General features: G+C 45.0%; 3 protein-coding genes across 3 annotated transcripts in view; 2 read left to right on the forward strand and 1 right to left on the reverse strand.

The window, feature by feature from the left end:
- Positions 1-11,932, forward strand: part of KCNG1 (potassium voltage-gated channel modifier subfamily G member 1) — a 15,416-nt gene extending 3,484 nt beyond the window's left edge. The window contains exons 2-3 of the mRNA XM_081149422.1: positions 5,533-6,329; positions 10,343-11,932. Of these exons, the coding sequence (XP_081005548.1) occupies positions 5,559-6,329; positions 10,343-11,113 (1,542 nt within the window). The 5' untranslated portion in view covers positions 5,533-5,558 and the 3' untranslated portion in view covers positions 11,114-11,932. The remainder of the gene's footprint in view (positions 1-5,532; positions 6,330-10,342) is intronic.
- Positions 11,933-38,381: 26,449 nt separating this feature from the next.
- Positions 38,382-40,579, reverse strand: MOCS3 (molybdenum cofactor synthesis 3). Its single transcript, XM_081148808.1, has one exon. The coding sequence runs from the start codon at positions 40,569-40,571 to the stop codon at positions 39,195-39,197; it is 1,377 nt and encodes a 458-aa protein (XP_081004934.1). The 5' UTR covers positions 40,572-40,579; the 3' UTR covers positions 38,382-39,194.
- A 268-nt stretch (positions 40,580-40,847) lies between these two features.
- On the forward strand, positions 40,848-60,711 carry DPM1 (dolichyl-phosphate mannosyltransferase subunit 1, catalytic). Its single transcript, XM_081150365.1, has 9 exons — positions 40,848-41,026; positions 43,811-43,910; positions 48,786-48,819; positions 50,204-50,280; positions 50,365-50,390; positions 52,437-52,532; positions 55,262-55,330; positions 58,635-58,749; positions 59,665-60,711. Exons 1-9 carry the CDS (start codon positions 40,869-40,871, stop codon positions 59,767-59,769), a joined length of 780 nt encoding a protein of 259 aa, XP_081006491.1. The 5' UTR covers positions 40,848-40,868; the 3' UTR covers positions 59,770-60,711.
- Positions 60,712-60,948: the final 237 nt, after the last annotated feature.

A 60,948-nucleotide genomic window follows, 5' to 3' on the forward strand; every position in this document is an offset into this window, starting at 1 on the left:
CTCTGACTCTGACCCTCCTCCCTCCCTCTGTGAATACCCTTGTGATTACACAAGGCCCACCAGACAATCTGAGACCATCCGGATCTTCTCCCCATCTGAAGATCCTGCATTTAATCACACCGGCAAAAATCTCTTTTGTCACAGATAAGGTCACATATTCTCAGGTTCCAGGATGAGGGTGGGGACATTTTGGGGGACCATTATTTTGCCTACCATGGGGGTGTGTCTCATCATTTTATGTTACAGATGGGGAAACTGAGGCTTGGCCATGTGAGTAGCTTGACTTCAGTGCCAGGTGAGAGGGAGAGCCAGCACTGAAGTCCAGCCTCTGGAAGGTGCTTTCTGTCTCACGTTCCTCCTGGAAGAAAGGAAATGCCAGGGGAGGGATGGGGTTGAGCTTGCGGCACAAAAGCCATACTAGCAAGCACATAAGCTGCAAGCGCTTACACGGCCGGTACAATGACTACCCCTGTTTACAGCTGAGGATGCTCAGGCACAGAGAGGTGAGGCCATTTGCTTAGGGGTACACAGCTAGTAAATGGTGAGACAGAGGCCCCACCTCACCCCTGGCTGGTGCCACAGGAGAGCTGCTGCCCGGAGGCCGAAACAGCAACTCAGAATTTGACAAAAGCAGGCATTTTGTTGATTTCTTACTCTGCTCTGGTGCAAATGCACAATAGGAATAAAGATGTTTCCCCTGCCACAAGCAATTGCCTGCTTCTCCTCACCCTTAAAGACCATCCAAGAGCTTGTCTGAAGAAAACAGAGACGAGAGACCCAAGTGGTGGAGACACGCACCCCAGAAAAAAGGAACTCTGGCTCCCACTCCAAAATACCTCTGGGGAGGCAGGAAAAATGCAGAGTCGGAGAGGTTGGGTTTGGAGGCCCACAGACCTAGTTTGATTTTGGCTTCATCACTTATCCTCAGAGCTCTGAGTTTCCACTTCTCGAAGCCTCAGTTTCCTCATCTGCAAAATGGTGATGGTGACGGTAAAGCCTACCTCTTAGGGGAGAGTGTGGCTCACACAATTAAGGCTCTTACACAGTTCCGGGCACTTGGTGTGCAATTAGGGGAGGCTGTGATTGCTGCTGTTACAGCGCTATGACTGCTTAGGCCTCTCTGCAGCCCCCCTCCCACTTACGAGAGGGACAGAGAGCTCCTGTCCCTGAGGATGGCATAGGATGGAAGAGCAGAGTCCCTTCCTGCTCCCCCCTCCTACCCCCACCAGGCTGTGCACTCCCACCCGGAGTCAGACCCTGGCCACAGAGCGGCCTCGTGGTGGGGCTGCCACTCAGAACTCCTTATGGTCTGAATTACCGTTTGTCTTTGGAAATGTGTACTCAGCCCTCAGTCATTGCTTGTGAACCGCGCCTTTTTCCCAAGAGGACAGAAGAGAGAGCCTGGGAGTGTCAGCGGACCTGCTGGCTCATACTGGGGAGCCGAGCAAGGCATTCCCAATGCAGAAGGTTTTCCTTTCATGCAGACGGTTCCCACTTCTCCAATGAAAGCTCCCCAAGTGTGGGACCCACAGAGCCTTCCAGAACCCCAGGGACACTGAGAGGCCGGGCAAGGGGCCCCCCTCCAAAGCCCAGAGCAGCTCTTGTATCCCCTGCCCCTGGGGTCCTCTGGGCATTCATGGTACCTTCTCTTTCTCTCTTGAGCATATGTGAGACTTCCTAAGGGAACCTGTCCAAGCGCCCACTCCTGGGTACCCCCCGCAGGCCTTCTGGTTGAGAAGGTCTGGGGAGAGGCCGGGGAACCTATCCACTGAGCGCCAGGCCGATTCGGAAGCCGGCGGCTTGGTTGTCCTTGTGTTCTTCCTTTTTCCTCCCTTTTTTAACCCGGATTAAAGCCCAGCGTTGTGTTCACGGTCTTTACTTCACTCTCATCCTTGGCCTGTGCTGGGCCTTGTTGTTCATTGGCCTCTTCATTGCAGCCCCCAGTCCCCATGCTTGTCCCCCTTTCCTCCCCTCCAGGCACCTTCCCGTGGTTGATACAGATCCCTGTGTACATGAGTCTTCGTAAAATATATAATGTTGTATGTGTTCATTTACATAAATAGCATAGCGCTATAAGCTTCTGTTTCTTTTTCCACTCGGCACCATGTTTTTAAGACCTAAATGTGTTGCTAAATCTACATCTAGTTTGTTGCTTCTAATTCCTGTACCATCTCCAGGAGGCCACCATCTGCATCTCCCACATCTCCCTTGTCCGCCCCTCCAACCCCACCCCGACAGACACAGTGACTGGCGTTGTCCAGGTCTCCTGACTTCAGAGCCAGTGGGCTCTTCTGCTTCCCTGACTTGGGGTGATCAGCATGTTGTCCCTCCAGCTGGCATCCATAGACCCTCAGAGGTAAAATCACTCTCATCAATCATGCTCTCCAAGTGGCAGACCCAACACGGCAGAGAAATTTTTAAGGACCAGATTTTTGCAAGAGTGTCAGGCTGAGTGAGACGTGGTGTTACTTTTCCAGAAGCAGGACTTCGGGGCCTGTTTGATTTATGACCTTCGCTGGAGACGCTGGAGTCTAGAGCACGTGGAGCCACCCCACCCCCCCCCATACACATCTGACTGGGTGCAAGGAGAAGTGTGCCCATTCCTTCTTTAGCAAATTCAGGTGTCTGGCCCTCCGGGTACAAGCGGCCTAAACGAAGTTCGCTTTTTCCCTCTTTTCCATCCTAAACCATCTCCTGAGACAGGATAACTTTCCATGCAGGATGCTGAGGCTTTAACTTACAACCAACATGAGTCATGAGAGAGAGAAAGGAGGAATCGCTCACTGGGGAAGCTTTGTGCTGGAGGGAGAGCCGGGGGGCTTGGAAGAAGAAATTCCCCAAGAGCAGAGGGGATTACAGCCATGGGGGTTCACAGCCGCACTCGGAGCTTGCAGGATCAGAGGAACGTTCCTCGGCCTCCACCATCATTTTCAAAAAACAACGTCATTTTTCCTCTTGTCTTTGGTGTCAAAGATGCAGCAGCAGAGCTGACGATGATTATCACTGAAGTGCCTAAAGGGACTCCTGTCACTCCTGCTTGGGGGGAGGGCGTCCTGACTTTGCTGGAGGAGATGGGTTCCAATTTTAAGTAAAGTTAGAAGCATCCTCAACATTCTGAAGTCAAATCATTTTTATTTCAAACACAAGTATACCCTAGTTTTCCAAAACCTAGTCTCAGCCTGACGTATGAGAAACTAGCTTTCCCCAAAGATAAATGAGCAATGATTTGCTTTTGTAGGAAGATTCCTATTAGGAAAGTGCCCCTTTCCAATGTGGAAACCCCCCCCCCCTTGGCGCCTATTAAACACTGTTTCTCATCCAAACAGGTGTAGGGGTGTGTGTGTGTGTGTGTGTGTGTGTGTGGTTTCCTTGAACATGTCCAGAGTACAGATCGACACTCAGGTACTGGAAATGGGTTTCCATGTGGAACTGATGAATTTTGCTGGTACCATGTGCTTCTAGGGGAGACTGGGTCTAGGGGAGGGACAGCACTTTTAAAAAGCAAAGTATTGGACTCTTACTACTTTTCTGTGGATTGGCTTAATTTTGGAGAGCTCTGTTGCTATCTGAGGGTCTCCAACTCAAATGCCTACAGGAGCCAGGAAGGAAACGTACATGAGTGAAGTAGAGTGGGTGTCAGGAAGACAACAGGGAGAGGTGGGGACTGCGGTGGATGACAGCATGCGTACCCTGCCTAAAGGAGACAGTCATTTCTCAGCTGGAACTTAGGCCAAATGTTGCCAGACAGTCTGGTTTTCAAGAGAAACCAAGAAGATAAATTTTTACATGAAATTTCTCATTTTTCAAAATTTTCTCCGGGCCAGGCAAAATATTTGTGAACCAAATTCGGCCCTTGAGCTATGGATGAGTAAGCAATCTCATTCTAGCTTTGAGGGTTGGGAAGGAAGGAGTCTACGTAAGCTGGTGTTTTGACCTCAGTTTCTCAGAAGTGCCCTCAACATGTTGCCTCACCAGCAGGAAATGTACTCATTTAGCAAGCGCTTCTTTAAGCTCCGATGCTGCTGGGCACAGGGATTAAGAGATGAGTCAAGTACAATTCTCCCCCCAGGGAGCAGGGAGTCTAATAAAGGAGTCAGGTTTGCATACAGGTAATTCTAAAACTGGGGGATAAGTACAGTGAAGTTAAATGCACCGTGAAGTGGGGCCAGAGGGAGCTTGATTTAGCTGGAAAAGCCCAGGAAGGCTTCCTGGAGGAGCAAGCATGCCTGTCCTTGTTCACTCCTGTATCCTCAAGAGGACTTTTGCTGATTCATGAATGAACATGGCACTCTGCCATAATTGTGCATTTCTTTGGACATTACCTCTTATTGATGACAAATGATATAGGTTTTCCACTTATGGGAGTGATATCCCTTTAAGATAAATACAAATAGTAATAATAATTATTGCATACCTCCTATGTGCCAGGTACTGTATTAAGCATTCTTATGTACATAATTCATTGAACTGTCTTGGTAATTCTATGAAGTAGGTCATATGGTTATACCCATTTCACAGATGAGGACATTAAAGCTCATGAAGGGTGAGTAACTTGCCCGGGCGATAAGGCTCCAGAGTCTATGCTTATAACCACAACACCAGGGCCTTTCCTTGGCACTGTGGACCTTGGGGACAACATAATTCCCTCGTGGGGTCTGGCCTGTGCATTGTAGGAATTTTAGAAGCATCTTTGGCCCTGATGTATTATGCCAGTAGCATCTACCAGACAGACGTGACAATCAAAAATGCCTCCAGATGTTGCCACGTATCTCCTTGGGGACAAAATTGGCCTTTGTTGAGAACCACTGTTCTACACTAAACTACCTTTCCAAGCTAAATAAATACAAAAAGTTGGCGCTAAGGTACAATGCAATGTTAAGTAAATAATAGTACAGAGGTGGCCTGACAGTCCAGTGGGACGTCAGCTCTGCGGGGTGTGGGGCCCTGTCTGATTTCATGTGTGGCTGTGAATCACCAGTGCTAAGGCAGTGCCCGGCACACAGCAGCGCGTGGTATATCTATATAGATGCGCTGGATGTGGAGGAACTGGAACATTTAGGGAATGCCGAAGGGTGGTGTTGCAATTTTCACTCTTAAGTGAATGTTTTAGTCAGCTTGGGCTGCTGTAACAAAACACCTGAGCTGGGTGGCTCACAGACAGACACCTATTGCTCACAGCTCTGGGGGGGGGGGGTCTGGGATCAGGGTGCCAGCCTGGTGGGGTTCTGATGAGGACTCTCTTCCTGGCTTGTAGATGGTGCCCCTTACTGTGCCCTCACAGGGTGGAGGGCGAGGGCTCTGGTGTCTTTCCTCCTTATAAGGGCACTAATCCCACCATGAGGACCCCACCCTCATGACGTCTAAACCTAATCACGGCCCCACCTCTGCATATGGTCCCATTGCCGGTTAGGGCTTCTCCCTATGAATTTGAGGGGCACAGTCCTGTCCATAACAGCAGGTATCTGCAGGGTCAGCATTGTCAGCTGAGACTCGGGGGGCCACTGAGGGTCTTTCCTCCCTTCTTCCCCCCAGGCCCGAGAGGGATGTGAAGACCCAAAATGACCCTCTTACCGGGAGACAACTCTGATTACGACTACAGCGCCCTGAGCTGCACCTCGGATGCCTCCTCCCACCCGGCCTTCCCGCAGAGCCAGTCCCTCAAGGGCGTCTTCTACCGCCGGGCCCAGCAGCTGCGGCCGCAGGACGAGCCCCGCCAGGGAGGCCCGCCCGAGGACCGCCGCCGGCGCATCATCATCAACGTGGGCGGCATCAAGTACTCGCTGCCCTGGACCACGCTGGAGGAGTTCCCGATGACGCGCCTGGGCCAGCTCAAGGCCTGCACCAACTTCGACGACATCCTCAACGTGTGCGACGACTACGATGTCACCTGCAACGAGTTCTTCTTCGACCGCAACCCGGGGGCCTTCGGCACCATCCTGACCTTCCTGCGGGCGGGCAAGCTGCGGCTGCTGCGCGAGATGTGCGCCCTGTCCTTCCAGGAGGAGCTGCTCTACTGGGGCATCGCCGAGGACCACCTGGACGGCTGCTGCAAGCGCCGCTACCTGCAGAAGATGGAGGAGTTCGCCGAGATGGCCGAGCGCGAGGAGGAGGAGGGCCCGCTGGACAGCGACAGCCAGGACAGCGAGGGCCAGGCGGAGGGCGAGGGCCACCTGGGACCCTGCATGCGGAGGCTGCGGGACATGGTGGAGAGGCCGCACTCGGGGCTGCCGGGCAAGGTGTTTGCCTGCCTGTCGGTGCTCTTCGTCACCATCACCGCCGTCAATCTCTCCATCAGCACCTTGCCCAGCTTGAGGGAGGAGGAAGAGCAGGTAAGAGCCCACGGCCACGTGCGGGGAGGCTCCTTTCGGGAGGGACGGTCCCTCAGGCCCGGGCACAAAGCTGTCTGCCAGGCCGCCTCCTCTCAGAAGCCCGCATGCTTCACAGCGCGCAGTCACCTCCTCCAGGAGGCCTTCCCTGACCGTGCTGGCTGAGTAGCATCCCCCGCCCCTCCTGACGTCGTGCTTACATGCTGCTGTCCACCTTCACATTGAGAGATGAGCTCCGTGCCTGTCCTGGCCTAGACCCTGCGCCCCAGTGTCCAGAACAGTATCCAGCACCGCAAGGCACTCGGCCACTCTCTGCTGAATGAATGAATGAGTGAGTGAATGAATGAATGAGTGAATACATGGATGATGTGATTTATGATGTGCCTGGCCCTGAGCTAAGCGCATGACATATATCATCAACATTTATTTCACCGATTTAAGTCCTTTCTCAACCTTCCTAATTCCCTTGTAGAAAAATAACCCAGTAACATTTTCTGGGTTCGGAATAGAATTTTTGTGATAGGTAAGTGTGCGTGCACGTGTCTTCAAATAGTGAGCATTTCTCTGTGTTAAATAAGACAATGCATGCAAAGTGTTTATTCCAGATCCTGGCTGGGGTGTGTCCTCAATTCTCAGGGCTACAGCTTAGCAGGCAGTTCATAGCAACCAGGGGCAGGGCTGTAGCCCTGCCAGAATCCAGTCTTGTCAGTGATTCTTCCAGCAACCCTGCTGGGGGAGTGGAGGGGAATCTCTCACCCACTGGACGATGAAGACACTGAGGCAGTGCAGCTAACAGACCCAGGTCTGACTAGTCCAACTTCTATGTACTTAAATGTAGAACTATGGGTTCCACATGGAGCCGGAGTCCTAATGTAGCCCCACAAAAGTGGGTTGTTGGCCCACACTGTGCTTCCCAAAATTTTGACTTGGTCCCCAGCATTTAAAAGTAAGGTATTTTTTGTTTAAAAATTCAGACTCCAGCTCCTGTTAAAAATCTATGTGGTTGGGCCTCCTGGCCGGCCATCCCACACAGCAGCCATCCCACACAGCAGCTCTCGGTGGGAGCTGAGTCCAGGGGGCATCTGCTCCCCAGTTCAGCCTCCTTCTGTGTGAGACCCTCAGGCCTTTGAGTTGGGACCCCTTTCCCACCCATAGGGTTTCTGGGAGCAAGCTTCAAGACAGACCAAAAGGTTTAGACAGGTACAAATTGTATAAGCATTGGAGAAGTGGGTATGGTGGTATGAACTAAACATAAATATCGTGCCAGCCAGCATTTATTGAGCACTGGCTGTGTACCCTGCATGGACCCTCTGATGGAACATTAGAGCTTTCACCACATGAGGGTCTTTCCACATAAATACATTATGGAAGAAGTAGTAATACTTTTGTATTTATAACCTAGAAAGGGTTTCTGGCACTTTTTTATATATTGAATTTTAAAATCAAGTGTTAAATCAACAGCACTTGACCAGTAAAATTAACTATTGATAAGCATAAGGAGAAGTAATGAAAAGGGTGGGATTAGAGCCAGACAGCCTGAATTTAAATCATATTTCCTCCACTCTGGCTGTGTATCTGTAGGCAAGTTACTTAACCTCTCTGTGTCTCAGTTTTTTCACCAGCCAAAACAAAACAAAAAACGGCAGAGAAAATGCTCATCATTTGAGAGCTGCCTGGAAGTACCTGTACTTAGTTAGATTAGTGTAGATTTCATTTTAGCTCCAACATATGTGACCCTGATTTCATCAGGAAAATAAAGAATAAAGCCATTGTTTTATTCAACTTCTGATACTTGCTTTTTTTAAAATAGCACTCAGCCTTTTTCATAATTCAGTAACAATACTATTCTTTGACTTCCTTTTGGGAACCAGTGGGGTTCACTGGCTCAGTTCCTCCTTGAGCACACAGTTGAGTGTCTACTGAATTCAGGCAACACAGGGGAGGCAGGGTGACCAGGACGAGGCTTCCAGCTTCAAGGAGCTTCAAGTCCAGTGGGGGAGGACAGTGACACCCCCGTGACCATAAGTGTGAGACACATACTGAGAAAGCTCTTGTGAGCTTCCCATCCCAGAGGCCTGAGAGTCCCGCCAAGTATTAGTTCATCTCTGATGTAATTCTATAGAAAGCACTATTTGAGCAGGACTTGAGGGGCCCAGCTGTGGCCAGGGACCACAAGGTGCCCCAGGCTAGAACCACCAGTACCTTCCTCTCTGCCAAAAGGCCCCTTTGAACTTGAGGTCCACAGCTATCCAGTTATATTCTGGAGAGATTAGCTGGCAGCCCGCCTGCCAAGTCCAGCATGCAGATGTGTTTGAGAGGCCGACTGAGTGTTTTCTTTGTACTAAATTATCACAACATTTAAAATCTACTAGATTTAGTGTAAAACTTCAGATTTCTACCTTTTCCTGAAAGCTTCCATGAGGCTGTCTCGAGCCTGAATTACTGAGTCAGGGGCAGCGATCAAGGAAGGGGTGGTATGTGATGGCAAGCTCTCGGCAGCCTCCACCCCAATGGCTCACCTCCCCCATTTCCTTTGCCCACCTGGCCTCGAGTTGGCACCCGTCTGAATGCCAGTCCAGTGCTCTTCCATCCATCCCAGTAACAAATATGAGTTGATCACCTGCAGAAGCAGGGCCTTTACAGGTGAACAAACTGCCCCATTCTGTGGGGATACAGTCTGTTGGGACAGGGAGTAGGGGGCAGGGGACAGAGATAGACAATAAACATGATAAATTAGTAACTTATAAAGCATATTAAAGGATAGTAAGCACTATGAAAAAATGGAGCAGGATAAGGGGAATCAGGGTGCAGGACAAAGGGAAGGGGTGATTTTTAAACGGGGTCACAAAGGCCTCCCTGGGAAGGTGATACTGAAGCAAAGCCATGTGAGTGTCGGGGAGAGAAAGTCAAGGTCAGGCTGGGGGTGAGCCTGGGCTGTTGGGGGGACAGTGAGGAGGCCCGAGGAGCTGAAGCAGGCAAGCAGGGTGGGTGAGGGAGAGGAAGTGGGAGAGGTGACATCCGGCCACTTGTGTCCTGGGACACATGTGCCATCCCTCTGAGTCATGGAGGGTGCCAAGCAAGGAGGGCCAGGATCTGACTCATGTGCTCAGGTCCCACTTGCTATTTGTGCAAAACGGGTCATAGGAATGAGGGAGCCCTGGGACGGGTTGCCGACGTCTGTCCAGGTGAGGGGATGGTGGCTAGACCAGGGTTGGGGCAGTGGAAATAGTGAGAAGTGGTTTGATTCTGGAATCATTTTAAATAAAGAGCCAATGGGATTTGCTGAGGATTACATGGGAGGTGTCGGGGTGAGGCCAAGTCTTGTCCTGAGCCAAACAGGGAAGGTGAGATTGCTGCTTGCTAATAAGGGGAAACACATGCGGTGAAATCAGGAGCCCAAAGAAACTAGACCTTTTAAAATTTTTATTGAATTTACTGGGGTGACATTGGTTAATAAAATTATACAGGTTCCAAGTGTACAGCTCTGTAAAAAAACTAGATCTTAATTGTCCCCACCAGAAAAAGAAATGATATTTATGTTGTGTGATAGAGGTCAGCTCTACGGTAGTAGCCATGCTGCAATATGTGGATGTGTCAGATCAGCACGTGGACACCTGAAACTTACACAATGTTATATGTTAACTATACCTCAATAAAAATAAATTTTAAAAGGAATCACGAGCCAGTTTGGGACATGAGAGGTTAGCGAATCCCATCAAACACCCCAGGGGTGACATCAAGGAGGCAGCCCAGCCCATCTGGAATCTAAAGTTCAGGGGTGAGGCCTGGGCTGGAGAGAGAGATGGTCAGCATCAAGGTGACACCTCAAGCCCTAGCGATTGCCCCGGGAGTTAGCGTAACTAGAGAGCAGCCCCAGGGCCATACAACACAGAGAGGCAGGGTGGCAGTGCCCAGACCACCTTCCATCCAGGTGGCACAGCACCCCGCGCAGGGCAGACTTGGTACTCCTTGCTGGCGGGACCGCTGACCTCTCCGGGGACTCTCCCCTCTCCCAGGGCCAGTGCTCCCAGATGTGCCACAACGTCTTCATCGTGGAGTCGGTGTGTGTGGGCTGGTTCTCCCTCGAGTTCCTCCTGCGGTTCATCCAGGCGCCCAGCAAGTTCACCTTCCTGCGGAGCCCGCTGACCCTCATCGACCTGGTGGCCATCCTGCCCTATTACATCACGCTGCTGGTGGACGGTGCCGCCTCGGGCCGCCGCAAGCCGGGCGCAGGCAACAGCTACCTGGACAAGGTGGGGCTGGTGCTGCGGGTCCTGCGGGCGCTGCGCATCCTGTATGTCATGCGCCTGGCCCGCCACTCCCTGGGCCTGCAGACGCTGGGACTCACGGCCCGCCGCTGCACCCGCGAATTCGGGCTCCTGCTGCTCTTCCTCTGCGTGGCCATCGCACTCTTTGCCCCCCTCCTCTATGTCATCGAGAACGAGATGGCCAATAGCCAGGAGTTCACCAGCATCCCCGCCTGCTACTGGTGGGCTGTCATCACCATGACAACTGTGGGCTACGGCGACATGGTCCCCAGGAGCACGCCGGGCCAGGTGGTGGCGCTCAGCAGCATCCTGAGCGGCATCCTCCTCATGGCCTTCCCCGTGACCTCCATCTTCCACACCTTCTCCCGCTCCTACCTGGAGCTCAAGCAGGAGCAGGAGCGGGTCATGTTCCGGAGGGCCCAGTTCCTCATCAAAACCAAGTCGCAGCTGAGCGGCATGTCCCAGGACAGCGACATCTTGTTTGGAAGTGCCTCCTCAGACACCAGAGACAAGAACTGAGCCCCGAGGACACTCCCGCCCCCGCCGCCACCACCAGGCCCCCAGCCCTGCCTGCCCTCTGCGGCTTGAGCTATTGCCCTCACTGCAGAAGCCTTCGAAGGCACGTGCTGATTCGGAACATGGCCTTGGCCGAGGAACGACCCAGTCCACGCCCCAGGGGGGATGTTCACAACATCACAGACGGGTCCCTGCCCTCCTCGGCCAGCGGAGCTGGTCCTGAGCCCAGCACACAGCCGCGACGGTCCCCCCGCCCGCCCCAGCCCTCGAGCCTGTTTCCCTCGATAAGAGGTGGCTTGTTCCTCCCGCCATGTAAATCCCGTGCCCAGCAAAGCCTTGCTTTATGGGTCTGCTCGAGAAAAAAATGCAAACGGCTGCAGCCGCGTGTCTGTCTTTACTGTGGATCCTATGCAGTTAGAGAAACCCGGGAGGAGAGGACGCCTTCCGTGGGCTCTTAAGAAAGGCACGTGTACTTCCCAGCAGGGCCAGCCAGCGTGGGGCCAGAGGAAGAGGGCCTGGTGGGCCCGTGGGGTTGGCGGGAAACGGAGGGGCCAGAGAGCTTTGGGAAAGTTGCCAGTAAACACCTCATTCCCTCGCCCTCGTTTCTCTTCAACTCCCTCTTTCCTTCTCTCCTGTCCTCTTTTCTCCTATTTTGCACGGTCAGACCTGTATTCTCAAACTTTTCCCCAAGGAACCCCTCACGGCTGAGCGCACACCAAGGGGCCTGTCAGCATTGCTGACTACGAAGGTGAAATTGCTTCATTTTATCTTTTAAAAAGAGTGTGTATTTTTAATTCTATTCCACATTTATTTGAATATTTGAAAAAAAAAAACACTTCAAAGTATTTACCTGTATCTAAATCTAAACCTAGAGTGGGGGTGATGCTTCAAGAAGGTGGGTTGTGGTTCCCTGGGCAGTCTGAAGAGCATAGCCTGAAGCCCCCAAAGGACTCCCCATGTCCCCCAAAGACCGACAGAGCACCCACCACCGGGAACACCACCTGACCTCATATACTGTGGATGGCCCACAGGAGTGGGAACCCCAGGCCAGCCCACCAGATTAACTCAGCACTCAGGGGTCAGAGCCCCTCAGCGCTAGACACGGTGAGGGGGCTCCACCCCCAGGTCACAGTCACAGCCCGCCTTCCCCCTCACAGGTACGGCAGTGTCACTTTCTTCTTCATCCCGGGCCACAGCCCCCCCGCTTGGCCAGCAGCATAAAGCATGCTCTAAAACAAACCTCATCACTGACTGCCTTCTGAAATCTGCCAGGGACTGTCCATCACATTGAGAAGAAAACCCAAGTGCCCTGCATGATGTGGGCCCCGCCCTCCGCTCCAGCTCCCACCTCTGTTTCACTCACTTCGCCCATCCCTGAACCTAGCCTGCCCATTCCCATCTCAGAGCCTTCACACCTGTGATCCCTCTGCAGGGAATGCCCTTCCTATAGAACACTGCATGGCTGGCTCCTTCCCATCACCTCCCTGACCGCCTCTCTAAAGAGTCCCCTCCCTCACCTCTGCCATCGCCACTGTCTCTCCTAACCTGCTTGAACTTTTTCATCCATGTGTCAGCCTCTGAAATCCCCTTGTTCATTTCTCTGCCACTCAGTTATGGTCCATCTCCAGCAGGAGGAGGCCAGTGCTACGCTAGCTGGGACTCGACCACATGGCTCTCCACTGACCTCCAGCACCCAGCACAGGGACTGGCACCTAGTAGGTGCTCAGTAAACACTTGTTGAATGAATGAATGAAAAATGAAGGGAAAGAGGGCCATAAAATAGGCCTCTGCTTTTAACATTTGATGTGGGCTTCTGAGCACCTCTCTCTCCCCCCAGGGGTTGAAGAGCAGGGCATTCAGCACAATATCACAATCTACATGCAGTGATGCAGAGTGGAAATATCATTCGAGTCACGAGGGCCTCGTTAAAGGCTCCCCTGATACCTGCTTCCATGAGTCACGCCTGAAAAGTAAGTTTTCTGACTAATTAGCTCTACCTTCCCAGCCCAGGAGTGTCAAAGCAGTCGGCACTGCCATCAGAGTAATAGCACCTCAGATTTATGGAATGACCTTTTCCTCCCCTCCAAAGTGGCTACGAGACAGGAGACAATTGAAAATGCTAAATAGAAACGTAACACAGAAAGAGGTATAAAATGGAGCCCTTTAAAATTCAACAGGATGGAATGCAAATGCTGTTTGGAGTGGAGGAGAAGCTCCAAAGGGGCAGCTCTGGAAAGGACCCCCCACCAATACTGAGGACAGAGGCTTAGGCTGGTTGTGCAGGGAGGAGCTGAGGTCACAGAGGGTCAAGACTTCTGGCATCTTGCAAAGATTCTGACCACAGCTGACGGCTGAGGCAGAGGCCCCGACTTAGGCACCTCTCAAGGTCCCTCTTGAGGGACAAAGGGGCTCTAGATGCTGATTTGCACACCCAGAGTGGGGCTGAAGGGCCCTTGGCCCTAATTAAGAATCAGGAGGCCTCAAGGCACCTAACTGGCCACCTCTAGGACTGTGACCAAATTGATGACGTGGCTTTTCCACGTTTTTTCAACAATGTGAACTCAGATGCAGAAAGCCCTGCTATGAGTCAGATTGAATAAGGGCTGTTCTGCTTGAATGTGGGCCACAGTCTCTTCCCCTGCTCTAAAGGAGCCTCTCTTTTGACCCTGGTGCAGGCGACTAACTCCACACAGCCAGGACAGTGTGTGAAGATCACTGCTCTAAGGGAAACAGCAAATTTCCAGTTTGTTTTACATTTTAAGTAACAGGGTTGTCCTTCATCTCTGACTTAGCTCATTGATTCTGCAAGACTCACAGTAGAGGGTTGGGAAGGCTGATCTAACAATACAGATTCTCAGGCCCCACCTCAGAGCAGGGTTGGGACTTTTCACCTTGGACTCCGAATTTCAGGCAGAGCCAAAAACAAACAACAACAAAACTCAGTGATCAAGATAAATTATGTTTTGCCCTAGCTGGTTTGGATCAGTGGTTAGAGCATCAGCCCCCGGACTGAAGGGTCTCGGGTTCAATTCCGGTTAAGGGCCCGTACCTGGGTTGCAGGCTCGATCCCCAGCCCTGGTCAGTGCTCGAGCTGGAGGCAAGTAATCAGTGTCTCTCACATTGATGTTTCTCTCTCTCTCTCTCTCTCTCTCTCTCTCTCTCTCTCCTCCATGTACTCTCTCTGAAAAGCAATGGAAAAAATATCCTTGGGTGAGGATTTTTTTTTAAAGATAAATTATGTTTTAATGCAGTATTTTTAAAAATCAAGATTAATGCCAGAAATCCACGATGAACAAAATATCAAAATTTTAAATAGAAGATCAGCCTTTGTCTTGCCAATTCCTAGTTCTAGTCCTGTCCCAGTGCCCTGGCTTATCCAGCGACACAGCACCAATCAGCCCAGGGCATCTCCCAAGAAGTGCAAGTGGGATTTAGCACCTGCACCCACAGCTGCTGAGCATGGGCACCCCATCCACTGAAGGGGATCGAGATGGGCACCCATACCACCTCCTACCCCAGCGAGCATTTCAGAACCAGGCCCCTGTTTCCATGGGACCCACACAGTGATGGGGAGGGAGACATGTGAATGGAAGAAAGTAATTTCTGATGGTGAGCCCAGGGTGGCCTGGCAGACTGAGGGGCCTTGAGGAGGTGGAGAGCAGTCACTTATGAGGGTCAGGGAAGGACTCTCTGAGAAGGTGACATTGAAAAGGGACCTGGGGGAGAGGGAAAGGCAGTGATCCAAGCAGAGAGAACAGCCAGTGCAAAGGCCCAGAGTTAGGGAAGACCCGGACATTCCTCCAGCTGTCAGGGGAACATGTGGGCACAGAAACACGTCCCTGCTGGGAGCACCCTTCCTCCCAGAGAGAAAACTCAGGTGTGCAAAGTAGACATTCTTTGAATAAACATTTCCTGAGACCTTACCCTGAAACTGGCTCTATCAAAGCAACTGGGGACAAAACAGACACAACAGAACTGGACTCAGCCCCTGCCCCAGAGGTGCCGATAGTTTGGTGGAGAAGACACAGAATAAAATGTCTGCACATGTGAAACGATGGGGTGCACTTGCCTCCCCCACTGGTCCAGCCTCATTCTTTCCTACCTGGATTGTTGCCGGAGCCTCCTCCCTGGTTTCCCCGTGCTCTCGTCTCCCTCTCCATCCACTCTTGTACAACAGCAGAGGGACCCTGTTAGAAGCAGTCAGCCCATGCTCATCCTCTGCTTATAGCAAAAGAACTGGTGATACCCCATCCCACTCACAGTCAAAACCAGAGTCCCTTTTGGCCCCACCTCCCTGACCTGGTCTCCTTGCCTCTCCCTCGTCTCTCCTTTCAGCTATACCAACCTCCTCTGTTCATGGAACAGACCAAGGACAGTACCACCTCAGGGCCTTTGCACTTGCTGTGTGCTCTGCCCAGAAGACTCTTCCCTAAGATATACCCCAGCAGTCGCTCCATCTCCTCATTTGATCTCTGCTCAAATGTCACATAAACAGAGAGGCCTTCTCTGACCTCTTCCCTGCAACCCTGTATAAAAGATCACACTCTCAGCATAGCCCTGGTGTGTTAAGCAGGTCTCTTATTTTCTGTATTCTGATGCTTTGATATCTGGAGCCTTGCAGACCCTAAAGAGACTGCTCTTCCCCTGCCCCCCCACCCCCCACCTCAGGGTTAGCCAATTCCTAGAGATAGTAACAGCATGCTTTTCAAATACAAACCAACCAATCCAGGCCACCTTCTTTATCAGGCTCTCACACTCCAGGCCACTAGCCACCTGCCTAATCACCCTAATCACACCTGCGGGGACAGCCCCCATGCCCTAGGGCCACTGAAATCAATCTAGCCAATCCTAAGCCTGCTACCTGCCTTGCCCATTCCTTCCCTCAAAAACTACAGTAAAGGCTCGCGCCCACTGGTCCCCCAGCCTCTCTGCCTCAGACAGGCCCTGCTGCTTTCCCCCTGGGGTCCTCATGGTGTGGCCCCCTCCTCTCGGGATCTGTGAGTATAACAAAATGTCTTTTCAGTGGAAGTCATCTCATCTATTGGCCTTGCCACACCTGAATAATAATAAAATCTATATTTCAAAACACCCAGACCCCTTACCCTGCTTTGTCTTTCTCTGAAACCTGTATTGTCACCCAACACTATGTATTTATTTGCTCATGGTCTTTCTCTTTCCACTAGATGGTCAACTCTGGGACCTTCGCAGCAGCATTCCCAGCCTAGAACAGCACCTGGCACATAGTAGGTGCTTAGTAAATATTTGCTGAATAAATGAATCCATGAATCCTTTACTTCTGTACAGAGTCCTATAAAATACACAAACATAGCAGCTGTATTTTTTTCATCTAGCTCATGGCAGAAACCTCATTACCATCTATTCCTGTTTACTGACACCACAATTTTGATGGGCAAACACACACACCCCTAGTCACCCAATGATTTCTTCTTGGAGACAACCACTACCATGTGAGTTTAGCCCTCCGTTAACATCCTTTATTTTGAATTAAACGTATGAAAAGATACTATAGGGCTTTGTTTTGAGACCATAAATCAGAGCCTGAAAGATTTTTTTCACTTTCTTTTCTGAAAAGAACATGCTGCCTACCCCAATGACCTGCAAAAGTCCAAGCGAATAAGTTTGTTGAAATATATTTAAAGCCACCAAATGGCCTTGCTTTAAAACAAAACAGGAGGAAAAATGGCCTGATAGGACTATATCCTAGGTATGCATTACTCAGTAACTGTTTGTATTTCATCATGATTATTATAAATACATGGAACTGAAAAAACAAGTCCTTAGAATCATTCTCTAAGTGACAAATCTACCTAATAGGTGGCCAAAGTCACTGCTAAATGGACAGAAGCTATTTCTCCACCAAGTCGATTAAGTGGGAAATGCCCCCTCACTGTAGAGGCTCAGGGCTCTTTTGTAATAGGCACAAAAATTACTCAGTAGCGACAGTCAACCAAGTACCTGGGGGTGTTAGTGGGGAAGGGAGGGAGCCTGCGGCGGGAAAGAAGCAACCCCTCTGTTCCTTTGCCCTTGGCCTTTGGGTCCTGTCCATCCAGAGCTGCTGGGCTGGGTCTGAATGAGAAGTCCAGCAGGGTCCTGTGAACTTGGGCATCTGTCAAGACACCTTTAACAGTACGAGTGTCCTAGAGCTGAAAGTGGCACTCACGCCAACCAGGCACACTGGTCTTCGGAGGACTCAATCCGCATCACTTTCTTAATTTGAACCACCCCGAAAAGGCACACCCTGTTCTGTGAATGTGACAGCCTGGAGTAGCAGAAAGTGTTGCGAGTCCTGAACAAACAGAATGATCTTGGGCTTCAGAGCCAAAGAATCTCAAGTTCAATTCCCTGCCACCCACCACACTGGGGTGGCATGAAGATTAAGTGACATAAAGAATGGAAAGAGCAAAGAACTGGCCCATAGCAAGTGCTCATTAAATAGTGGCTGTTGCCGTTATTGGTAATCATTCCCCCCAAACTCAACTACCAGCAACTAAAAGGGTTTGATAAATGAACAGCATACACGGATGCCAGGGGCGTGCTTGGGCCTGGGTTAGTCCAGCACCTCCAGGGACTTTCACACATTTCTCATTTGCCTGCACGGTGACGGCTGCTGATTGCAAGGGCGTTTTCGCACTTCATGACAACAGCCTTGGCAGAACCACAATTTGGAGATCTTTTCATTAGCAGGTGGGTAATGACCGTGGGGGAACTGCATCTCCAGGCAGTTACTTGGGATCTGGATTTTGCCTCTGCTGTGACACACAGCTCCGGCCACCTGAGAAGGTGGATGACTGGCTTCCACTCCTAGGAAGCCAGCCTAGGGAAAGGGGTAACGGAAAGGCCTTCCTCTAAGGGCTGTGCGAGGCTGGGGAGACGGTTAGATGAGATAAGGCAGCCGGTGCCCGGCAAAGAAGAGCTGTTCAGTAATTGTTTCCCCCTAAAGCCACTTGGTAAAGATCAAAATGGGTATTGTATCAGGCAGGATGATTATGTTTCCGAACAGCAGAAAAACCAACTTAAACTGCCTTGGGGGGTGGAGGGAGGAAATGTGGTGGTGGGGCAAAGAGTTTGAAGAGAGGACATTCATAGGCTCACAGCTGAAAAGCCCCAAGGTCGTGCCAGCTTCAGGCGCAGCTCAACGTCAGGAGGAGTCAGTCTCCCTCCACCCTACAATCTCCACCTTGTCGGCTTCACTCTCCTGTTCCACCTGGAAGCTCAGGACTCTCCCTTCATGGTGACAACATGGCTTCAGCAGCCCAGTGTCTCAAGTTCAAGTCCAACAGGAAAGAGCAAGATACCTTTTGATTAGCTCCTGCCAGAAGTTCTGAGACTCACTCCGACTGGAGTAGCTCGGACCATGTGTCGGTCCCTGACGGGATCGTCAAGGCCATGGAGAGGCAATAATGCTCTGATTGGCGAGGCCCTGGGGACATGCTCTACCACGGGGTCCGAGAGACAGCAAAGGATTAAAAACTCGGAGCAGCAGTGTCCCTCCAGCGCCCTCTACTGAGAAACCCTCAGTTGCAAGCAAGGCAGAGGAGAGCTGCTTAATAAGGAACTCTGTCCATTATGGCAAGAGGAGGTATGGGAGGGTGAACTTGGAGCTGAGAGGCCATAAATTGGTATATTAGCATACACCCGCAGGCCTGGAGCTGTAGAGGCATCTTCCAGGAAGGAACTGTGGTCAGAGGGACATGCACAGCTGCAGCCCCGAGCAGGAAGGAAACAGGTTAATAAATTCCCAACACCCATCTTCTGCCAGTGCCCCCCCTTTGCAAGCCCGGACGCCTGGGTGATGCAGTCCCTAATAGCCACGCTGAGCAGAGATGGGTCTGGGGAACAAACAGGGATGCCCAGCTAGGACTGTCACTATGCCCGTTTTACAGATAGGATAGGAAACTTGCCACGGTCGCCCATGACCCAGCTCCACCATGCTGAACCTCCAGCCCTGGAGCTATCCTACGTAAGCAGCAGTGAGAGGGAGCAGGGGCCATGGGGGAGCTAGAACAGAGGCTCCTTCAGAAAAAAACAAAAAACAACCAGCATTCCTAGAAGCTTAAATGCCAATGTTGTTGTCCCTTCTATCACTTTCAACAAACCTGCCTCTACATGCTCAGGAGAAGGAGAGGGGAAAATAATCATTCCAGTTTCTTTCCAACAGGCAGACCAGCAAGAGCTCTCATCTTCCCGGGACTGCCTTTCATTTGCGCATTGACCCAGGCTGCTGGGAGGTGAAGCGTAAGTGAGAAAAAAGGAGGAAAGGGTCATGCCGACTGCAATCACACTGCACCCAGGCAAGAGTGACGCAAACCCGATCCCCGGTGCCTGTGATGGGTGCTGCCTACCAGTGGCATGCATGGATTTTAGACAAATATATACAGGGTGTTCCAAAAAAATGTATACACACTTTGAATGTATACAAAGGCAAAATATATTTCATTTTCAAAATATAATAGAATCTGTAGCTATTAGCTGTTAAAATGTGTATACATTTTTGGGGGACACTCTGTATTCAGCAGCTGGTTTGCACTGCAAATCTGGGCCCTGGACAGTCCAGCGGAGAGGGGCCTGGGTTGTGTTTGCCTTGGGAGATACAGATGCTCTCTTTGGGTGATCGCAGCCTCTCTCCTAGTCGGGGTGGCTGGTTTACAGTGAGTCTGAGTGTGCTCTCAACCCTTGCTACGCAAACTGTGGTCCGTGGACCAGGGGCCCCCATGCCCCCTGGGAAGCCCATTAGGAATGCAGACTCTGTGTATAGGATTGCAATAGAAACCTATTACTCTGAAATACTGTTATCAGAATATTTCTTAAAACAAATAAGTGGTTCAGTAATATACAGGCTTTTTTATTAACCCCATTAATTAACAAGATACAGCAGAGGTTCTAACGATTACCATAATTTGGAGGTTTTTACAGAGCATAAATAATATTTCAAGATATCTTCATATGTTTTCAGCAAGTGTAATGTAACATGAAAATATTTGGGATTTTATTGGTGATAGGTGCTGGTGTAGGGGAGGAAAATATTTTTTCCTTCTACCTTCCTCAGTTCTCAGCTGGACTCTCACAAAAGATAGAGTAGCAAGAGGACAAGCCCTCCTAGGGAGATGAAGGCCCCAAGCAGTGACTAGCCCTGAGTGCTTATATTCTAGGTTGAACAGAGAATAGCGATGATGGAAGGGTCACTAAAATATATGGGGAGACTGAAGAAGATGAGTTATATTCATAAGCCTCTCGGCACAGGTTTTTCTTGGCCTCAGCTCCACATCTCTGGTGATAAGAATGTTTCTTTCCTCCGGGTACAGGGAGAGCATCTTTCACATAGAGACTGTGTCCAGCCCAAAGAAAAATTTTCTTGGAACCACGCATTGTATGCTGAGTCACTAACATTTTAAAACGCGGAGCTTTTACATAAAAATCTAGACCTCCTGCTTCTTGGCAGCACTGGCCTGCATTCCCACGGAGCAGCCCCCGGTGCAGCTGAGGAGCAGCTGTCCCTTTAAACGGCCACGTGCTGTCCTGTGCCCGTGGCTCCGAGTTCCAGCAGCAGGCAGGCCCGTTGCTGCCTGACCCCCAGCTAAAGTGTTCATTGTAATGCTTCTAATAATAGAAAAAAACATTTCTCTGTACTCAGGATGCTTACCCAAAGTGAGGAAATAAAAACATTATGAGAGGGCACGTGTTTGTCACACCCCATGGCCTTTCCCCTCATTGACGTCCCCTGCAGGACCGACCCCTGAATTGTACCGAAGTAGCAAAGGGGGGAGGCAGAAGTTTGTGCACAAATAAGCTTTAAGGTTCCTTGGCCCATACAGGTGCTACATAAATGTTCACTAATTTCCCTCCTTTGGAGTTCAGGCAGATGGGTGTACAGACGCTGGCATTCGTGTGCTCATACTTTTGAGCCGGAGGCTGGGAGATGGGCTCAACCTGACCGGCGCTGGCGGGGAGGCTGCAGAAGCTGCTGTGGGTTCCTTGTCCTTCGGCTCCACCTACTGGTCCTTCCAGGAACTACAACCTGGGGCCAAGTCCGCTCTCTCGGCTCCAGGTTTGAAAAGCTCCCATGAAGTTCTCACGAAGCCTCCGCTCTGTCCCCCATGCTCTTCTGGACCTTTCCATGACCGGCCAGGGGAAAGTGTTCAGGCTGTCCCTAACATGTTCCATGTCATATGTAGGTATTCAGTGGGCTCTCTTCACAATTGTCTTACGGCTTCAACCTCAGAAAACTATCGTCTCTCCCCAGATCTTCACATGCCTGACTACTTGTCATTCTTCAGTCCTCAAATTTAAAGGGCACCTCCCTGGCCATCCTTCTTTTTTAAAAAAAAAAATATATATATATGTTTTTATTGATTTGAGAGAGAGAGAAACATCAGTGATGAGAGAGGCATTGATCGGCTGCCTTCTGCACGCCCCCTGCTGGGGATCGAGCCCGCAACCCGGGCCTGTGCCCTGACTGGGAATCGAACCACGATCTCCTGGATCCTAGGTTGATGCTCAACTGCTGAGCCACACTGCGGCCATCCCTTTTCAAAGGTCATCACCTTTTAAAGGTCATCACCAACCTCCCCACTCGGTCCCTCTTGTCATATTACCAGGATTGATCTCCTTCATAGCTAATATTATTTATCATTTATGTTTTTTCTACCTGTTCAGCACCTGTTGATCCCAACAGAAGGTACGAGTCCTTCTATTTTGGTAGGATTTGACCCTCACTACCACCCCTTAGCACTAGTATTATTGTTATAAATACCCTTGTCTCTGTTAAGGCTGTGATTTCTTGTGGTATAAAATTAAGGCCTATAACCGAACAATTCCATGTCTAGAAAGTGAACCTACATAAATAATTAGGCATGTGCACCAGGATATTCATTACAGCATATAAAATTCGTATTTGTAGTAGAAAATAGACTAGAAACTAGTTAGGGGTCCTTATCTCAGCATCCACAGACTCCCGGAGTATCTGTGGATAGAACTGTATTTCCATGCAACTGGTTTCCCTGTATTCCTGTGTAGTTTATTTTATGCACACAAAAACTTTTTTTCCTGAGAAGCCCGTAGATTCCAGCAGACTCTCAAAGGGAACTATGAGACCAAAACAAACGAAGAACCCCTTCATCCAAAGAGGCTGGTTCACCCGATCATGGTTCATGTAAACAGTGGACTCGTAGCTGAGCTGTTTAAAAGGATGTGGTTTGTGCACATGTACTGATCTAGAGGGATCTCAAAAGTGCATTGCTCCTCAGGTGAGGATTTAAAAAGAAAGTGCATCGCTAAGGGGAAAAAGCAAGGTGCAGAACCGTGTGGAGAACGTGCTCCCCCGTGTATTTGAGAGAAGGAGCTGCTCTGCCGTCTTCGCTTGTGCACACACAGACCTTCTCAGCAAGGACACACAAGGCCCCATAACCGGGGCTGCTCTGGGCAGGGAACTGGGGGGCTCGGGTTGGGGTGAGGAAGATACTTTTTAGTCTTTTTGTATTATTTGGGTTCTTTAACAGTATGTGTAAACAGCTTTTTTAAAAGTTCAAGTTGGAAAGTTTAAATAAATCTGAAGCATAATCCTTGAAGCCACAACATTTGGTAGAGTCTTCTTACATTTAATTGGGAAAAAGGTAAATAAATAAATGCATGATAAAGTGACAACATACTTACTTTAAAAAAAAAAAAATGATATACGAAATCAAGCTCACGGTGCCCCCTGCACAGAATCCTCCCCGAGAAAGGGCCCTGGTGACACCAAGGGGGCACGGCTAGGCAGACGGAGAGGCCCCAGTCTCTGCGCTCTCCCTTGAACACCAAGCTGTGGAGTCCACCACACACGCCTTTCTCGCCTTAGTCCTTGAACCTTTATTCTGCGCTGGAGAATATCTAAACGGCGGGACCTCAAATAATAAAAACTTTTATCTTATTTTTTAATTGATTATAGTAAAAAAGCACATGACTTGAAATGTATCATATGGGCCACTTTTATAGGTACAGCAGTAGTGCTAAGTACATTCCCATCACTGTGCCACAGATTTCCAGAACGTTTTCATCTTGCAAAACTGAAACTCTGTATCCATTGAACAACTCCCCATCTCCCCCTCCCTCCACCCCCAGCAACCTCCATTCAGCCTTTTGTTTTTATGGTTTTGACCACTGCAGATACCTCATAGAAATACCTCTGACACTTGCCACAGAGCAAGTCTGCTAACCTCTGCCTCAGTTTCTTTATCTTTAAAGGAGTGATAGCAATAGTGCTCACCTCATAATGTTGGGTGGGAATTAAATGAGGCCATATTTAGAAAGCTGTTAGAACAATGACTGGTCAGCAGGTAGTGCTGTATAAAAAATTGCTTTTGTTGTGGTTGAGATGTATTTATTTTCATGTATATTAGGGAAAAATTAAATCAGTCCAACAAATCTATAACTTAAGTAGTAGTATTTCTAAAAATGAGACTGAAGTATGTTTTTAATTTTAAAAAGTTGATTTAGAGGATGTTACACTTTTTAAGTACAAGATTACATAATGACCTGCTTTTTAAAAAGGGATCTAGCGCCCCCTCCTGGTAGTGGAACGCAGCTGTCAGGCTGATTCTGTATTTCCCAAGCAGAAAGTCAGAAAGGCTGATGATGTCAGCTCCCCCAGAAACTGAAGACAGGATGCTCCCAGGGCCAGCCCGAGAAATGTGGCCTTGCAGTGTTGAGCTAGCTTACCATGAGCTCACTCACATGCTGCTGTTTTTCAACGTTAATGAGGGCTCAAATGTGGCCTGGGTTGAAAGGTGACCCAGACTCAGCCAGCCACCCTGCACCCTCTCCAGGACCCCTCCCTGGTTTCCCAGTATGGCACTGCCCTGGACAGCCTGGTATTTTCCCGGGAATGTCTGCAGGCTTGAGGAAGCCCAGGGGAAAGCCCTCCAGGAGGTCTTCAGTGGGGGTCTAGGGCCACCCTGACCCCCCTCCAACCAAGACACACCAGAAGGAAGGGCTCACCTTACTGTTCTCTACACATCATGACATTTCGTCCTTGGTGGGCTCACTGTGCCCCGCCCTACCCCGGCCCTACATCCTCTGACCCTGAGCTTATTCTGTCCCCGCCTCACTCCTCCCCCAAATCCAGCCACACCGGCCTCTGGCCTCAAATACACTGAGCTCATTCCCACCTCAGAGCCTTCACCCTCACTGGTCCCTCCACCTAGATTTGCACATGGCTCATCTACCTGGTGCCATCTCCTCCTGATGGTCCTGCTAACATTGGTCCCAAGCCGGCTGGCCCCTGACTCTCCATGCCCCTATCCTGTTTGATTTCCTTCATGACATTCTTAATAGTGCAATTAATATCTTTCTTCTTACCTGTTTATCATCTTTTTTTTTCCACCAACTGTGAGTTCCAAGGAAACAGGTGCCTGTCGATTTGGCTCACTCAGCATCTCCAGCCCCTTTTCAGTGTTCAATAAATATCGGTTGAATGAATGAATGTGAACATCATCACCACTTGACACACAAAGAAACTCAGAGAAGTGGAGTGCCTTTCCAGGCAGATAGAAGTGTCCCTGAAGGTCATGCCTTTGACCTACACTGCCCAGGCCTGGCAGGGCCACACCCCAAATGGTTCAGGCATCCCCAGTGAAATTGCCTTTTACTTTTGGTTGGGGGGAGGTCGTCTCTGACTCTGGTGACATCACATGGGGGAGATTTAGTCATCAAGTTGGCTCATGAGCCAGCTCCATGGTGCAATCCCTTGGCCCATGACTCACCCCCACTGACATTTTCAAAGAATGTGTAGACACAATATCAATGGAACTTTTCACTCACAAGGAAGAGTAATAGGTTACTCACTCCCTCGGCCACTAAACTGCCAAGTGAACTGCCTCTGAGAGCTCTGGACAAAAGGGGACCCTTATGCATACCCAAAACACAGACGCATCATGCAGGATTTTTTAAAAAGGGTCATCAACAATTCCAGACCCTCATTCAGACCATAAGATGGTTGCCAGAGTGATTCAACCAATCATCTGAAAAATATTTATTGAGCATCTACTGTGTTCTAGGCACTAGGATACAGTAGGAAACAACACAGACCCAAGTCCCCGTCCTCCTGGAGCGGATGTTCCAGTGACGGAGGCAGACAGCAAACAAACCAACAAGGAAAACAGTATGTCAGAAGGTGGCACACCATGGAGAAAACAAGCATGGAAGCCTGAGCGGACAGGCAATTTTAAATGGCATTTTTAAATTTTAAATTATTTCAATTAAGTCATTAGGAAAGGCCTTCCTGAGGAAGTGACATTTGGGCAAAGCAGAAGGAATAGCCTATGCAAAGGTCCTGAGGCGCATGCCTGGCATGTTGGAGGCTCAGTAGCGAGGCAGTGTAGCTGGGGCAGAGTGAGCAGGAGAGAGCATAGGAGACCAGGTGTAGAAGTCAGAGAGCAGATGGCAGTTCCCTGGTCAATTTGGTTGTTACTCTGAATGAGATGGGAACCAGGGGAGGGTTTTGAGCATGGGTGTGATAGGACACCACCTAAGTGTTAACAGATTTAGCCTGGCTGCTTTAGCTGGGCCAGGTAGGAGCAGGGAGAGCAGGATATGATGGTTAATTCTAGAAGCAGGGTGCTTGGGCCAGAGGAGGTGGTGAGAAATGGGCAGATTCCAGTTGTATTTTGAAGGTAGAGCCAACGGGGTTTGATGACAGGTGGGATGTGGGAATAGAGGTGGCAACGATGATTCCAAGGTTTGTGGCCTCAGCACCAGGAGGGTTGGTGGTGACCCTTTAAGAGCCAAGGACTACCAGAGGAAGGGCGGGTTTGGGAAGGAGGGGTTGGAGGAAAATCAGTGTCACAAAGCAAACTTTTTAAAAATATATATATCTTTATTGATTTCAGAGAAGAAGGGAGAGGGAAAGAGAGAGAGAGAGAAACATCAATGATGAGAGTCATTGATCGAGCCCACAACCCGGTCATGTGCCCTGACTGGGAATCGAACCACGATCTTCTGGATCCTAGGTCGATGCTCAACCGCTGAGCCACGCCCGGCCGGGCACAAAGCAAACTTTTTTGGGCTGTATAGATCAAGATGATCCCAAAACGATCTCTTTTGGGGGGGAAAAAACCAAACTCGGTCCAGGGCCAGGGGACACTGCTCACACTATTGGCAAGCAGCAGAGAAAACGGTCCAGTGGGTGTGCGAAACTCCTGCTGGAGTGAGATGAGAGGTGAAACAGGCTGAGAGCTGGGCACGGAAGCCTCCTGCTCGAGGAAGACATGCGGAGCCCCCTCCCCCACACGGCACCCAGGACCCACGCTCAAGGCCCGTGGGGTCATCGGCTCCCCCCCCGCCCCCCTCGGGACTCAGCCACAAAACCACAAAGGAGGCGCCTTCTAACCTGCGCCGGCTTCTAATGAAGGCCCAGCTCCCCGGGGAGGGTTGCAGTGACTAGGGAAGTGGGAACAAAAAGGACAAGGCCCCTTAAACAACCCCAGAGTGTCTCGAAACCCGACAATCTTCTCTGTCCTAAGGGCAGCTGCCCTGATGGGGTGTCTCTCGCTTTGCCCCACACTGTGCATCCTGTTAGCAGCGCCTACAGATGAACATATTAAGTTGCTCGGATTACCCCCTGCTCCTGGCGACTGCGGGCACAGTTTCTGGGCGGTTTTTAATAAAACAAGAGGGCCTGGTGCCAGGGGAAGTGAGAATCGCAGCCACTGTCAACTGTCAGCTTTTCCAGACAGAGATCGGAATGAATGACAGTGGCAGATGTGGCCCCATGGACCCAGTGACATGGGACTGAGAAGCCTGGAGAAGACCTGGACGTTGTCGAGGATCCCAGGAGGCCTGTGGGTGCAGCAAATCCCAGTGACAAAGAAAGATGGGCTGCCCGGCCAACCTGGCTCAGTGGTTGAGTGTGGACTTATGAACCCGGAGGTCATGGTTCGATTCCCAGTCAGGGCACATGCCTGGGTTTCGGGTTCGATCCCCAGTGGGGGAGGGTACAGGAGGCAGCCGATCAATGGCTCTCTTGTCATTGATGGTTCTCTCTCTCCCTCTCCCTTCCCCTCTTTGAAATAAAAAAAAAAGAGGAGAGGAGAGGGGAGGGGAGGGGAGGGGAGGGGAGGGGAGGGGAGGGGAGGGGAGGGGAGGGGAGGGGAGGGGAGGGGAGGGGAGAGGAGAGGAGAGGAGAGGAGAGGAGAGGAGAGGAGAGGAGAGGAGAGGAGAGGAGAGGAGAGGAGAGGAGAGGAGAGGAGAGGAGAGGAGAGGAGAGGAGAGGAGAGGAGAGGAGAGGAAGAAAAGAAAGAAAAAAAAGAAAAGAAAAGAAAAGAAAAGAAAAGAAAAGAAAAGAAAAGAGAAAAGAAAAGAGAAAAGAGAAGAGAAGAGAAGAGAAGAAAAGAAAAGAAAAGAAAAGAAAAGAAAAGAAAAGAAAAGAAAAGAAAAGAAAAGAAGAAAAGAAAAGATGGACCACCTGGGAGTGTGAGGGTGAAAAGCAACAAAGTAAGCAGAGTCCGACTTTGGGGTCAGAAGTGGCTGGAACTGTATTTGGGTGGTGAGTATCTCTTGTTTCTACCTGCCCGGCATCTGTCTCCACTTCTGGCCACAGAAAGTGGATTTTTATTTGGAAAACTGCACTAGTATCGTTTTATTATATATTTTGGACGCTTTGACATCTTGGGGCCCTGCTGACTCTAGAGGGGCTGACCCTCTGAATTTGCCAGTTCAGGAGAGAGAGCCAACAGCACACCCCTGTGCACTTTTCATATGCAAAGCAATCAATCCGGAGCCCAGAGCCCCAAACTCTTCCTTTGGGAGACTCTCCTAAGCCAGGCCCTATCCACCTGCCCTAACCACCCAGGAGCCAGGTGCCAGGCTAGGGTCAACCCCAGGCCCCAGAGCCTCTGAGATCATTTAAGGGAGCCAGTCCTCAACGTGCTTACCCCAGCTCCCTGCTCCTTCCCAAGGAAAACGCAATAAAGGATCTTGTCCACGGTCCATCACCACCACCCTCCCCCAGCCTCCTGACCAACCCCCCAGTTCCTCCCTATGGGACCTCCCCAAGGCATGCCCCCTCCTCTCAGGATCTGTGAGTGTAAAACCACCTTTCAATGGCAGTCATCTCCAGATCTGTCACCATTCCTGAAGAATAATAAAACCTGCATTTTAAAACCAGAACCACCTGTCCGTCACTTACAGCCCATGGGATGGGATGGAGTTGTACCCAGCCTAGTACCAGGGGCAGGCATGTGACCAGATCTGGCCAGTCAGAGTGTCCCATCCCTGCTTGTCCAATGACTCCACTTCTGAATAAGAAAGGCTTTCTTATACCCTCTGGGACAAACTGATATCCAGAGAGTCCTTGGAACTGAAAGTGAAAGGAAACTGAATTCCAAAGGGATTAAAGGCTGAGCTCAAATCCACTCGCCCTTGTGAGCTGTAAGATGGAAGCAACTGGGGTCCGTTTCATTACGGGAGTATATATAATCTCATTCCCGAACCCCCGATGACCCCTACTGTACAACAAAGCTGGCTAGAGTTGGAGATGGGAAGACAAGTAGGGAACTCACTTTCAGTGAGGGGTACTGACCGGGCTTTCTGTTGATTTAAAGAATGTGTTTTCCCAGCCCACTGCTGACCAGTCAGCCTAGAAAGACCCCCGAGGAGCACTGGCTGGTATTGGGGCTCAAGAAGGGAGGCCGAGGACTGGCCTGAAGGACTGCTGCTCCCCCAAGGGGACAGCCCACCCCGCTTGTCCATGGGCTTAACAGTTCTGCTTCAGGGTCAAAGGGCCCAAAGGTGGGAGGAGGTGGGGGGAGGACACCAATTTCCCACCCTTCCTGTTTCCTTGGTTGAGTGCTTCCCAACCTTGGCTGCAGGCAGGAGTCACCTGGGATCCCAGGGTCGCCAGATTTAGCAACTAAAAATACAAGACTCCCACTAACTTGGCCTTTCAGATGAATCACGTTTGTAATATAAGCATGTCCCGTGCAATCATGGGGGTATACTTGGGCTGAAAAATGCATTTGTTTTTCTGAAATACAAGGTCAACTGGGAGTCCTGTAGTTTCTCTGAAAACCCTGGAAGGGAGGAGCTTTAAAAACAATACCAGTGCCGGGCCCCTGGAACCCTGGCTTCTGGGCTGGAATGCTGCCTGGGCAGCGGGGCTTTTCCAAGTTCCCCGGGGGGTCTCCTCTGCGGCCACGGTAGAGGCCACTGCACTGGGGTGACCGCCCTGGCTTCTCTGACCCTCCCTCACCCTCATTCTCCAGGAAGGATGGCCGACTCATCCAGATGGTGAGCTGGGGACAGGGAACTGGGATATAAACTGTGGCCCCTTCCTGTCTCCTCTTTTTCAGATTGGGGGGGGTACTCTGCTGAGCAGCAGGCTGGGCCCTGCAGGCTGGGGCAGTAAGTGTGTGGGGGTGGGGGGCAGCAGGTAGCAAGATTGGCCACATCTAAGCACAGCCCCCCAGGAGCTTTCTTAGTTATAAAGGTGAAATTTTCACCCTTGTCTACCTAAACCCCGTGTCTCTTCCTCACTTGGTTTTGAACCTCCACAGAGAACGAAAGGATGTTAAGAATTGACCCCCTAAAACTCCAACATCTCTCACCTCCTTTCCTCCTCCCGGACTTGGCCAATCCATAGTCATTCTTCGTGTCTCAGCTCCAAGGGCCTTTCCTCCAAGGAGCCCTCCCCAGACCAAGGCACATCCCCTGGCTGGGTGTTTTCATAAAATCCCTGGATGTTATTTTTCTTTCTGGGCCATATCAAAATTGTCACTGACTGAAGCAGGATGTCTCAGCCTGGACACAACTGAAAACTGAGGATAAATCTTTGTTGTGAGCCTGTCCTGTGCATTGTAGGACGTTAAGCAGCATCCCTGGTCTCTGTCCACTAGAAGCCAGCAACCCGCTGCCCTGCCCATCCCCGGCTGTGACAACCAAAGTGTCTCCAGACATCGCAGAATATCCCACACACTGTCGTCGTGTTCAGGGCCAGTGCAGTCACACAGGGCCCTGCGCCTTTTCGTGCTCAGCTGTCTCCATGGTGAAATTCTAACTGGTGTTTGAACAAGGGGCTGGCAAATTATGTAGCTGATTCTGTGGTGTTCATCTCGGTTATTTTAATGCTTCATTCCCACTATGGCATGGGCTTTAGGGCAAAGAGAGTGCCTACCTTACTGCCGCACCCCCAGTGATGGCAGAGGTGCCCCAAAAAGATCCGAACACAAGGAGCAAGGGGGGGACTGAAGGAGCCCTGCGGCCACCCAGGGCTGAGAGCAGAAGGGAAGTAAAACCTGGCCGACCTGTAAGCTGCTCTGTTTCATTGCCTGCCTTCCCGAGGCTGCTGGAACATTCTTCCCAACTCCTCAGGCATGTCGAGGGCAAGTGTTCCCCGCGTGGGCTGTGTGTCTTTCACGTGGCCCTCCACGTGCCGTGTCAGCTGGGCTGAGCCGTAATCCCCAGATGTGAGAAGATAAGGCCCCGGGGGAGTCTTAACGCTGAATTTCTGAGCTCTGCCCGTGCAAGGCAGGCCTTCGCTTTGCATTAATTCTGGCCAATTTAGTTCGTGCTCCCATCCAAAAATCCGAGCCAGCCAGGCTGCAGGTCTTACGGCCAGATGAGCTGAGGAGAGCAGGCCTGAGCGAGGCAAGTGTGACAAGCACTGGGAAAAGGCTGTTTATGGTAAACCCGCTTAAAATGGGGACCCAAATTTCAGAGTAAGTGGTGGAGAGGGGAAAAGTTTGATTGGGGCTTTATTTGAAAAATGAAAGTAAAATTTATTGAATAAGTCTAGTTATGCTCATAGCAGCTCTTTCATAATAGCCCCAAACGGGAAACAACCCAGATGAACAATTGAAATAAAATGCAGTCCATTCTCCCACCGTGGACAAAACTATTGACACACCAACAGCTTGGATGGACCTCATATCGGTTTCCTAGGACTGCTATCACAAATGACCACGAATGCAGTGGCTTAAAAATGCAGAAATTCATTCTCATAGTTCTGGAGGCCAGAAATCCGATACAAGGTGTCAGCAGGGTTGGTTCCTCCGAAGGCGACGGCGAGGGTGAATTTGTTCCAGGCCCCTCTCCCAGCTCCCGGGGGCTGCCGGCAGTGCTCTGCCTCCATCCTCACGCGGCCTTCCCTGCTGTGTTCTGTATCTCAAATCTCCCTCTCTTTTGTCTTATAAGAACTCCAGTCCTAGGCTCTAGGGCCCCAGCAAACCCAGGATAATCTCACCCCGAGAACCAACTTAGTTTCATCTGCAAGGACCCCGTTTTCATAGGTAACATGCACGAGTCCTGAGGGTTAAGACTTAGACATATCTTTTTGGGAAACACTATTCAGCACACTCTAGACCTCAAGAGAATTATTCTGAGTGAAAAATTGCCCACTGCTAAAGGTTGCATACTGTATAATTCCGTTTATATAAGGGTCTTGAAATAACAGAATTATTAGTGGTTGCCAGAGGTTAGGGGTGGGGGGTTGGCTACACAAGGGTAGCTGGAGTGAGCCTTGCGGTAATGGATAATTCTGTATCTTGATGGTGGTTATATGAATTTATCCCTGATATAATTGCACAGAGCTAAGCGTGTGCGTGTGCGCACACACACACACACACACACACAGAGATGCATGCATGTTTAACTGGTGAAATCTAAACAAACTCTGTGGGTTGTATTAACGTCATTTCCCTAGTTTTGATATTGTAGCACAGTTATGCACAACGGGAACCTGGGAAACTGGGAGAGGGTGTGTGGACTCCCTGTACATTTTTTGCAACTCCCTTATTCCAAATAATTTTTTAGATAATTGTATTTAATAAAAGTGAGGTTATTACAAACTATGGCCTCATTCTTAGAACAAAAAATAGCTCAAGGCAATTTTTTCTTTTGGTAGTTTTCAACAAAAACCATTCCATAGCCCAAAAGCATCCACTTTGCTTCTGTAGCCCAAACAGGGAGAGGGGCATCTCTGAATATTTGATTTGTGGAATATAACTTCTGGACATTTCTGAAAAGTGCATGAAGGTTCTTTGATTTTTCTAAAGGCCTCTCAGTGAAGTCTAAAGACGCCATTCTGCTAAAGAAGAGCCCCTGGGAGCATCCCCCATGCGGATGTTCTCCTCATTGCTGTCTGCCAAGTCCCCATGGGGTGCATCTGGGGGTTCGGCATCATGTGTATTGGCCTTGTGAAGTCCCACATCTCTTGTGAGTTTGCAGATTTGATTTGTTGGATGACTGTCATTGGTCAGTCCCTTGCTGTCAGATGTCCCTGGCATCCAACCAAGCACATATGCCGGCCTGGAGCAGTGAGGGGCCCGAGGGGCATTTCTGCCTGGCCACTTACTTCATTACCGAAGAGCTGAGTGTCAGGACAACTTCTGCCTCCCTATGCAACCTTGTGGCCTGGGGCCCAGCCTTGGGGGGAGGAGCCCCAACAGAAGACTCTTCTGTGTTTTTTCTAAGGGCCCAGGAATAAAATTCCAGAGAGAAAGTTCCAATACCTGGCAAGCAGAAGAAACTAGAGTATTTATGGAGGGCACAAAATGTAGTTCAGTCCATTCAGATAAAAACCTCTAGGTACTAAAATAATATTCTGTTTCTCCTTTGAAAAAAGTAAGTCAAACCAAAAACAAGAAGAAATGAAATCCCAAACTCTCATGCCAGTCTTTCTCTGTATGGTTCAGCTGCCAGGGGCATTTGTCTAGACACTTTCTGGGGACCTACCAAGTGTCAGGTCCTAGCAGAGAGCTGAGTGAGAGAATGGGATCCCTGGGACAAGAATCTGAGTATTAGTTGTTGGTTTGGGTGGAGATCCTAGGAAGCTCTGGACGGGGAAAGGAAGAGTGAGACCAGGGAAGGGGAAGAACAGGGTACTAGCGGGCAGGTTGTCACTGAGGGTAGCAGCAGCTCAGTCCCACTGGGAACCTTTGGGAGACTGAAGAATGAACCTCAGCCCTGTCTCAATATAGGTGACCAAAGATGTGATTTATTTATCCACCAACTCCCATCAGTCACTTGTGGGAGCTGCATACCTGTCCAGCTCTGCACATGAGCACAGCTTGAGGATCATGGTTTTCATTTACCCTTAGAATGAGATCCAGGTTCCTTGCCATGGCCCACTGTGCCTTCTCCCCCTCATTGACTCTGCTCCGACTTATTTGGCTCCTCTTGGCTCTTCCAACCTAGGATGCTCTTTCCAGCCCAAGGGCCTTTGCACCTGCTGTTCCCATAGCCTGGAATGCTCTTCCCCCAATTCATCATGATTCCTGCCATCTCCCCTTTCAGGCCTCTTATCAGAGGTCTTTTCTGGCCACCATCCCAGCCATTATTTCTTTTCAAAGAATCACACTTTGTGATTGTATATTTGATGATTTGTCATCTCTCTCTTCCACTAGAATGTGAGTTTGTGTGGACAGGACCCAAGTCTGTCTTGTTCACAGCTGTGTTCCGGGCACTACTACCTGCCCAGTCCTAATGCCCATTAAAGATTTCTTGAATGAATCAGTTGTGTTCCTCCGACATGACCTCAGTGACCTCCCTCTTGACATCCTCTATGTATAAGCACTCAGGTGTGTGTCTTTGTGCTGGGTCAGTGTTACAGGCCTACACACATGGACAGATATGGGTAAAATATGTAGCAGCTGCTAATTCATTAAATGGTCCTAAGAGCCTGTCTATAAAACTCTTAATTAAATGCTCCAAAGAGTCTTTCTACGTAACTCTTTGGAAGAGGGAGCAAAACTAAAACAAACATCAGGGGGTGGGGGATGGGGTGGGGCGGGGAAAATGTGACCATGTGAAAGAGAATAGGGTACCATCCATCAAGCAGTTCTTGTCTATTATTAGCAAACTATTTTGTGACCCAACAGATTAATTTTTAAGGTGATCAAATTCAACAGACATTTTTCTTTTTACTGATTTCTTTTTCTTTGAATTTCAGGTGCACATAATTGGATTAACCATAACAGTTCGTGACATATTTTCATTATTGGCCGAGCATGATCTGCTCTACCTATTTAGTGAGTTACTTTTTTAAATAAATTTTTAAATTTATTGTAAAGAGAGAGAGGGAGAGAGAGACATCAATTGTTGTTCCACTTGTTCATGCATTCATTGGTTGTTTCTTGTACACGCCCTGACCAGGGATCAAACCCTGAACCTTGGTGTATTGGGACGCTCTAACCAACTGAGCTACCTGGACAGGGTCATGAGTTATTTTTAGTAATGTAATATTAGCCACAAATTCACCACCAAACTCAGCACCATCAGATGGGAGTGACGACGTACATCTAAACCACATGGTTCCCAGTTCCCATTCCCTCCCTCCTCTCATCCAAGGTCATTGTATCCTGAGTCCTGTGCTCAACTTTCCTTTTTATATCATTTTATGATGTGAAAGTTTCTAATACCAAAACTTCAAAATAACCTGGGACTTTGAAAAGTGGTAAGTGTTAAAGCCATCTGGCTTTCAGAAATTCAACCAAGGAAAACCAGCATCCATGATATACTTGTTTTCAAATCAGGAAACTCAGGTGTGAAATTGTATCATAAATATGTACACAGAGAATCTTAAATAAAACAGTATATGCAACCCATTCATTGGGAATAAAGAATGTGTGTCAGAAATATCTGCACTTAGCTAATGACCTAGGTGTCCCAAGTGCCATGCCTCCAACCATCTGCTCTGAAAAAAAGACCAAAAGCCACACTGAAGTGAGTCTGGCCCCATCCGGAGCCCATCAGAAATGGACCGACAGGATACAGGCCTCATTACAGTGGCAATTCATTGTGCTCACAATGTCTCACCATGACTCCAAAGAAAAAGGTTTCTGATGACCATCAGGACACATGAAATACTTGGGAACAGCTGAGAAATTCACTCAATCTACAATAGAACCGTTTCTAAAATGCTATACAAGGACAAGAGAGCCTGACCTCATTAGGGACAGAAGGATTCCACTTTGAGAACAAGGCTCCCTCCCAACTAAGTTATTTCAGGGAAATCTATTGTTGGTGAGAACATATCAAAGGAGGCTATGAACAAAGATAGTTCCCCTGACCTGAGTTGTTGTAGGATTAAATGAAATAGTGTAGGTGGGAAAGGGCTCTGGAAATTACATGTATAAAGTTGTAAAATGAGCTATGAACACTTGGCAGGCAAGTCCCACAATCCCAATTATCTTGTATCCCCAGAACTTGGCCAATGCCTGGTACTTGGTAGGCTTTCAATAAACGTCTGAAGAATGAACTCAAAATTCTCTTCCTAAGGAATACAGATTTTTCTCCCCAAGTGGTCTTTCTTAACCATATAAATCAATAAGAATGAGAACATACAGCTCATAGAAAAATGAGCTAAAAATAAATAGTATTTTTTATTTGAAAAGACTTTTAAGATATGAAAAACCGCTCAAACTTACTTATGAAAACATAAATTAATGCAGAGACTTTAAAAAAACCATCAGGATGGCAAAAATCTAAAAGTATGAAAAGACTATGCTAAGTTGTTGGGAAACAGCCTTCCTTGGGCATGTTGGTATGCATGAACATACCCCCTTGGACGGGGACTCTCAGACCTATTGCCCTTTTTTGACCCGCCTCCTTGGCAACCTTCCCAGTTACTAGCTGTGACTCCTTATGTTGAGACTTAATTTCTCTCTTTCCTTCACCAAAGTGGCTCATTATTAAATGAACATTACCTATGTGACACATGGGTGTCAGAGGGCTCCCAGGGATTTTACTCTGGGGTTTCTCCCCTAGAAAGAAGTCTGCAAACCAAGTGTATCAAAGGACATTTCTATTGTATCTGAAATACTGTACAAGCTCTTTCCATTCTGTGATCAGGGCATAGTTTTACAACAATGAAAACATGTAAAACAATTACAAAGTTTTCACTGAGAGTCAGTATACTCAGCATAGTGCTTAGAGGACCTGCTGACTCTTCAGCCAGACCATCTGGGTTCGAATTCCAGATCACATAGTAAGTGCTCAATAAATGTTATTTTCCTTGGAATAAACATCAAATTCCTACTATGGTCTACAACTGATATATTCTCTGTCTCTCAAACCTCGGCTTGTTCTCCCCTTCCCAACTGTTCACCACCCAACTTGCCTCTTCGGTTTCATGATCATTCTACGTTTGCCTCAGGGTCTTTCCACTCACTTTTTCTCCCAGTAGGAAATGTTCTCCCAGATCTTACCAGCTCCTCATCATTTAGGTTTTAGGTTTAGTAGCAACCCTTCTCTGAAGAGGCTTCTCCTAATTAACCTATCCCAAACAGCTCCTCCTTCCCCACCCAATACATCACAGTTTGATTTCTTTTATGGCACCTATCACTATTTTACTTGATTTGTCTCCCCCATTTAAATGTAAACTCCACAACAGGAAATCTCATGTTCGTCTTTATCTCAGAACTTAGAATGATGACTGGTACACTTAAGGCACTTGATATTTGTTAAATGAAAAGGAAAAAAATTATCAAGTTCAAATCCTATCTAAATGTAAAAACCTAGCCACAATCCCCAAAGAAAACAGTTCAAAGACTAAAAAGACTTGGGTCTTATAAGTGGATACTTTCATATTCCTAACAGCCCATCTTTTGAAAAACTCTTTCACTAATTTGAGAAAATCCCAGATTAGGAGTTCTGCCTCCCTATTATAGACAACAGTAACTCAAATTCCCAGCGCTTTTGCAGCTTAGTACGTAGGTATGTGACTAGGCTCTACCTACCAGACACTCGTAAGACTCAGAAAACAACAATACAGTATAAAGTCACTTTGCTTCCTGCCCCCTAGGCTGTGGATAGTGTTCGGCTTTTTGGGAGAGCAGTGGGGCCAGGTCAAGTGAGATCAGTGAGGCTCTGCTGGGAATTTCCTCTAGTACATGGGGCAGCAAAGCACAGACAGCATTCTCAGGCCAGTTCTGTGCATGGTTTTGGGCATGGTTCCTAGAAGTATAACCTTGGGTCTGTCCCCACTGAAAGTCAGGTTTGCAGAAACTACCAAAACTGCCTAACTTTAAGACATTACTCTTTACAATACGAAATAGTTCCTACGTCTGTCCACTTGATTGTTTCCTGATATGTATCAGAATCAGCTTCTGTCCTGGGAGTAAGAAGTTAAGACACCGGCCAGCCATCTGTGTTCTCTCCACAGCTCAGTCATTTACTTGCACAAGTCCTTGAAAGAGGCAGTTATAAGAAAACTGCTCCATCTTCATAACACAGAATGGCCTATTCAAAAAATGAGCTACAATATTTCAGTTAAAAACTGACTATCCCCATTTTGAATTTGTTAAGTACCATCCTTTTATAATAAAACAAGAGTCCATATCAGAGGTTCCAAACTGGTAAGTAAATCTGACATGCAGAGGGTTTTGTCTGGCCCACAGAGCTTTTTAACTTTTTTAAAACATTTGTAGCCAGAGATACAAAGATTGCATATTTATATCTGTGATTTCTGATTACAGACAGGCCTGCATGCAAAGATCAGTTGGAGAGTAGAGGCCCCCTTTGACAAGGCATTTCCTTGTCAATGTGCCACTGATATACACTCACATACCAAATTTTCCCTTTTAATTTTGTTGTAGATGTTAGAAATTGGGCAGAGTGTCTGCCATTTCATGGAAATGTTTAAAAAACACCAACATTTTGCACTACAATAGAATGCCGGGATAAAACATTAAAGGGGGGGGAGTTCTTTGGTGAGTGTCAGCTTTAGTCATGCAGGAGGGGGGGATTCTGGGATCTGTTGCAAGCATGTGCAGGTGATTGACAATATTATACTTTACACCTGGAAACTGTTGGGAGAGTGGATTTTTTATGATTTTTTTCCTACAATAAAAAAAATCAATGTAATTCATTACATGAACAGAAGAGAAAAAGTTAAGAAGCACATGATCTTAATAAATGCAGAAAAAGCATTTGATAAATTCAATCAAAATTCTTGGCAAACAATAAACAGAAGTTTCTTTAATCTGATAAAAGGTATTTATCTACAGTAAGACAATAATAAGCAATACTGATCAAATCATCAAAGTTTTTCACCTGAGATTGAGGAGATAATGTTCACTATTCCAGTTTAATTCAATATCGTGTTTGGGTCCTGATCATACAGTGAAGCCAAAAATAAAAATAACAGATTAACCCTGGTGAGTAACTCAGTTGCTTGGAGCATTGTCCCGATACACCAAGGTTTGGGGTTCAATCCCTGGTCAGAGCACATACAAGATTCAACCACTAAATGCATAAAGTGCAATAACAAATGGATGTTTTTCTCTCTCTCTTCTTCTCTCTTAAAAAAAAATTTTAAAAAATAATAACATTAGATAGGAAAGGGCAGGAGGGCAGAAGGTTGGAACTTGGAATTGAAGATTCCAAAGCAAGTCAAACCATAGTATAGAGTTTAGAAAATGTTAGGTATACAACTTAAGGTGGACCCTGAAGCTAAATTTAAGAAAAAGAAATCAGCAATTTGTAAGAGAAACTGACATACTACAAAGGTAGCTTCCTTTATCTTGCTAACCTATATTTCACTTTGATATGAATTCAAAATATTTATAAAATGACCACTTTCCAAATAATTAAAACAATTTACATCTTAACATTTACTTCTGTAGGATATATTCTGTTATTTGAAGTAGAAATAAAACCCAAACAGTAAACTGATTTTAAGTATATAATCTGGGATCAATTTCGTAAAACCAAGTTTACAACAACTTAATTCCAGGCATAAAAAAAAAGACCATTTAGCAAGCTTTTTGAATGGGGGAGGTGGAAAAAAAACAGGACAGGAAAATCATCTGTAGATTAACACAAAATCCTGTCACTTCCAATATATTTCGCATGTTCCAGACATCTTCCAAGTACTGAAAACACAAGGCAGTTCTCAGATACAGTATTATAGTCCATTAACAACTATATCATTCAATAAGTTACCAGTAAAAAAAAACCCTTATAAAAAGTTCATGTATTCACAGATGCAGAATCCCAGTCTTGTTGTACTTTACCGAGAAAAATGCAAATAAATATATCGTTAAGATAATATGGCAATCCAGATCTTTCTCAGGTCAGACTATGCCTATCAGCCACCTCAGTACTGTGGAAATGTTCCATCGATTTTGGCAGCCCAGGCCATAAGGCCCCCTACAACATCCTGAACTGTTAGCGAGTCTAACCCTTGGATTCCCGTCAAGGACTGCAGGATCTTCACGGCTTTCTGGGAGTCATTGCCCAGTTTGCAAATCACATAAATGGGGAGAGCTGCTCCTTCCTGTGCGCCTTGCTTCCCTTCCTGGATTGCTTCTCCTAAGAGTTTCAGGCTTTTCGCATCCCTCCGTTCCAACTGTTTCAAAGGGATGTGTAGGGCATGAGGCAAACGACAGATGTCCACTTCCACCTGAGGTCTGACGTCCAGCAACAGGTGGGGTGACCCAGAATCCATAAGTTGCTTATAGTCGGTGACAGAAACTCGCTCCTCTGGGCTCAGCAATTGCAGAGAGCGGCACTTATCGGTGGCTGAGGAGCCACAGAAGGCTTCATAGTCCTGCAGGTCAGTCACAGTGGGCCGCTCCCCACAAGCTGCACAGTCCAGCCTGCGGCTCCGCAGCTGAATACAGCGGAAATGTCCTCTGAGAGCGTCAAAGAGCAACAGGCTGCCACTGTAGGAGGGGCCCAGACCTGCAGCGATCTTCAACACTTCCAGCGCCTGCAGGCAGCCCACGACCCCAGTTACAACACCGAGCACCCCGCCATCCGCGCAGTTGGTCACCGTCTCAGCTGGAGGTGGTTGGGGGAATACGCAGCGATAGCAAGGCCCGCCCTCATAGTGGTAGACTGTGATTTGGCCCTCAAAGCGCAGGGCGCTGGCGGAGACGAGAGGCCGGCCGGCTAGCACACATGCGTCGTTAACAAGGTATCGAGTGGGCACGTTATCGGAGCAGTCAGCCACCACGTCATAACGGCGGACTAGGTCTAGAGCGGTGGCTGGCGTAAGAGCCTGAGCGTAAGGCACGCACTCCACAGCCGAATTCAGGCGGCGCAGCGAGGCGGCAGCCGAAAAGACCTTGGCCTGGCCGGCCAGTGCCTCGCCATGCAGCACTTGGCGGGCCAGGTTGCTCATTTCTACTACGTCGTAGTCCACAAGGCCAAGGCGGCCTACGCCGGCCGCTGCCAGGTACTGCGCCAGTGGGCAGCCGAGCCCGCCGCAGCCCACGATTAGCACGGACGCGGTCGCCAGGCGCAGCTGTCCGTGCACGCCGAGTTCAGGCAGCACGAGCTGCCGGCTGTAGCGCAGAATCTCATCTCGGGACAGGGCGGCCTTCGGCGGCAGGGGCGACACCGGAACCTGCCGCTCTGGCTCTTCCTCCGCCGAAAGAGCCTCCGCCAGTCTTTGCTTCAGGGAACTCAATTCCTTCTCACGCCGGGCAACTTCAGCCTGCAAGGCAAGAACCTCCTCCCTGGCAGCCATGGCGGCCTCTTCCGGAAGTTATCTTGAAAGGCATTTCCGTTTCCGGTTTACAGGTTCCTAGTGCCTGGAATAAACTAAAAAACTTTATGGAGCTTTGGAAAGGGTATAAATAGATATGTGTTTCCTGAAGCAACCTTCAGATTCAACTTGAAAGATTCATCAGCTCTGAATCTTTAGGAGAACTGGCACTCAACCACATAGGCCACCCCCCTCTTTCGGCACTTGGTACGGTCCCACTCGGTTCCCGCCCGCCCGCGTGTACGTCATTCCGCTTCCGATGTCTTGCGCAGTTCCGCCATGGCCTCCGAGGTAGCTGGTCTTACCCCTCCGAGGTCTCACCGGGAGCCGGAGGGGCGCCCGCGACAGGACAAGTATTCGGTGCTACTGCCCACCTACAACGAGCGCGAGAACCTACCGCTCATCGTGTGGCTGCTGGTGAAAAGCTTCTCCGAGAGGTAGCGTACCCGGCCGCCCTCCCCGAGGAATGAGATGAGCTGGCTTCCCCGGCCTGGTTGCGGGCCGTTGGCTGCGCGAGGCGGCCCTGCTTGGCCCCTCTCCGGCTGGTGGCGGAAGTCTCCGGGTGGCAGCCACCCTGCGAGGGACGCAGAGGCTGATACCTCTGGGGTCCTCTCCGTGTCTCGGGTGCTCCCTCCTGTCCTTGGCTTTTGTGAGACGCTTCTTTGTCTTTGCTGCACATTACCCCCCACCACCGTCACCACGAATCCCTTTTTCTCGGAAGGGCTGGCCACTCTTACTTGGGGCGAGGTTGTAAGCCTGAGCTCACTGCTCTAGGTGATCAGCATCTGCGGCGGGCACCGGGAGCCTAAGCGATCACGCTCCCTCTCGCCCCGGTGCCGAGTGCTTATGTAAGCGTGAGTTCTGGTGTCTGGGTTAGGGAGCTGCTGCGGGGCTGGACCACCTTTCTTGGAGAGCAGAAGGGCAACATCGCTAATCACTGGTGAATGTTTGTGGTTGTTAGAACCTGGGGCTTGAAAATGTTTATACAATTTTTTTTTTTAAACTTTGGAAAATCCTGGTGTCCGTACAAAGTAACGTCATTTGTGATTGCACTGATGGGACCATGTTGCAGAAATCTTTGAAGATCTTTCCATATCAGCACATACAAACTTAGAAAATTATTTTGAAAATTAAGTTATATTCCATATGGCTCTGTTATATTTTTATCTAACTGGGTCATGTCAACGAACATAGATTATTTTCAAAGTTTTTTTTTTTTTTTTTTTACATTTGCTTTACAAATGAGAACGAGGACTTTGTTTGCGCCACATTTTCCAGCATTTTGAAAAGTGCTTGACACATAAGTGCTCCTTTATTAGATGAGTGTTGCAAGAATCACTCATACTTTTGCTGGTACATGGGGATAAAGTCTTGGGGGTAATATTGCCAGATCGACAGAGATGTGTGTAAAATGGATAGTTATTGCCAAATTACTCTCAAAAAAGATTGTACCAGTTTAGGACTCTCCAGCTTTCTTTAGAGAATGCCTGTTCTCCCGCAGCCTGCCAACCTGAGCATTATTAAACTTACATCGTTGGAAATGTTATTTGGTGAAGAACATTGCTAGGTATGGGTTTTTTTCCAGCTGCACCATTTTACTGTTAAGTTTTTAATTTAATTTTTTTAACTTAATACTTTGAGATGCAGAATTTTTTAATTGACCAATGTATCTAGTTTAATTATAAGCATTATGAACATTTGTGGAAATACATGCAATATTTACAAGAATGGTGTACATATACTTTTTAATCTAATACTAAACCTTAATTTTATTTTTAAGTTTAGTATTTTGTGTGAATTTCAGATGTACAGCATAGTGGTTAAACAATCATAAACATTGCTGTTCTGATTGTATTTCTTTGAAATGTCTATCTTCACATATATATAGCTCTTCAGGTTTTTTATTCACTTATTTTTTCTCTTTTTAAATTATCTTTTTATTTCTACAAGCTCTTTTCAATTTAGGGAAGTTTTCATGTGGTCAGTCTTGTTCTTGTTTGTCTTCTGATTATACAATATTTTTGCTTTATTTTTAAGTATTTTATGTAGTGCAGTTTATCTTTAAATAGTCTCTGAGTGGATTTTTTAAATCAAAAAGTCCAATGAAGGAAACAACTATTTTTTTGTCATATTCAGTCCCGTTACCTAATATCTGCTCAGCTTGATTCCTTTAAGCTACCTGATCCTCCGAGGGTGTACACCAGGTGCCTTGACATAGGTGGGAGAAGTGATTTTGCTTATGAATGACTCAATTTGCTTATGAAGTATATATCTTTCAGCACATCCACTAGAATCTACATCTTACATGTTTTTGTAAAGCACATGCTCAAACTTAAGGCACTGTGGGAAGCTGAAGTCACAGTATCCTCTAGTTGAGAATTAATAGACTGAGTTTTGCTTTCTGGCAAGTTTGCTGGGCCTTTAACATGGAAAGTGTGTTCTGGTTGACTTCCTTGCGTGTTTCCTGAAGTAGAATAAGAAGAACCAGAAGTGTGTGTGAGAATTTGGCATTGCCTCCTGTTCTTTCCCCTTAAGTTTCCCAATAAAGTTAAGAAAAGACTTATTTAAAGGGGGTAGTGGCAGACATGATTCATGTATATCCATGTATTATGTTGGCTTGTTTTTAGACTAGAAACTGTCCCTTAAAGACAATGGAGAACAGCAGAGAGATGTTAATTTAGAAGGATACTGAAATCTTTTCTAAGGGTGAAATTAAGTCAGATGTATTCTTGATTATGTTCTTTAAATCATTTCGGATTAAATTAAAAAGAATAACTCAGACATACTCGGTCAATTTGAGTTGTCTTTTAAATATACTTTTGAAATACTTAATAAAGATTCGCTATTAAGGTTCCACAATTCTATTTCCAAAGTAATTAGAATTTCATATGATATCCTATCATATATATACTGTGTGTGTATGTGTGTGTGTGTGTGTGTAATCAGTGATACATATCACTGATTTTTTTTTAAACAAGAGTATGTTTTCTGTGAGAAGTTTTTAACATCTTAGGACTTTATAATACTGTTTTTAAACAACATGGTGAGTTTGGAGGTGAAGTACTGAATATTTGACATTTCATTTGATAATTAAAGTGTTCCTTAGTGATTACTATGGCAATAAATTTCCACTCCTGGTTAAGAGTTAGTAATTTTAAAATTATTTTTTTAATTTGAGAATACTGTATTCAAACAATGCAAATTTTTATTTTTTATTTTAGTGGAATCAACTATGAAATTATAATCATAGATGATGGAAGCCCAGATGGAACAAGGGACATTGCTGAGCAGTTGGAGAAGATCTATGGGTCAGACAGAATTGTAAGTTGTGTGAATTTTTTTTTTCTTTTTTAAATATATATATCTTTATTGATTTCAGAGAGAGGAAGGGAGAGGGGGAGAGATAGAAACATCAAAGATGAGAAAGTCATCAATCAGCTGCCTCCTGCATGCCCCCAACTGGGGATCAAGCCTGCAACCCGGGCATGTGCCCTGACTGGGAATCAAACCAACATCTGGATCCTAGGTCGCTGCTCAACTGCTGAGCCCCGCCCCGCCAGGCCATGTGAATATTTTTCTATCTTACCAGTTGTGTTTTTGTAGGGGGAAAGATGAGAGATGAACAGTGCTTAAATTTACAGCAAAATAATGAGTGTTTGGATAAACTCTGTTTCTCTGACTGGTTCTGTAGATAAATTTTCTTGAAGGACAAAATTAAAGCATGATATTGAATTGACAAGGAATATTATAGAACTAGGTTGCAGTTAGTGTGACTGACTTGATCCTTCTTGCTTCCTTTCTCTAGGTGTTCTCATACTTTCAATAGAAAATACTGCCTGCGGCTGAAAGCTTGTAGCTGAGAAAGGTGACTGTTTTCATGTGAAAAAGGAATGGCTTTTCAGAGTACTTGGGATTTTTATTTTTATCTGTAGAACAGTCTTGTGGGAGTATGTTGACTTTCTGAGTCTTAAACTTTAGATTTTCCCACTGTATCTTGGCCTGTTCTGTGGCAGTAACTTAGGCAGATGTAGAGTTCATTTTCTAATGGCTTCACAATTTTTATTTTTGGTCACTGGTTTGGATTTTAAAATGTTTGAGCATACTAGTGAGCTTGACTTTGGAGAATTGTTGCGCCAAAACATACAATTAAATCCAGATTTAATTAGAAAACACATTCTAGGCATTGGGTATTGTAATTTATACAGACCAGAGTTTCTCAGTCTTGGCGCTCTTGACATTTGGGACCCAATAATTCTTTGCTGTGAGAGGCTGCCCTGTATGTTGTGGGATGATGCTAAACATCTGGCTGGTCTCTAGCCACTAGATGCCAGTAGCTACACCCCTCCCCAGCCTGGCAACCAAAAGTGTCTCAAGATATTGTCAGATGTCTCCATATGGGCAAAATTGTCCCCTCCTCTCAATAAAGAAGACATGAAGAAGTCTCTTGGAGAACCTTTATTGATGCTTGCATTTCAAGAAATGGCAGTTAGCAGCATAAAAAATAGTGATTAAATGAAATAATTTCTGTTTAGCTGGTTGGTGGGGAGAGATTAAGGGAAGTGTGTTACTTTTATATACATGGTAAATTTATACTATAGATTCTTCCTATCTCAGTGAGGAGCAACTCACAAATGTGTCACTCTTCCAATCCTCTCTGAATATCTCCTGTTGTATAGAAGTACAGAAGGAGATAAAAAGTTGACAGATTTTCAGTTTCTAGTAGTGACTTCCAGTGATGCTAGGTTCATAGGTTTGGCCAAGAGTTCCTCAGCTTATCTTTTAAAAGTTCTGGACCATGGCCACTGATACGCACTTATTATATGTAGAATACTCCTGAGTTGTATGCTGCCATTTAATCTGGGAACATCAGCCTGACAGTATTTTGAATATTTATGTCATAGAAGCTAAGCCTTGAGGGGTGATTGATTGATTGATTTTAGGAATTGCCTACTAAATTGACCTTCACATATTCTAAAACAACATTGTTCTTCAAAGTGTTCCATTTTCCCCATCGACCCAATAAAATTCAAATGAATAAGAAAAAAAGTTAGCATTTACTATCATGATTTCCCTGTAGTACCAGGGAAATTCCCTCTTCATTATTTTATGACCTTTAAATCATTTAAACTAGAAAGTTTTTTCATTGTCAGGCCTTATCAGGGATGGCACTTACTTGCTTTTAAGTGACGTGTGTATGTTTAGTTGATGGGAAAGATGGATAAAAATGGTTATTTTTTCTCAGATAAAATGGTTCAGCCCAGATGCTCTGTCAGCTAGCCTTTCAAACTGGTTGTAATGAATGTTTCAGGAAAAAGCCAAAAAAAGATTTTTTTTGAAAACTCTGCAGTTGAGGAAATAGGCAAGAGGGTTAGGTTAATTCACTTCCCAAGATTGCACAGCTAACCCGTAAATGGCAGAGGTGCAACTATAGAAAAATTAGAGACACATGTTCTGAACTGTTAACAGCAGTTACAGGGCAGGGAGATCTGAGATTGTGGAGGGCTTCAACCTTTCTATGTTGAATGCTTCTGTCATTTAGGATATACGAGATTTATTTCATCCCCAACATGAAATCAGATAAAATCTTGGACAGCAGTTTTGTGCAAATTATTCTCTGCTAATAAAACTCAGGTACTAATGATTGAAAAGACAAAGGGACAGAGAATGCAGTAGCATCAGGGGCCATACTCTGGTGGTTGATACTGTCTCCAGATTGATACTTATCTCGGTTGTCTTCCAGCCATTACTAACAAAAGTATTTATGGTTACGTTTTAAGGAACACAGATCATCATTGGCTAGAAGGCTTTGATATGCTTCTTAAGGGCGATGAGGTTGGTCAAAGACTGTAGCAAGAAGGAACAAGAAGATGGAGGTGGTTTTTGTTCACGTCTACATCTGTACAGTTAGATATTTTCATTACTTTTAAATCATCAAACATATCTATAGGAGTGAGATTTGATTGATTTGTTATAATAAAATAGTCTTCATCCCCAAATCATCTCTAACAAAAACATCAGTACCCCAGTCAAGTGTACAAAAACAGATAATTCATGAAACAAGAACTACACATGGCCAAAAATGGGGGGGGGGGGGGTTGAGCCTCTGTGATAAGTAAGAATTGCAAAGTAGGAGGAGAATACCATTAGCCTTTCTTAACTGAAGATTTGTTTTTATTTTTCCTTTTCAACCCATTGTTTTTGAGAGTGTGGTAAAACAGGTTCACTCAAATACTGTTGATCCTGTACAAAATGATACAGTTTGACATGTCATCAGAATTTTCTGTGATAAAAATTTTTACAAAATAAATTTTTTGTCAAGCAAATTATAGTGTCATGTGAAGTAGTTCATAAGCAGTTGTGTTGTAAGCATATCTCAGAGAGTCTGTGCCTAACAACCTGTGAAATCACTGCTTTTTTGACAGCCGAATGAGGTGGGGTGAGCTCTGTTGTACCCTTTACTACCCAGATCACACAGCTAATTAGGTTTGCCCCAGAGTGAGAAGACCAGAAGGGGGAGTAGAATTAAGGGTCTGAAAGTTAAGCACACTGAATGAAACAATTGGAACTTTTCATTATGTAAGAAATAAACAAGTAAATTCTTGGTGTAAAATGTAAATGTTACTGCTAAAACTGAAGTTGCCTTTGAGGAACATTTCCTGATTGCATCCCAGTCTCTTCCCCAGGGTAAAACCCAGTCAACAGTCTGGTGTGTGTAACCTTTTTGTGCATATATGTGTATGTGTCCACACCTTAGAACTAGGTATAGTGCTGGTGTTTTTTTGTTTTTATATATAAATGCAACCTTTCTGTATCATTGTTACTTCTTAATTATATCTTGGAAATCTTTTGTCACCAAATGACCTCATTCTTTTACTGCCACGTAGTATTCTATCATATGCTACATGGTTTTTAGTTTGTATAAACTTTCGAACATTCTGAAACTTATAAATAACAAAATTACCCTTTTTTAAAAATCCTCAAGGATTGCAGAAGGTAGGAGGAGGAGAGACATCAATTGGTTGCCTCCTGCACACACCCCTGTTGGGGCCGGGGATCAAAACTGCAACCAAGGTACAGGCCCTTGACTGGGAATTGAACCCAAGACCCTTTGTTCCAAGGGCCGACGCTTTAAACACTGACCCAAACTGGCCAAGGCCAAAATTATTCTTTATCTGAAACGAAGATTTTTCCAGCTGAAATGTGGGGTTATAGAAAATATAAGGTAAACTTTAAAAGATTGACTTTTTCAGGGCAGAGATCAGATGGGCTCGGTGTTTTGTCAGTAACTCACAAAATCAAACCCTAACAGACTTTGTTTGATTTTGTTCAGTGAATTGTAATTATTATAGATGATTGTCTTATTCTCTATATAGGAGCTCATCTGTCAGGAATGTATTTTATCTATCTTTGTTCGTCCCTGAGATCTAGAGCAGTGTGCATGTAGTAAAAGAATTAATCTATCCTGGGTAATGGTAACTGAAAATACTTTGTTTAGAGATTTTCCATCTGAGGCAACCTGCTGATACACTGGCAAATGCAGCATGGGATGAAGTACACTCAGGCAGTGAGTCTTCTTAAGCCCGTGTCTCAGAAGCTTAGAACAGAGTCCAAAACTTGGCATTCTACTTTTTCAAAAGTTTTCAGATAAGATGAAAAGCAACTAAGTCAGGGTTTACAGGTGAAGCAAAAAAGGTAGAAAGACTGAGTAATTGACAGACTATAAGAAAAGAGAATTTATAACCTTCTTGTCTTTGGGCCAGTAGAGAATGAGATGAGGTCATCCAAGGGTAAAGTCAAGGTAAGTTGTTGGAGGAAGAATGATAGCATCATTTAAAAGGGAATTGAAAAAACAAATCTGGCTACCAAGTATTCCAAAAAAGTATAGAATAAGTGAATTAGACCTGCAGGTTTCCTTGAAAGGAATCAATAGATGTTGCTTAAAATTATAAAACAAGTGACAAATATAAAAATATTCTGTTTACATAGTTTTCTGAGTAGCACCGGGACGAAAAAACATGTAAAATTTGGCTTTTATTGTGAGGTTGGGGCAAAAGAAAAAATTTTAAGTGTGCTCTGCTCTCAGGTCTAAGAAGTGCAGCTATGTTTGTTAAAATGAGTACCACTTATATGAATAAAAAAGAATTTCTAATAGATTTTTTGTTATTTGTATCAAAGTGTTGTTTCTTATTCTTATAGCTTCTGAGACCACGGGAGAGAAAGCTGGGATTGGGTAAGCAGAACCTCTCATCCCGCACCTGCTTTTTCCTTGGTGAGACTGTTCAGTGTGTTTTCCTAGTTTGGAACAGGGCCAAAATACAGTAACCCCCTGTGATGATTTTTAATGATCATAATGACATTTAAATAGCATGAGTTACCTGTGTTAGGGCTCACTTGGGAAAACAGAAACCACTGTAAGTCTTTTAGTATAGGGAATTTAATACAGAGAATCTGGTTACACAGCTGAAGGAATTGCTGAGAAGCCAAATGGAACAGTGAGGCTACTCAGAGATTAGTAATAGCTGGAGGTTCCTACCACCCCAAGATGGAGCAACAATAGGCGATGTTGGTTTAGAGTCCAGGATCCAACCCAGGCTGCCCAGAAGGGGCTAGAATGATGGAGTCGATGATACCCAGCAGGAGCTGGAGCCATTGAGGATATGCATTCATTGCTAAGAGGCAGACTAAGAGAGGGAGGCTACTTGACTTTCCCCTTCTCTCTCTTGTGCCTCCCAAAGCTGTTTTGGAAGCCAGTTGACAAGTGAACTGGGAAATAAGTTCCCTGCAATATAGGGAAAGGCCAGAGAAGGGATTTGAGGGAAAACATCTTGGACCGGCACACTGCCTTAGCTAAAGTCTCAGATGAGCTCAGTCATTCTGGGATAAAGCTCTTTCTATTGTTAGTCATAGTTTATGTAAAGAATTGGTATAATTTTACTGAAAATTTGGGGGAGTAAAGGAAGTATAGTTCTGAAAAACTGAATATCTGTTATCCTGAAGACTATTAGTTAACTTGCTTCATTAAATTGTTCTGAATATCTAAATCCAGCAGGTTGTTTGGGATTGAAATAATCTGGACACTGCTGTGAAAGCAACCAAGAATTACTGACTGGTCAGTGGTATACCCAAAAAGCTGTGATAGTCACTTTTTAACAAGAAGTTAGAAGAGATCAGCCTTGCTAGTAAGACACTGGCGGTTTGGGGCCAGAGAATGCAGGAATCCCCAAATCCTGCTACCTTACCTGCCAAGTCCCTGAGCAACTTCTAGGCCTGAAGGTGCGAAGCATTTGCTAGCTGTGCCTTTGGCCTCAAATACCTGTGTAGAACACACTGACAAGGGTGGCTTTTGTAGAAATGGGCCAAGAAAGATGGGACGAGCAGAAACAGGGAAACTTGGAAGGGAGGGATCATCAGAAGATGGTGCCTGGGACTAAGATGAAGTTGGAGACAACGAATGAAATTGAGAGATGTTTTTGATTGAGAATAAGTAATATTTAACTATAGTTCAGGATCACCTTTAGAGGACTAATGTATGCTTTTCAGTGCTTAACAATATCTGTTCAGATGTTGTAAGCATTTCTGGTGAGTTTCTGTAATGGAAATATTTTCATTTTCAGGAACTGCTTATATACATGGAATGAAACATGCCACAGGAAACTACATAATTATTATGGATGCTGATCTCTCACACCATGTAAGTGGCATATTTCTTTATTGGTGATTTATGATTGTATTAGCCTGTTTTACTGACTTACTGTTTATTTTTTCTAAATTTCAGCCAAAATTTATTCCTGAGTTCATTAGGTAGGTAATTCTAATATTTGAAAAAAATATATGAATCAAGTCATTTACCTTATATTGATTTTGGACTTATTTTTATTTTTCATTCTTCATTAATTAAAAAACGAACATGGTTTTTTGTTAGCTATCAAAAATAAAACCAACATATGGACTTGAGACTCATGAGTATGTAGGTACATGACTAAATGATGTATTTTAGGAGCCCTGAGGGACTGAGAATAGATAATTCCTTTGTTACCTAGATTATTCCAGACTACAGAAAAAGATATAAGGAAACTTCCTGTTGAATGGAATTAAGCCCTGCATCATAAGGGTAAAACCCCATGAACAAATAGGGTTTTATTCAGGAATGCCAGATTGGTACGTCTTCAGGAATTCATCAACATTATTTATCACATTAACAAAAAGCAGTATGATTAAGTCTGTAGATGCCAAAAGATATTTGATCAAATTTACTAGCCATTTCCAAAAAAAACTTTAAAGTAGAAATAGAAGAAAGCCACCTAAACATGATAAAGGTAACCCAGTCCTGATATAAACCTTTTACTAAATGGTGAAATGTGGAATCATTTCTAATAAATTCATCAAGGTAGGCATACCAGCTACCATTAAACATGGAGATTTTAAGTAATGTTGTAAGGCAATAATTTATATAAGTATTGGTAAAGGATACAAAATTATATTTATTTGTAGGTGATATAATTATATTCTTGGAAAACCAAGAGGCCACAAAACATCTCCCAATAAAGTCAGATTATGTCACTACCCTATTTAGAATAGTTCAGGGAGTTCCCATTAACAGGTGGGGGGAAAATCCACTCTGCTTTTTTTGCCCCTCAAACTTCTGTGTGATTTGGTCCCTTCCTCCCTTTCTAAATTTACCTTGTGCTTCTTCTCCCTTTTGCTCTCTTACTACAGGCATACTCCTTCCATTTCTCTGTTCACACAGAGCGCTATGTTCCCTTTACCTGCTCCTTAGTAGCCAACAATTTCTCGTCCTTTGACCTCTGCATAAAGTCACTTCAGAGATACTGTCTCTGCTTATATCATCTCCAATACACAAAGCCCCTTTGACCTGATAGGGAAATAGAACCAGTGGAGTAGAAAATGGGGAAAGTACAAACAGGCCATATGTAGAAGAAATCCAAATGGCTAATAAACCTAAAAGAAGATAGTCACCCTGAGATGTAGTCAGAGAGATGCAGATTAAAAACTGTTGTTATTACCCATTAGTTTATCAAAATTAAAAACTTAATCCAGGAATACATCCAGTGCCAATAAGATGTAGAAGATGAGCACACTCAAATATTACAGGAGAAAGTGAGTTGCTACAACCTTTTCAGAAAGTAGCTTCCAGTGAGAGATGTTAGAATCATTTTATCAATTCCACTTTGTTCTACTTTGGGTAGTCTGAGCAGCAGACTTATAAGAATGTTGCAGCACTATTCATTGTGGTTGTGCTCTTAGAAGTGGGGGGACCCGCCATAGAAACAACCATATGAGTATGTGGGTTCAGTAGTCTATGAAATATTTTTTTGCAGCTATTAAAAAGAATAGGGAGATTCTCTTGTAGGGCTATCCATGATTCCATGTTGTATTGTTAACTGACAAAAAGAAAGTTGCAAAATGTACTTCTTTTGGATTCCAATTTTGTAAAAGCAACCTAAAACCATAGAGGTGTGTGTTCTTTAAGTTACCTTTCTGTAAACAAAGAGAAAGGTCTAGAAGGTTACCAGGCTGTTCTGGCATTGTTTACCTCGGGGGGCCAAGAACTGAATGCAGGGGGATTGTGGAAATTTAATTTTTTTATTATATTTTAGGATGGTTTCACATTGGTGCAGTCATCAAATGTACTGTTTTAAAGTATCAATAAGGAAGAAAAGAATCAGGTTTGAAAACCTTAACTTTGAAAGGTCTTTCAGTAGTATGAAATCCATCTGTTTCCCCGGCATTGCTTGTTCTAGATGCAAGTTCTGTATGTGTAGCTCTTGAAAATAACTATTGAAAGCTCGATAGCTTTCTCTAATTGACAGCTAATTTATTCTACAGGAAGCAAAAGGAAGGTAATTTTGACATTGTCTCTGGAACTCGCTACAAAGGAAATGGAGGTGTTTATGGCTGGGATTTGAAAAGAAAAGTAATCAGGTATATACATGTACTATTATTTCTCTGTTTTTCAGTGCAACTACTGTAAATATGTTTATAACAGGTATTTAGATTAAATTACCATGCTGCCTTGGGATTTGTGGGCTCAGAGTATAACTTCCAATAAATATTTCCAGATAACTTCTTATCTACAATTTTTCCTATGATTAGAGTATTTTATTTTGGATCTTTTTCACTAAGGAAAAATCAGCATAAACTTTTGAACCTTTGGTAAAAATGGTGTGATTCAGCACAAATTTATTCTATTGAACCCCCTCAGCTTTGATTTTAAGTGAACTGTTCATCTATATTTTAGGACTGTAAAGGTAGTTTTTTTCCATATATTTCATCATTTTAAGTAAATAAGACACTTAATGATTTCAACTTTTTCTAAGCACATAAAGTAGTGAGGCTCTGGAGTCAGACCTGGGTTAAAATCCTGATTGTGTCATTTAACTGCCTGTATCACCTTGCATGTTTTATCTTTTCTAAGCTTTACTTTCCTCATCATAAAACGAGAATGAAACCTGCTGTTTCAGTTTTCTGTTGCTGAATGACGGACCATCCCAAAGCTTAGTGACTTAAAACAACTATTTATTATTTCTTCTGGTTCTGTGGCTTGGCTGGTGGGTCCTCTGCTGGCTTCACCTGGGCTCACTCATGCAGCTTCCTTCAGCTGGAGAGGCGGGACAGTGTACAACAGTACGAGGCTGCAGCCACAAGGCTTCTTGAGTCCTAGGTTCTGGGGTAACAGCATATTAATTCCTGGTCAAAGCAAGCCCATATTCAAGGGCTTGCAAAGAATTTTTACCATTAGTATTTTTTATCACACACTTCATTCTTGTTGAGGATTCTGTTAATCTCAGTTTTGCCTCTTAACTGTGAACCTTGGGCAAGTCATGTAAAACATGTAAGTGCCTCAGTCTTCAGAGAAATGAAGGGGTTGGATAAAACTGTTTTCAATCCTACTGAACATTGGAGTCATGTAGGGAGAAAATTATACACAACTGCTCGCTACTCATCCTTTCTCGTGCACACACATGCGACCATCTCCAGAGGTGGGGCCAAATAGGAGTATTTTTCACAGGCTTCCCAGGGGATTCTATGCTGCAGACAAGGTTGAGACCAACAGTGATCTCTCAGGCCTCTGCATTTGGTCATTACAGCTGTTATTTTAAATTAGGGAGTCCTAGTCAGAGACAGTTTACAACTTTTAGTTGAATCATTTAGTTGTATCTGTCATTAGTTAATGTCTGAGCTGATGTAAAGTATAAACTCCTGTTATACTCCTGTTAAACTGTTATCACTTTTGCAAGGTCTCATTTATATGGTCCAGAACCAGAATTTGAACCCAAGTCTATCTGACTCTTGCTGCATTTTAAGAGACCCTGGTTTAAAAATGTATTACCTTAAATAGATGTACAAATACACGCATATACACACATACACATGTATACATATGCATTCACATTTCTTTGATTACACTTATTTTGGGGGTGTAAACTATGTCCTGGAATTTTTTTATTTATTTATTTTTTTTGTAGCTTTTAGAAGCAAATTGAAGGGGAAAGTGCTTTTGTTAGCCATTATCCCAGCTATATCCCTGTGTTATTTATGTAAAAGTAATCTTTCCTTGAGAGGGCCTTGGTGATTACCTTGGCTTTGGAAATTTCTCTCCAGGCTGCCCTAGAAAACATTTTTTTAATCTGAGTACAATAAAATAGCTTCAGTACAAAAGTCATTTTTTCCAAGAACACTTCACATCTTTTTGAAATGTTAATAATAGCTGTTAGTAATAGCTTGTAATTAATTGATACTTAGTTGTGTTTGAAGCACATGCCCTAAAGTCATTGTTATGGATTCAGTATGCCTGCCAAAATTCATGTTAGAGTACCTTACCCTGAAAGTGTTGGTATTTGGAGGTGGGACCTCGGGGGGGGGGGGGGGGGGGGGGGAGGGGGGGGTTAATTAGGTGTGAATGGGATCCTGAGTGTGGGGCATTCAGGTAGGATTAGTGCCCTTTGAAGAAGAAATGAGAGCCTGGGTCTCCTCTTCCCCCACCCCCTTCCACGTGTGAGCTACTGCAAGAAGGCAGCCATCTGTAAGCCAGGAAGAGGTTTCACTTTCTTGGACTTCCCAGCCTCCAGTAATGCGAGAAGTAAATATCTATTGTTAAGCCACCTAGTCTGGTATTTTGTTACAGCAGCCCAAGCAGGACTAAGACAGTCTCAGAATGAACCTTGGTCAATTTCCAGAGATTGCCAAAAACCAAAACCCTCTTCTACTTCCTCACCTTCAAAAATAAACAAAACCATTTTTATGCTGACTGACCTATTACATAGTTGAAACCACTATCCCTTTGTGCTTATTAGAATCATTAGAATCTGAAAAGGAAACTCCAGGTCCCTGATCTCTTGCTAGCTGACAGATGTTTGGAATTCTAAATAATGGCTGTTGGCAAATATACAAGTTAAAAATCTGTTATCATTCATACATAAAGTCTGAAAGAATGATTGCTTTATAGGTTCTCTCTAAATGTCCCTATTTTCTGAAAAAATGAGAAACATCAGATCTCCTTTCACTAAAAATTTGTTCTATAGAATCAATATTTTTGTGAAATAGTGTTGCATTTATTTATGAAATTAGTGTAGCATTTTTAGTGCTCTGCTCTTGGATGTGTTTCTCTTGTTTAGAAACTATTTTATAAAGAAAATCTGTTTGTTTAACAGCCGTGGGGCCAATTTTATAACTCAGATTTTGCTGAGACCAGGAGCATCCGATTTAACAGGAAGTTTCAGGTAGGGTGAAAACCAGTAATCTTATATTTCTACTGTTTATAACTGCTTGCCTAAATTTCTTGCTTTATAATGGCTTATTTTAAAGAAATACTTTTCATTTCTACTCTGTTTTTGTCCTGGGACACTAAAAAGGCAGGCTGAAATTCCTTAGAAGCTGCTAATGAAGTCTAAGCATCTTGAAAAATATTGTGCTTTTTAAAGAGCATGGAAATCAGAGCTCTGGTTAGGGTGCTTGTTAACATTAGTATTACTGTTCATCCCCAAGCCGGACCCTTGGGAGCCAAGGTGACTACTCACTGCTCATTCTGAACATTGCTGTCACTGTTAATGTGCTCCAGAGAATAGCACCTTTTCCAGGAATTTTCAGCAGTTTATATGAATATTTATAGCATTGTCCACAGAAAAGTTTAAAACCTTTAATATTTATGTAGAGCCTTTCAGTTACCTTGTTCTCCATATGTTTTTTATAAAAAATTCTTATTTAATTGGTGCAAAGCCTCCTGCTAGGTCCCTGGGGTTTTTTATTTTGCTTTTGCTTGGGGGGGGGGGGGTATGTATTTAATTTTAGACTTGCTACAGTAGATGAACTGTTTTATATGACCATGCCAAATGATTAAAGCCTGCCAGATTTTTTTTTATCTCTGAAAGTATAAAATGCCTGTTCGTTTGCTTTAAGGCCCAAACCCCATGCATTAGTTAATAATTTATATTAGTTAATATTTACTTTTTCCATTAAATAATGTTGATTTTTGAGCCTTGGTTAGAATTCACACATACAAATTAGGAGCTGACTGTTGAAGGTTACTAGTACTTGTAGTATAACTACAAGTCTTGAATAGCAGTTTAGAGATACTAAGAAGGTCAAAAGTGAAGAGAAAAAATTTTAATGTCCTTATTTGGTAAAATAAGAAGTACTTACAAGCCAAGGGCTGTCCCCTCCTTACCCCCTACCTCCCCTCAAAAAATGAAGAGAGGAGCCATCACAAATTAAAGATCAAATAATGAAAATGAAGCCTCTCTAGAATTAAAATGTAAATTAATTAGAAAGCAGGATTTGGTGTGTAAAAGACAGTAAATATCCCTTTTGTTCCACACTTCAAGGCAAAAGAATAATGCGTTATCTGATTAAGATCACGGGTTGCCATGTAGCAACAATGCAAAGAATAGTGGCACTTGCAAAATCTCTGTGCAGACAGAATGTCCAGTGTGGACATCACAGGCCATAGGCATGATGACTTTGATTGAAGACTCAGGGTGGCTCCATGAATTGTGGAGGAGATAGGTAGGGGTTTTGTTTTTTGGCCTAATTCCCCTATTGAAAGCTCTGCAGGTGCTTTCAAAAAAGCTAAACAGTGACTCATTTTAGGTTGAGCAAACATTTATTGTGTGCCAAGCATTGGACAAGAGTCAAAGTCCCTGTCCTCATGGAGTTTATACATTGTAATGACATGAGACTTACAACTACATAAAATAGGTGCAGCGTCACATGGGGACCCTGCTATGGAGGAAAACTCCGCAGAGAGAGTATTGGGTGGCGGCACTTAATTGCCACCAGAACCATATTGGGGGGGGAGGTATGCTCTGGATGTCTTTTAGAGAGAGCAGTGATTGGGTGTATTCTGTGTAAATCAGAGCAACCATAGACACAAAAGTGAGCCTGTTGATTTCACTACTTTTAAATTGTTAAAGCTCATTGTCTCTTCATAAGAGTAGTGATTTATTAAATGCATGCTTTGTTAAAGTTCAACTCGTTAGATAAAGTTCCTAGTATTTAGGCCTAGGCATGTGTGCCTTTTACCAAATAAAAGGAAACCCAAAAAGACTGAAGCCATTTAATGGCAAAGACTACTTGGGTCCTGATTATCCTATTTATTGGCCCATGGCTTCGTGTATGCAGTATCACAGCATTGGCCATAGTTTTAAAGATACTGTGATGGGGAAGAAGGGATGGCAATAAAGAGCAATAGATGTCTTACAAAATAACTCTTATGAGGAGTAAAATGACTCGTAAAGGGACAGAATTCATAGCCAAAACCCAGTTTAAAAGGTAATGCTGAAACATCCCATCATAATCGGTCCTTCCCATATAATCCCTATCCTCCTTCCCCTGCTTAACTTTATTTGCTATATATCTTTCGTTTCTACTGCTAAAACCCCAAAATATAAAAAGGTGCCTTAAACATAGTAGGTTGCTTAGTAAATACTTATTGAATAAATATTACTACCATCTGATTCTCCTCACTTTAGATTTATTCCAAACTTACCCCTTTTTGAATTCTTATGGAACCTATGTGGGTAAAAGAGTATACACACTAGTCCTCAGGTTCCTCTGAGGACTGGGTTGTCATCTAATATCCACTTAAAAGCTTGAAAAGCCAAAACGTAGGGTTGATTCCTTAGAGGGCCTGAGGAAAAGTGAATGTGGGTTCCAGGTAAAGCCCTGGGCATTGTGAATCCAGGTGGCCTTTAACTGGGAGAACAGAGTTATGCCAAACTGCCTCTTCTAACATGCTCCAGAGAGAGAAATTGTTTATCAAGAGACTGAAAACAGGGAGCTCCTCGAAAGCGAGTGGGTTCACTCACAGGACTTCCCAGCTCCTGCCTTACTTCGTAAATCTGATGAACTCTGCGTCTGGCCTACAGCCCATCTACAGTTAGGCTGCACATTCATTCACCCATTATAAGTACCTAACTGTGACATCAGTTGGTGATAGCTGTGTCCCACCAGGATTGCCTTAATCCTGTGATGCCCAGTTGCTGTCTTAACCTAGCTTAACCAAGCTCATCCTGGAGGGGATAGTGTATCCCAGGGAATTTTTTTAGATCTCCAGAAGTAGAAGCTCGTCATAAACATTTATGAGGAAACACCTATTAATTACTAGGTTCTTTCTTGTCATCTAGTTTATATTGTTGCTTCATCATCTATCAACTCTTAATGTTCCAATATTTGGAACTGTTTACTCTTTCAACTTTAAAAATTAATTTTAGGAAGATATAAAAAGTTAAAAACAATAGGTTGTTCTGCTTCGAATGATTCACTTTACTATAGTTTTATAATTTCTGATAGTATGGTAGGAAAATAATTCTCTAAAAGTTACTAAGAATTCATTTTCTAAATTATTTACAAAATATTTCATGACCCTTCTGGTTCAGGACAAATATATATCAACCGTGAGAACTTTTCGATATACAAATGGCTAGTGAAAGTTTTAGGTCTTAAAAATACCAGTGAACTTTTTAAAAGGTCAGGATGCATGTAGGCACGTGTATTTGTCCAAGTGTTTATATATATTTTGATTTACAGGTTATATCGAAAAGAAGTTCTACAGAAATTAATAGAAAAGTGTGTTTCTAAAGGCTACGTCTTCCAGATGGAAATGATTGTTCGGGCAAGACAGTTGAATTATACTATTGGCGAGGTATGCAATTGCTGGTAAATAGTATGTTGTATTCCTCATAAAGAAATTATAAGGTTTAGACTTTTTATTGTAAAAAGTTTAATTTTCATAACTACCAAATAAATGTGAAAGGCTTCAAGCTATTGAGAATGCCCATGCACTAACAGGTGAAAATTCACATTCCTTTCACATCAACACATTTGACCTACCAAAATTAAAACATTAACAGAAGGCAGCATTCCCTTTTAAATAGTTAAAAGTTACTGGTATCTTCTCCGTCCTTGCCCTTTCTGACCACGCAGCATTCTGGGAGGAGTCTATTTGCTGCTTTTCCTCTTGCCATAGTCAACAGCCACCCAACTTTAAAATGAATGAAGAGTCCCACTGCCCATTTCCTATGAGTAAATGAAAAGCACAGGAATTGGGGCGGGGGGAGGTCTGTACTATCTACAGCTAGCTTGTGAACTCTTAGGGAAGACTCTCCTTGTTTAAGACTCTACTCAGAGCAAGAAGTAGCTAACTAGAATGCCACTTCTCTTGTGGAAATTATAAGAGTTAACAATACTAAAACATACTAACAGCTAAATTGACAGAATAATGAAAAAATTAAGTGAAAAGCCATTTTACTTTTGGAGTATAATTTTTCCTTGCAATGCAGTCTGAAACTTGAGTAAATCAACTTAATATGCAGGATCAGTGTTTTTCAAACAGTTGTTGATTTGGTTTATATCACCTATTTTTAGATAATGAAGTGCCTGTTTAATTTTAAAGACTTGGAGGTGCACACAGTTTCTGTAAGAATTGAAGGAGTTGCTTCAATTTAAAGGAATTGCTATCATAGAACTAATCCTGTTTCTGTTGTGTTAGTAATTTCTGTATGCCTGCTACGTTCCTACTATTTTTGAAGACTGACTTAACGTATATTTTTTTAACTAGGTTCCAATAACATTTGTGGATCGTGTTTACGGTGAATCCAAGTTGGGAGGAAATGAAATAGTCTCTTTCTTGAAAGGATTATTGACTCTTTTTGCTACTACATAAAAGAAAGTTACTCATTTATATTTATCATGTTCATTTCAACTTAAATGTAAAGGAAGTCTGGTTGCTGATTTTTATAAAATGTACTCTTAGAGCATAAATCATAGGTAAGGTAAATTTCATGCAAATCTTTTTTTCTGAAGAAATTCCATTTTATATGTCAAATTAAATTAGAAAAATGAGCAGTGTTCTCAATTTTAACATTTTGCTGTATTAAGTAAGACCTATAAATAAATGCTTATGGGGTTTTTGCATAAAATATTGCTACTTTCATTAGAGTATGTGAGTGCAGAATTTCTTACGGGGGGAAGATTTTCAATATTCTCTATAAAAACTGGATTCAGTCCTGGTCGGTTTGGCTCAGTGGTTAGAAGATCAGCCTGCGGACCAAAGGGTCTCGGGTGTGATTCCTGGTTAAGGGCACGTACCTGGGTTGCAGGTTTGATCCCCAACCGGGTCCAGGCGAGTGTGGGAGGCAACCAATCAAGGTCTCTAACATTGATGTTTCTCTGTCCCCCTCCTCTTCTCTCCCACTCTTTCTAAAAATCAGTGGAAAAAATTTCCTCAGGTGAGGATTAAAAAAATAATTTAAAAAAAACTGGATTCATAGCTCTTTGTACCTAATAGATGTCAGAAGAGGAATGGTAATTATATTCATGAAATATATATATTACTGTTTCTGTGTGAATTGAAAAAGAAATACACACCTTTGTCCTTTCTTTAAAAATGTATATCAAATCAGATAAATACATTTAGAGCACAGTTTTAGTTTGGTTCTTTGCAGCTGTTGAATTGATGAAGCAATACATCTGTCAAAGCAAGTCTGTTTAAAATGTATATTTCAATTGGAAACGACAACAGTTGATAACATAGCTGCATTTTCTCTTCTGAGCAATAACTTCTATCAGTAAAGAAAAACATTGATGATATTAAAGCATAAATTTAGCTGCTCTAGTCATTTTTAAACATCTTACAAACTATATAATGATTTTTCAAAAAATATTCCTTTTCATATTAATTCAGGACCCTCAACAAAACATACATCTTTACCATAAAGAACAAATTCCTATACCTTTTCTCTCTGTTCAGAAAAGTGTTCTGGCAGTTAAAATGCAGGTTAAGTTGTTCAGTAAAGCCAGAGCAAATCCATTTACCTTCTGTAAAGTAGATATTTCAAAAAAG

This window comes from Miniopterus schreibersii (assembly GCF_964146895.1).
Source record: "Miniopterus schreibersii genome assembly, chromosome: 10".
Classification (NCBI taxonomy): domain Eukaryota; kingdom Metazoa; phylum Chordata; class Mammalia; order Chiroptera; family Miniopteridae; genus Miniopterus; species Miniopterus schreibersii.

Coding starts and splice junctions, on each gene's coding strand:
- DPM1 (XM_081150365.1), top strand. CDS start 40,869: ATGGCCTCCGAGGTAGCTGGTCTTACCCCTCCGAGGTCTCACCGGGAG. Junction 41,027..43,810: donor GTGAAAAGCTTCTCCGAGAG/GTAGCGTACCCG, acceptor TTTTTATTTTAG/TGGAATCAACTATGAAATTA. Junction 58,750..59,664: donor TGAATTATACTATTGGCGAG/GTATGCAATTGC, acceptor TTTTTTAACTAG/GTTCCAATAACATTTGTGGA.
- MOCS3 (XM_081148808.1), bottom strand. CDS start 40,571: ATGGCTGCCAGGGAGGAGGTTCTTGCCTTGCAGGCTGAAGTTGCCCGG.